We start from the raw sequence: 65,463 nt of genomic DNA, 5'->3' as shown, positions 1-65,463 counted from the left end.
AGTGTGAATGGTCTAAATATACCAATTAAAAGAGATTGTCAGAGTGAGTTAAAAAATAGGGCTCATCTGTAGGCTTTCTGCAAAAACTTGCTTTTATTTCATTTAAAAAACATCTTTTTTAGTTTTATTGTGGTATAATTGACAAAACTGTGTCTATTTAAGATATACAATATGATGGTTTTATATAAATATACATTGTTAAATGATCACCTCAGTTAAGCTGATCAACATTCATTACCCCAAATAGTTATCATTTTCCCCCCCTTTCCTTCTCCTACTCGCTACCCATGCAACCACCTGTTTAAAGAAATCATCTTTTAAACATTAAACACAAATAGATAACAAGTAAAGAGATGGAGAAAAGTATACCACACTAACACACACACAAAATTAGAGATTTTAATTAATTAACTAATGAATTATTAATTTCAGACAGATAAAACAAGACTTCAGAGCAAGAAAAGTGATCAGAGACAATGAGGGGCATTATGTAATGGAAAGGGGTCCGTTCTTCAGGATGACAACAACGCTCAACTGTGTATGCTCTTGGTTATAGTGCATCAAAATGCGGGAGGCAAAACCTGATTGAACTGCACGGAGAAATAGATGAATTCACGATTAAAGTTTGGAGAAGGAAATGGCAACTCACTCCAGTATTTTTGCCTGGAGAATCCCATGGACAGAGGAGCCTGGTGGGCTGTGGTCCATGGGGTTGCAAAGAGTGGGACATGACTGAGCGACGAACACTATTTAAGTTGGAGACTTCAACACCTCTCTGTCAGAAACGGACAGATACAATGGGCGGAAAATCAATAAGGACAGAGTTGAATTGGATAGATCATCAATCAATTGGATCTAACTGACTTTTCCAGGCTCCTTTAACCAACAACAGCAGAAAACACATTCCTCTTAAGCTCATTCAGTGCATTCATCAAGATAGACTATATTCTGGGTCATAAAACACGTCTTAATCAATTTTAAAAGAGTAGAAATCAAACATGGGTATGCTTTCAGACCACACTGGAAATAAAGTAGAAATCAATAATAGAAAGATGGCTGGAAAATCCCAACATTTTCACAGATCAAGTAACACACTTCTAAATAATATGTGGGTCAAAGAAGCTATATCAAGAGAATATAAAAAATATTTTGAACTAAATGAAAATGAAAAGACAATTTATAAAAGCTTTTCATTTTGGAATGAAGCAAAAGCAGTGCTTAGAGGGTAATTTTTATGTTTGAATATGTATATCAGAGAAGGAGCATCTAAAATTAATAATCTAAGTTTGCATTTTAGGAAATTCAATCATTAGCGTAGTACTTGGTACAGATTGTTCATAAATGGGAGCTCTTGTACTATTGGCTATTATTTCTGCAAATGTCTGGATGAGTGCATAAAAACAATCTTCCTTTCCAGACACCCAAAGCCACAGTTTCTGGAGTTCAGCAAACCCTTTATCTCTGTTCTAACCCACTGTCTCCCATCCCTTTTACTCTAGTCCCATGGAGCTTGTGATGGAGCAAAAGTTCAGGATGAGTTAGCCTGGGTGCAGTGTGCACAGGTAGGTCCTGGGGTTCTGATGGGAAATTCTGGGCAGAGCCGCTATGCTCTGGGAGCTTGGTGGGTAGAACACAGCCAGGGTTCCTTGCTGGAGGCACCAGCCCAGCTCTGAGCCTCACAGAAGATCCTGTTCTTTTTCTCAGATCCATACTTCCATGGGTCTGTGGCTCTGTGGCAGGCTAGTGATTTGAGTTTGCCCCTTGGCTTCCAATGCTCAGTGCTCCAGCCTACTAGGTTGCCCACTGACACAGGGGAACAATAATCTAAGCTTCTACTTTAGGAAACTAAACCACTAGCTCAGTGCTTGATCGCAAATAGTGGTTCTTTTATTAGAAGCTAGTATTCCTCAATGCCTGGATGGGTGAACAGAACAATCTTCCTTTCTGGAGACCCAAAACCTTACAGATGACTTAAGCTAGATTTGACTTGGATGAGCAGCCCTTGGGCTTAACCAAAAGGCATTTTTGGTTAAGGCACTGGAAGATTCCCTATAGCCTTTCTGGTGGTGGTGAGTGATACTGGAGATGCCAGGGTGCTGAGAATGGTTGAAAACATTGCTGTCTTTGACAGTAAACAGGACTGATCCAAAGTTGGTTCCCAGGACCTGGGCTCTGTGTCCTGAGACTCATCTCTTCTTTAAAAAATATTTGTTTATTTGACTGCACCGGGATACAGATGTGGGGTCTAGTTCTCTGACCAGAGATTGAACCCAGGCCCCCTGCGTTGGGAGCCTGGAGTCTTAGCCACTGGACCACCAGGGAAGTCCCCCTTTCTCATTCCTTAAGCACAGCACAGATACAACTAGGGCCCACCCTGGGCCCCTGGCATACAAGTCATCAGACAGGGAGGCTGCTACACCAGGGGAACGTGAGGTCACAGGTCAAAATCTCTGATCACCTGAGCAGGATACCACTCTGAAAGGAAGATAAGAAAGTGAACAGTATGTAGTATCTGAAGCAGAATTTTTGACAATCATGGTCAGATCAGATCAGATCAGTCGCTCAGTCATGTCCGACTCTTTGCGACCCCATGAATCACAACACGCCAGGCCTCCCTGTCCATCACCAACTCCCGGAGTTCACCCAGACTCACGTCCATCGAGTCAGTGATGCCATCCAGCCATCTCATCCTCTGTCGTCCCCTTCTCCTCCTGCCCCCAATCCTTCCCAGCATCAGAGTCTTTTCCAATGAGTCAACTCTTCGCATGAGGTGGCCAAAGTACTGGAGTTTCAGCTTCAGCATCATTCCCTCCAAAGAAATCCCAGGGCTGATCTCCTTCAGAATGGACTGGTTGAATCTCCTTGCAGTCCAAGGGACTCTCAAGAGTCTTCTCCAACACCACAGTTTAAAAGCATCAGTTCTTCGGTACTCAGTCACCTTCTTGCAAAGGAATACTGCACAACAGTGAAAAACCACAGCACACGACCTAACATGATAAAACTTAAAAATTTACTATTGATCTAAAGAAGGCAGACAGAACACAGAAAAATATTTCCATTCATGTAAAATTCAGAAATTAGGCAAATTACAGTGTATACTGATAAATGCTTAAATGGTAAACTATAAAGAAAATAGAGAGCTTCAATCATGTAAGTCTGGCTGGTGGTTTTCATGAGAAGAGAGAAGAGGGGGTGGTGGCTGGAAGACATGTTTTATTTTTTGATCTAAGGAAGGTTATAGGTGGTAGAAATAAGTTACTGGGCTGTACATACATTTTTGCTGTATATTTCTGTAAGTTTGAGCTATATAAAAAAACATCAACAGCACATGGACCAAAATAACTACTCACATTTGCAAGAATGTATTCATATAAACAGAAGAAATTGATGCTTTTTGTGAAGAATGGAACGGGAATGGAGATTCAGATCAGATCAGATCAGATCAGTCGCTCAGTCGTGTCCGACTCTTTTCGACCCCATGAATCGCAGCACGCCAGGCCTCCCTGTCCATTAGAGGAAAATAAATACAACAAGAGCAGGACCTTGCAAGAGATCGGAGGTATTTGTGTTCCAGGAGCTTAAGATTATAAATAGCTCAGCCTCTGAAACTGAAGCTGAGAATGGAACAAAAGGAGAATTAACTCTAAATACTAAAAAACTAATTTTAAGTATTTTGAAAGGGTTCAAAATGTAAAAGCTACAGTTGGACTTTAAGAGGGAATTAAGTCTCAGTTCCCCTGCCCAAAGTGTCTTGGGTATTCTTCTTGGGAGGTTTCTCAACGGGGATGAGAATGGGTTAAATGAATAAATCAGGGAGGAGTGGTCCTGAGAAAGTGAGTGTAGTGTGAATAGGGATGCCTGTGTGCTGGGAGGCCCTGACTGGGGCTCAGCAGTGGGAAGGAGCCCAGGGACGCCAATGCCTGAACCAGCTCCCTCACTCCATGGGAGGAAGTCCCAAGGGGAGCAAGAGCTCCTAGTGAGTCAGCAGGGCAGGTCCCCAGAAGCCCCCAGACCTCAGCTTGACTCCAGGTTCCTGTTTTGTGCTCTGGAACCAGCCTTTCCGCAGCAGCTGGGGACACAGCAGAGCCCAGGGCCTGGCCGCCAACTTCCGAGAGACTGTTTAGCATGGAGGAAGGAGGAAGGTTATGGAAGACTTGGGGGACGCCAGCCTCAGGGTCCAAGAGGAGACTTTGCCCAAGTCTCTGCCTCCAGGCTCATCCCATGGTCATCACCACCACTGGACATAGACGGTGGGGCCCGGGTGGCCCAGGCAACCCAGGGCTGAGAAGGGAACTCAAGAGTGAGGAGGTGAAGTCAGGACTCAGGGTTCTGACCCTGAGTGTCCCCTCAGCAGCAGGAGAAAGGCCAGGCCCACTGCCTTCTCTGTGTCCCCTCATCTGTCACTGCCGGTCACGACACCTGTCTCCCTCCCAGGATCCACTGAGGATCTGGTGTGAAGATGGCAGTGAGGTGACCTACTTCACTCCCCTGGACTGTGAGTCCCAGAAGGAAGGTTCTGAGATTTAGTTGAAGGATTAATAGAAGGTTTTGAAATAGGCTTTTCTGGGATCATATCCGGAATCTACTGTCTACTAGCTGTATCTTAAAATCTTTATAAACCTGATTTTCCACTCGGACCTGGAGACAACAGATCTAGGTCATAGCTGGTGAGGACGAAGCAGGCAGCAATGGCAGCAGTATCTTGATGCCTGGCACAGCCTTTGCTCTTAGTAAGTGGTGGTTATTACACTCAGAACAAGTTTGTAGAAGGACTGAGTGAGTGAAAACGGAGACCTTGCTGCCTTCAGAGTCCAAAATTCCACCTTTCTTAGGTCCAGAAATCCAGTTTTCTCTACTCTAATCCCTGTCGTGTTGCCACACACTCCACTGGCCCCAGATCAAGCAGGGGACAGAGAAGCCTCTAGGGAAAGATCCTGGGAGGTGCAGTGTGTCCTGGGGTTCTGATGGGAAAGGCTGGGCACACCCTCCTGGGTGTGGCCCACCCACCTGAGTGGGGCAATGCTCCAAGAAGCAGAGAGCGAACAGAGCCGCAGGGCTCCCAGCCCCGGGAAGCTCCCGGCTAAGCCTTATAAAGGGACCAGTCTCTGTCCAGTGAGCATCTCACTCGTCCATCTCCTTGGTGACATCTCTTCTGATCAGGTAAGTCTGCTCCGGCCTATCTACCTTTTCTAGGAGGAGCCGGGAAGCAGCTCTGGGAGGGGATGCAGGAGCCTGTGGTCCAGTCCTGACTCTGCTGCCAACATGCTGAGGTTCCATCTGTGTGGCAAGATGACCAGTACTCCCTGCTCCTCCACTGGCTCCTCGGTGATGCTCTTGTGGACACGTGCCCAGTGGGAGCTGAGGACCCTCCCCCTCTTCTTGCTTTCTCTGGACTCACCTGATTATCAGGTCAAAAAACCCACCGACCCCACCCTTGATGAGAGTGGGAGCCCCAGCCAAAGTCTTAACCCCAGGCTTGGGACCCCCACTCACCATAACTCTGGTGAGACGTCCTGCCCTGACCTGGGTAAAAGACTGATCAACCAGAGCTCCCCACCTCCTCCCAGCAGGAAAATGCTCAGGGACCATCTGCACGCAGGGCTTGGCTCTGGTCTTGGCCACGTTGACAGAAGCCTTGGGTGGGTCCTCTTACTGACAGAACAGTGGGCTCTTTCTCCTACATCAGAAGGCAGTGGGGTTTGTCTTAGATGCTGACACGCGTGACTCAGGGTCATGTCCTGGCTGCTTAGGAAAGTCTGGCATGGGAGGGCTGCTCTGTCCAGTTTCTCTGACTGGGGTCCAGGGCAGCCCAGACCTCTGACTGCTGGGGGAAGAACCTGCTTAGGGAAGTCAGACGTTCTCTTTATTTTAATGAGGTCAAGCCTTGGAGATGCACATAGTGCCCAGTAACAGAAAATCGGAAGGACCCCCATCTCCCACATTCCACTCAACAGCCTGGAGCTGGGGCAGCTATTTCTGTTCACTCCCAACCCCAGGCTGATTCTGATCCCCAGTCCCTCTTTCTCTCTCAGGGGTGGTCCAGGAAGGCCCCCACCAGGGCTCAGGACAGGACTGCATTTCTGTCCACTTATTGTAGAGCTTGCTTTATGGTCCAGGTGGGTTTCTAGGGAGTCTTCCTGAAGCAGCCCAGGAGGCTCAAACCAGATCAGAGGTGACACTGTGCTGCCCCTGTGACTCTGACCCTGATGCTGAACCTGGAGGAGATGGATTTGCTGCTGTTTGGGGTGTGGGGTCATTCAAAAGCTCTGGTTGCCAGGTCCCACCTCAGGCTCAGTCCTCTTACTGGGGCTGACCCCCCCGTCTCTGCTTCCACATGCTGTGGTCCTCCCCACAGTGGAGTCTGCCAATCTCCTTCACCTACTCACACCCTGAGCTGTGGGGACCCAGCCCCAAGCTTGGTCGGGCCCTCCTGCTGCTCAGCTACTCCTTTCACCATGCAGAGAAGCAGTTTCTTGTGCTCCAAATGAGCCACGCTTTTGCTGGCTGCTCAGTCCCCATCCAGGTGTCCTAACTTGGGGACCCTCCCCTGGGGGAAGGACACAAAAGTCACTGATTCCTCTCTGGCAGCTCTTTGGAAGCCAAGATGAGCAGCTCTCAGCTTGAGCAGGCCATTACAGACTTGATCAACCTGTTTCACAAATACTCGGGATCCGATGACACCATCGAGAAGGAGGACCTGCTGCAGCTGATGAAGGATAACTTCCCCAACTTCCTCAGTGCCTGTGTGAGTGGGGTTCAGGTCCCCCATGGTGACTGGGTCCTGGCATGACTGAGGACCCTTTCCTGGGTGACTTTGGACAAGTCCCTCTCATTCTCTGATCCTCACTTTCTCATCTGCAAAAGGGCATCATAGAACTTCCTATCCTGACCTATATCAGGGCGTAAAGAGATGATGTATGTGGCAAAGTAGGAAAATGTGTGCATATAAGTAGTTGATGATAAGTTATCAAAAAGCGCTACAGCTGGAGGGCAGTGACGGGTCCCCTCTCGCCTGTCCCAGCTTCTGTATGAGACTCAAACTCTTCTGCTCAGATCTTGAGAGGCTCTAGAGGCTCCCCTCAGGGTTCTTGAGATCAGAGGGAAGGTGACAGAAATTCCATCATTGGCAGAATTTTTTTAATAGGAACAAAATTTTATTTATTTATCTAGAAATATATTTGATTTACAATGTTGTGTTAGTTCAAGCGTACAACATAGTGATTTGATATTTTTATAGATTATACTCCATCAAAGTTGTTGGAACACATTGGTAATATTTTCTATGCTGTACTTTGCATCTTTTTATCTCTCTCTTTTTTTATACCTAGTAGTTTGTACCTGTTAATCCCCTTCCCCTATCTTGCCCCTCCACCTATCCCTCTCACCTCTGGAACAACTAGGTTGCTTTCTGTATAAATGCACTCCTGACAGAATTTAACCCCTCCTTTTACAACGAATTTGCTGACCTGCTTTAACCCGACAATTAGAATATTCTGAATGAATTACAAAAAAAAAAAAAAGAAAATGAGGTTGCTGCTGCTGCTGCTAAGTCGCTTCAGTTGTGTCCAATTCTGTGCGATCCCATAGATGGCAGCCCACCAGGCTCCCCCGTCCCTGGGATTCTCCAGCCAAGAACACTGGAGTGGGTTGCCATTTCCTTCTCCAAAAAAAAGAGGTTACTAGGTAACAAAGAGGTTAGGTAAGTAAGAAAAGGAAACTCAAAGCATGTAGGATCCTGGAGGCCAAAAAGAGAAAATAGGAGAGGAGGGTTAGGTTGACGATGACAAGGATGGAGTTTATTTATTATTTATTGATTTAATTGAAGTATAGTCAATAATAGAGTTATAATATATAGTTATAATATAGTGTTAGTTTCAGGTATGCAACACAGTGATTCGGTTATATTTACATATGAGTAGTTACTCTTGCCTGGAAAATCCCATGAATGGAGGAACCTGGTAGGCTGTAGTCCATGGGGTTGCTAAGAGTCAGACACAACTGAGTGACTTCCCTTTCACTTTTCACTTTTCTGCATTGGAGAAGGAAATGGCAACCCACTCCAGTGTTCTTGCCTGGAGAATCCCAGGGATGGGGGAGCCTGGTGGGCTGCCGTCTATGGGGTTGCACAGATTTGGACACAACTGAAGTGACTTAGCAGCAGCAGCAGCAGCAGCAGCAGGGCTTATTTGGGGCTTCCCTGGTAGCTCAACTGGTAAAGAACCCACCTGTAATACAGGAGACCCTGGTTTGATTCCTGGGTCAGGAAGTTCCTCTGGAGAAGGGATAGATAACCCACTCCAGTATTCTTGCCTGGAGAATCTCCATGGACAGATGAGCCTGGTGGGCTACAGTTCATGGAGTCGTTAACAGTCAGGCAGACTGAGCACAGCACAGCGTTTATTTGAGTCCCGGAACAGAACTTAGGTAGGTTCAGCCTTCTAGGGGGTTGAGGGGGTGTTTTGGGGCTGGAGACCACCCACCAGCACACTGATCAGGGCAACTCAGGGCAGAGTCTGCTCACCATGTGAGTCTCTCATCCAAGTTCACATTTGGGGAAGGACTGTCTGTTGAACTGCAGGGAAATGTCAATATCCCTACCTCATCCCACACCTCCCCTCCTCAATGCCACACCAGACACCTTTGGGCTGTGCTGGGTCCTCATTTTTCTATCTCTGCCTCTTCCTCTTCTCCCAGCTCATTGCTCTTGTGGGGATGAATTTGCCTTGTTTTGTGTTTTTCCCACAGGAGAAAAGGGGCAGAGATTACTTGTCCAATATCTTTGAGAAACAAGACAAGAATAAAGACCGGAAGATTGACTTTTCTGAGTTCCTGTCCTTGCTGGCAGACATAGCCACAGACTATCACAACCACAGCCACGGAGCACAGCTCTGTTCTGGGGGAAATCAGTGAGCCCAGAGGCCTCTGGACAACCCAAGAAACAATAAAGTGTCTTTTCTCACCAGAAACTTGTGTTACTTCCTCCTTTTTGTTGCTGCATGTAGCTCAGAGAGAATACACAATGGTCAGTTACCTGCTTTGAAGATTCCCCAGTATATGAGCAAATTCTTCCCAGCAAATCTCCTTCCCAGTGTACAGCGGTGATGAGAGTTTTTGCAAAGAAAATTAACAAGTTTATTGTCTAAGAGGAAACATCTCCTGAGGAAATACACAGACAGGCAGATTCACAATCACTCTGTGTGGTTTCAACACATGCCCACCTCCAAACACCCTCATTCACACAATCCCAACCATCTAAATGATGCAGTTGCTTCTGAAGACACTGGAATGTGGCCAGCGCATTTCCCTGGGAGATCAGTCTCTTGCTCTGTACCCCCAGCCCTCACCGCCTGTAGGGACCCAGGGTCAGGGTGTCTCTCTGGCCAGAGCGGGCAAGAGATTCCCCACCTTCATCAATTAGGTTGTTCCTCAGCAGAGGAATTATCCTTGGATATTGACAGTTTATATCGGCTATTCCATGCACCTGTGATTAGACAGAAGAAAAGTGTGAGGCTGTTACCATCCTGTGTTCTGTGCGCTAAGTCTTCTGGCATGCAATTTTTGTCCTCAGAAAATGAAAACTCTTTAAGCCAATGGTCCCAGAAGAAAACAGAGTGTACCCCTGTTAGAAGGGCTGGACTATTTCATGTAGGATCTCTGAGTTTCAACTTGACCAACAGTTACAAAATTCTTATTCAAAGGGGAAACATTTCTGCTGAGGAAAATACCTACTGTTATATGTAGTAATCGATGCAGTCTTTTTAAATGTCCTTTTGAATCAGGTCTGTGTTAATAATAGTTTTACCCTCAATATATCCCCCGCCAAGGCATTGTATACATAAGTGATAATGCATGTTGTCAGATTTCTATAACTGTGTTCAACTGAATTAAAAATAAAGAAATGAAGGAACACTCTTATCCCAGATAAAGACAGGTGCACTTACCTTTAGGCTACCCAGAGCCTGTTCCGCAGCCAAGGCATGTGGCAGCTCCTCCACCAGGTCTCCATGGGAGCTGGAGGGGCAAAGGGTCAAGACACTGATGAGGCTGTTCAGGAATCCCTCAGCGTTTTTTTTTTCCTGATGGGAACATGGGGTGGAGTGTATGCTTAAAGGAGGTTAGTAACTATGGACTGAGCTGCCGTTGACTCATCCTCTTTGTTGGATGAAGGAGAGCAAAGGAGAGGAACAGGAAAGATATGAAACGGAGCTTCTGCATTTTAACTAATGAGAAGCTAACCAATGGGGAAAAAACAAACACTAAAATGCATGCTGGCTTTCCATGATAGGGACCCTTGACCCTCCTGCCTGTTTTGAGCTTCTGCTAAATCATCCATGTCTTCCCAGATCGCTGCCTCCCCAGGATCCACAGCTGCAGTTATTGTGCTTACTAAGTCGCCTATGAGACTTTGTTTTTGATTAAAAGCAAACTCTTTTAGGGGACTGTATTCAATCCTGCCTTTCCAAATAGATTTTATCAATCAAGTTTTATTTTTTCCCAGTCATTTTCCAAATAATGTGTGCATGTCCACTGAGTTAGTGGCTGTCCACACTCACAGAAGTCATACATTTAATCATCCAAGTAGCTCCAGAATGAGAGAAGTACCCCTTTTCCATCAGCAGCCATATTCTCCTGAAAGAAAAGTGGGGAATGAGAGAGTTAAGTCTTGGGTAGGTTGATAAGGAGTCCAGGGCCCCAGAAAAGGAGGAAGGGGTCTGGAGCCCTCAAGGGGGAGAATGGGGTCCGGGTCCCTCGAGAAGGAGAAAAGGACAAACTTTTTCCCTACATTCCTTTGTTTAGTCACATAAAACTTTTTTTTTTTTAAGCCCAGAGCTAAAGATTACATGACATATCTTGCTCAATCAGTTCAGTTGCTCAGTCGTGTCTGACTGTGATCCCATGGACTGCAGCATGCCAGGCCTCCCTGTCCATCACCAACTCCCGGAGTCCATCCAAACCCATGTCCATTGAGTCGGTGATGCCATCCAACCACCTTAATCTCTGTCTTTCCCTTCTCCTCCTGCCTTCAATCTTTTCCAGCATCAGGGTCTTTCCCAATGAGTCAGTTCCTCGCATCACGTGGCCAAAGTTTTGGAGTTTCCAGCTTCAGCGTCAGTCCTTCAAATAAATATTCAGGACTGATTTCCTTTAGATTTGACTGGTTTGATCTTGCTGTCCAAGGGATTCTCAAGAGTATTCTGAAACATCACATGGTCCACTGGAGATGGGAATGGCAAACCAGTTCAGTATTCTTGCCTTGAGAACCCCATGAACAGCATGAAAATGCAAAAAGATATGACACTGAAAGATGAACTCCCTAGCTCAGTAGGTGTCCAATATACTACTGCAGAAGAGCAGAGAAATTGCTCCAGAAAGAATGAAGAGGCTGAGCCAAAGTGAAAACAATGCCCAGCTGTGGATTTGACTGGTGATGGAAGTAAAGTGTGATGCTCTAAAGAATGATATTGCGTAGGAACCTGGAATGTTAGGTCTACGAATCAAGGTAAATTGGAAGTGGTCAAACAGGAGATGGCAAGAGTGAATGTTGACATTTTAGGAATCAGTGAACTAAAATGGACTGGAACGGGCAAATTTAACTCAGATGACCATTATATCTACTACTGTGGGCAAGAATCCATGAGAAGAAATGGAGTAGCCCTCATAGTCAACAAAAGAGTCTGAAATGCAGTACTTGGGTGCAGTCTCAAAAATGACAGAATGATCTCTGTTCGTTTCCAAGGCAAACCATTCAATATCACAGTAATCCAAGTCTATGCTCTAACCAGTAACTCTGAAGAAGCTGAAGTTGAATGTGTCTATGAAGACCTACAAGACTGTTTAGAACTAACACTCAAAAAAGTTGTCCTTTTCATCATAGGGGACTGGAATTCAAAAGTAGGAAGTCAAGAAACACCAGGCTGCTGCTGCTGCTGCTAAGTTGATTCAGCCGTGTCCGACTCATAACAGGCAAATTGGGCCTTGGAGTACAAAATGAAGCAGGGCAAAGGCTAACAGAGTTTTGCCAAGAGAACGCACTGGTCATAGCAAACACCCTCTTCCAACAACACAAGAGACAACTCTACATGTGGACCCCATCAGATAATCAGTTCTGAAATCTGATTACATTCTTTGCAGCCAAAGATGAAGAAGCTCTATACAGTTAGCAAAAACAAAACCAGGAGCTGACTGTGGCTCAGATCATGAACTCCTTATTGCCAAATTCAGACTTAAATTGAAGAAAGTATGGAAAACCACTAGACCATTCAGGTACGACATAAATCAAATCCCTTACAATTATACAGCAAAAGTGACAAATAGATTAAAGGGACTTCATCTGATAGACGGTGTGCCTGAAGAACTATGGACGGAGATCTGTAACATTGTACAGAAGGCAGTGATCAAAACCATCCCAAGGAAAACAAATGCAAAAAGGCAAAATGGTTGTTGAAGAGGCCTTACAAATAGCTGAGACAAGAAGAGAAGTGAAAGGCAAAGGAGAAAAGGAAAAATATACTCATCAAAATGCAGAGTTCCAAAGAATAGCAAGGAGAGTTAAGCAAGCCTTCCTCAGTGATCAATGCAAAGAAATAGAGGAAAACAATAGAATCAGAAAACAATAGAACAGGGTAGAAAGAATGCCCGCTTGCTAGTTTTTAGCAAGGTGTTGCGTACGTTTTCAATGAAAAGCAAGGCATTATATACTTTTCCAATGCAAAGCAAGACGGAATATACTTGATCAGTGCAAAGAAATAGGGGAAAACAATAGAATGGGAAAGACTAGAGGTCTCTTCAAGAAAATTAGAGATATCAAGGGAACATTTCATGCAAAGATGGGCACAATAAAGGACAGAAATGGTATGGACTTAACAGAAGCAGAAAATATTAAGAGGTGGCAACGATACACAGAAGAGCTATACAAAAAAGATCTTCATGACGCAGATAACCATGATGGTGTGATCATTCACCTAGAGCCAGACATCCTGGAGTGTGAAGTAAAGTGGGCCTTAGAAAGTATCACTGAACAAAACTAGTGGTGATGGAATTCCAGTTGAGCTATTTCAAATCTTGAAAGATGATGACGGGTTTGATCTTGCTGTCTAAGGGATTCTCAAGAGTCTTCAGCACTGCAGTTCAAAACCATCAATTCTTCAGCGCTCAGCTTCCTTTATGGTCCAACCCTCACATCCATACATGACTACTGGAAAAAGCATAGCTTTGACTAGACAGACCTTAGTCAGTAAAGTAACATCTCTGCTTTTTAATATGCTGTCTAGGTTTGTCATAACTTTTCTCCATTAGCCTCCTATCCTTATCTGTTAGAGGGCAGTCAGAATGAAAACCACAACCACAGTAGTCACGTATGGATGTGAGAGTTGGACTATAAAGAAAGCTGAGGGCTGAAAAATTGATGCTTTTGAACTTTGTTGTTGGAGAAGACTCTTGAGAGTCCCTTGGACTGCTGCTGCTACTGCTAAGTCGCTTCAGTCGTGTCCGACTCTGTGTGACCCCATAGACAGCAGCCCACCAGGCTCCCCCGTTCCTGGGATTCTCCAGGCAAGAACACTGGAGTGGGTTGCCATTTCCTTCTCCAATGCAGGAAAGTGAAAAGTGACAGTGAAGTCGCCCAGTCGTGTCCGACTCTTAGCAATCCCATGGACTGTAGCTCACCAGGCTCCTCCATCCATAGGATTTTCCAGGCAAGAGTACTGGAGTGGGGTGCCAATGCCTTCTCCCCTTGGACTGCAAGGAGATCCAAATAGTCAATCCTAAAGGAAATCAGTCCTGAATATTCATTAGGAGGACTGATGCTGAAGCTGAAACTCCAATACTTTGGCCACCTGATGTGAAGAACAGATTAATTGGAAAAGACCCTGATGCTGGGATAAAAGTGAAGGCAGGAGGAGAAGGGGACGGCAGAGGATGAGATGGTTGAATGGCATCACTGACTCGATGCACATGAGTCTGAGCAAGCTCTGGGAATTGGTGATGGACAGGGATACCTGGCATGCTGCAGTCCATGGGGTCACAAAGAGTCAGACATGACTGAGCGACTGAATTGAACTGAACTGAACTTCTTCCAAGAAGCAAGTGTCTTTTAATTTCATGGCTGCAGTCATCATCTACAGTGATCTTGGTGCCCAAGAAAATAAAGTCTGTTTCCATTGATTTCCCATCTATTGACCATGATGGGACTGGATGCCATGACTAATTTTTTGAATGTTGAGTTTTAAGCCAACTTTTCCACTCTCTTTCACTTTCATCAAGAGGCTCTTTAGTTCTTCTTCACTTTCTACCATAAGGGTGGTGTCATTTGTATATTCAAGGTTATTGATATTTCACCTGGCAATCTTGATTCCAGCTGTGGTTCATTCAGCCCAGCATTTCGCATGATGTACTCGGCCTATAAGTTAAATCAGCTGGGTGACAATATACAGCCTTGATGTACTCCTTTCCCAGTTTGGAACCAGTCTGTTGTTCCATGTCTGGTTCTAACTGTTGCTTCTTGACCTGCATACAGGTTTCTCAGAAGGCAGGTAAGGTGGTCTGGAATTCCCATCTCTCTAAGAATTTTCCCATTTGTTGTGATCCACTCAGTCAAAGGCTTTATCATAGTCAATGAAGCAGAAGTAGTCATTTTTCTGGAATTCTCTTGATTTTTCTATGATCCAACAAATGTTGGCAACTTGCTTTCTGGTTCCTCTGCCTTTTCCAAATCCAGTTTGAGCATCTGGAAGTTCTCGGTTCACATACTGTTGAAGCCTGGCTTGGAGAATTTTGAGCATTACTTTACTAGCATGTGAGATATGTGCAATTGTGAGGTATTTTGAGCATTCTTTGGCATTGTCTTTCTTTCGGATTGGAATGAAAACTGACCTTTTCCAGTCTGGTGGCCACTGCTGACTTTTCCAAATTTGCTGGCATATTGAGTGCAGCACTTTCACAGCATCATCTTTCAGGATTTGAAATAGCTCAACTGGAATTCCATCACCTCCACTAGCTTTGTTTGTAGTGATGCTTCCTAAGGCCTACTTGACTTTGCACTCTAGGATGTCTGGCTCTAGGTGAATGATCACACCATTGTGGTCATCTGGGTCATGAAGATCTTTTTTATATAGTCTTCTGTGTATTCTTGCCAGCTCTTATTAATATTTTCTGCTTCTGTTAGGTCCATACCATTTCTTTCTTTATTGTGTCCATCTTTGCATGAACTCTTCCTTTAGTACGTCTAATTTTCTTGAGGAGATCTGTAGTCTTTCCAGTTCTATTGTTTTCCCCTATTTCTTTGCACTGATCAAGTATATTCTGCCTTGCTTTGCATTGGAAAAGTATATAATGCATTGCTTTGCATTGAAAACGTATGTAACACCTTGCTAAAAACTAGCAAGTGGGCATTCTTTCTACCCCGTTCTGATGTCTATGTCAGAAGCTTTCTCTGTCTCTTTTATAGTTTAGTAAAACTCCATTACACAGAAAGCTCCTAGTGATCAAGCCTGGTCTCTGACCCTGGAACAAAATCCTCTCCTCCAGAGGTCACGAATCTCTGCACAGCACATGTCTCGCAGCCGTAACCTACAGTCTCCAGGTTGCATCCTGACCCTAAATCTCCTCTTTGCTTTCCCATAGCCACTTCACATGGCCACCACCCTCAGACACCAGAAAACTGGATGGCAGATAATGAAGATTCAGAGAACGAGAGCAAGAACATGCAGGTCATTTATTTCCTCTTCCATATTTAAAAAAATTTTTTTGTTTTTCTGGTTCATAGACTCTTTCTTATAAACCTTTCCCATCTCCTCTTTCCATCCTTTTATGATTATCCTTCCAGAGGACCTGTTCTCTTATAGGCACTTCGGATCCTGGGAGCTTATATAAAATCTATGAAATCTGTCTGCAGCCCTCTTCCCCCACTTTCTTAGCATTGCCTTGGCTCCTGACCTCAGGTCTGCACCATTGAACCTGGCTTTGTCACCATGAGTGACTTGAGCAGGAGTTGAGGCTGAAGTCAGTAGGTCTGGACCCATGCAGCTGAAGGGCCCCCATGAAGTTTGCACTGCCCTGGTCTATGCTATATGGATGCTTTCCTGCCCTGGGAGGCCTTGGACCTGCCTGCCTGACCTTTTCCTTCCAGATGTCAAAACATTCTCTGCTCATGTCCTTGAGGAAAGTTTTTGAGGATGTCAATAGTGATGATAAAGAAAAGGATCGGAAAGAGCAAGTGTGAACGTGCAGCCTGGGATGAAAAGATGAGGCAGACGAGGGCATGTGTGTCCATCACGTCCCCAACTCTCTTGCTGGTGTTTCGGAAACATTGGCAAAAACACTGGGGGCAGCTGTTGAATGTGACCACAAAAGTGGGAGACAAGAGGGTGGTAATAATCTATACAGATTTGAGGATGCCCTGAGCACATCTCCCCAGAGCACAGGTCCCCATCCACAGATGCCCCTGAGATTGTTGGGCTGGGTCCTCTGGCAGCTCTATGTTAGTAGGGAGGCTGAGGGGCACTGTGGGGTCACTGTGTGTATGAGTCCAGGAGCTGCTGTTCCAGCATGTTCTCTTTGAAGATCCTCACTGGCGGGTTCCTCATCTCCTTCTGCAGGACCCAGCTCTGCCCTCCCAACCCCCTGAAGGCATCAGGAAGCATCCCTAGTTCAAAATCAGCTGTAGTGAGAAGTTGGGGTGGACCCACCCTCCCTAGTCCCAGGCTCCTGGGAATAGAGTGGAGGAGACACAGGTGCCCAGAGCTCATTCAGGTAGGCAGTCACCTTGCAGCTCTGCATCCCTGTGGGTGCTCCTTGGTCCTGACGGTCCCAGCTAGCCTGAGAAGGAACCGAGCCTGGGGTCCCTCAGCCTCTGGAGCCCTGGGGGTCCTGGGTCACCTCGGGGCACCATTTCTCAACTGGAGTTGGAGGTTCCATAGATTCTTCTGTGTGTGTGTCCAACTCCAACTAAAGAAACAGCAGAAAGCAGCTCAGTGCAGTGTGTACTTGGGATGCATGACAGAATTCAAGCTACCCACGTTCCTTTTATTTTTATTCCAATTCTTTCTGTTTTTTCTTTGTAAACCCAGACATGCTTCTGCTTATTTTTTTTTTCGTGCACCCCTATATCCAGAGCAGCACTATTTACTAGAGCCAAGATAGAGAATCAACCAACAAGGCCAAAGACTGAAAAATGAAGATGAAGTGAGACAGCCAGATGCTGGAATACTCCTCACTCATAAAACAGAATTGTAAGGAGAGTGCAGAGAAAAAGAGAATGAGCCAGGCAGTCAGGCAAGAAAAGGGAAATTAATTAGAGGGAAACAAGAGGGTGACTGGCCCTTGAGGAGAACCAGTGTCCTCCCTTTCTGACGGGGTCTTTCTTATACCCCACCAATGAAACGTTCTCTGAACGGATGGTTAATTTTTAGCCTATAGTTGAGTCCTGTGGTCATGTAGCCTGAGGTCTGGAATCTGGTGGTCTTTTAGCTTTCAGAAGGTAGTCACCAGTGAGAAAACAGAATGTCGTTTGGGCAATTTTTGGTCAGTCTCAAGGGTCACTGTGATTTTATTCTTTGTTGGGAGGTCAACATAACGAGCCATCTTAACAGTGAGCCCCCATGTGGGGTCTATGAATCCTTTACCCTCACAGACAAGAAATGTGAATCTGTATTAGATAATCCACAAGGAATATTCTTTTCTCTCCTTCCATCCTTACTTCCTTGCACAGATACACAGAAATCTGTAACTCTAGGAGGTAATCCACAGTAATTATCTCCTAAGTTTTTTCTATGTATACACAGAAAAGTATAACTGAGATAGATAATTCAGAAGGACCTGATGTTCAGCATTCTTCTCACTCTTCTATGGCAAAAAAAAAAATAAAAAATAAAAATAAAAAGAGAGAGAGCGATATCCCACCCCATAAATACGTATGCCTGAGTCAGGAGGCTGTATCTGCTTATTTTAATTAGATAAAATTAGCAAGGAGATTAAGGTAAAAGAAGAAATGAAAAATATTTAAATGTTCAGTAGAATTTAAAAAAATTAATCGAACAATGAGGTACAAGAAGGAATACAACACAGACACATCTGAAACGTTCCTTGGATTTCATATGAGTTAAACCAGTCTCCATGGCAAATAGATGGGGAAACAGTGGAAACAGTGTCAGGCTTTATTTTTCTGGGCTCCAAAATCACTGCAGATGGTGATTGCAGCCATGAAATTAAAAGACGCTTACTCCTTGGAAGGAAAGTTATGACCAACCTAGATAGCATATTAAAAAGCAGAGACATTACTTTGCCAACAAAGGTCCATCTAGTCAAGGCTATGGTTTTTCCAGTGGTTATGTATGGATGTGAGAGTTGGACTATAAAGAAAGCTGAGCGCAGAAGAATTGATGCTTTTGAACTGTGGTGTTGGAGAAGACTCTTGAGAGTTCCTTGGACTGCAAGGAGATCCAACCAGTCCATCCTAAAGGAGATCAGCCCTGAGTGTTCATTGGAAGGATTGATGTTGAAGCTGAAACTCCAATACTCTGGCCACCTGATGCGAAGAGCTGACTCATTTGAAAAGACCCTGATGCTGGGAAAGATTGAGAGCAGGAGGAGAAGGGGACGACAGAGGATGAGATGGTTGGATGGCATCACCGACTCAATGGACATGGGTTTGGCTGGACGCTGCGAGTTGGTGATGGACAGGGAGGCCTGGCGTGCTGCGGTTCATGGGGTCGCAGACAGTTGCACACGACTGAGCGACTGAACTAAAATGAAACCAGTCTCCAGACTAGGGGAAGAAGAACTCTCTTCCTCACCATCTTTAATTGTAGATTCGGGGGATGTGGAAGAACATTCTCCAGAAACAACTTCCTTCTCCTTCTCTTCAGATGTCACCAAGAATAAAGAATCAGTAAGTATCATTCCAAATGGCCCACAGTACATCCAATTCAAACCACTCACCTGTTTCCTGTCCAAATTTATTTGCAAGCTCTCCGGAGATTTTTCCCCTTTTCATTTTATTTTTCTCCCTACTCTCTCTCCCCATTGAGCCAACAGGCCAATGAGGCCAATCAGAAAACCACACCAACAACACGCTCCAGCCCCTGTGGATTTTCCAGGGGCAAAGACTTCCCAGGTTTTTCTTGTTTGCATCTGTTACGAACAAGTGGTTACTTGATAACACAGACATACATAGGTGTGCTCTTGCATTCCCCACGGCCCCCAATTTTTGGTTTCTTTTTCCTTTTTGCAGAAAATGCAAACAAAAGAAAAACAAGGTTTTCTACTGAAGGTACATCTCTTCTTCAATATGAAGACATTAATTGAAATGATTGGATCCCCCATGCAGTGGTCAGCAAGGTCTTTTGGCAACTGACAGAACATCTTGAGTCTCAGGACATGGGGTTTGTTTGAAGAAACTTCCCTACACGAGTCATGAGCAAAGGGAGATAGATGTGTGGGGAGGGAGAGGGCTCGTGGGGAGGAGGACGAAAGGAGAAAAGAAAAGAACGTCATTGGTGAGGAAGAAAATGAGAAACTGCTTCTGTTTCTCCCCCCAACCTCCTTCCCTATTTTCTTGCCGAAGGATGACTCCAGCCCACCTGGGGTGTGAGCTGAGTTCACTCTTGGGGTCTTCGATGCATACTGTTTTGTGTTCACTTCCACTGAACATCACCTTTGTGTATTTTTATCATTACATATTTGGTTCCCAAGGCATCTTAATTGTGTATCAGTCACTGAGAAATGAAGGTTGCCTATTAGGAATAGGTCCAGCTTATTCTTTGTTATGACAATGCATTTCTTAGGTGAGAAGTCAGTCTCTCCAGAATATTCCACAGTGGTCAACTTCTGGTTCCCCCTTGAGCCCGGTCCTTTTCCCTCCTCTCCTCCCCACAGAAAACAAGAGTTGTCATGTCATTGCCATTGGTGACTGACTCATCTGGACCCTCATAGATAGAATGCTGTTCAGAACCATCTTCTGATGACCTGCCGAGGTGACCCTTTTTCTCAGGAGGTCTTCTGATGTCATCTGGGTGACCAGCTGGAGGGATGTGAAGCTGGCAGTGAGGAAGCTGTCCCTGTACTGGACCATCTTGATGGCACTGAGCCAGTCATCCACGGTGGTGAAGGCCGTGAAGTCTGGGATGGAGCAGTGGAGCAGGGGCTGGGAAGGCACGGTGGTGATAGTAGCCACAGTCTTGAGGATGGCCAGGTTCCGGATCATCTTGTCCAGGGTATTGACAATCTCTGCAAAGCAGGGCTGGCTGTTACAGTCCTTCTGCCAATAGTCCAGCATGAGCTGGTATAGAGCAGCCGGGCAGTCCATGGGCGGGGGCAGCCCGTAGTCCTGCTCAATGGCATTGATGATATCTTGGTTGGACCTGTCCCAGAGACCCAGAAGGGTCTCTTTCCAAACGACATGACTTCCCACATGACAATCCCATAGCGCCAGAGGACTGGCAGATGTGAACTTCCAGTAGGTGATGGCCTCCAGAGCCATCCATTTCACAGGGATGTTGCCTCACAAGGACCTGGTGTGGGTGGGATCTGAGGCGTCATCCTGGAGGTAGTGGGAAAGGCCAAAGTTGGACACCTTGCACACCAAGTGACTGTTGATCAGAATGTTCCTTGCAGCCAGGTCCGGATGCATGTAGTTCATCTCCACCAGGTACTTCATACCCACGGCGATGCATCCCTACCAGCTGGATCACCATGAACTGTCTGTAATTTGCCTGAGGAAAGAATCCAAAGCACCAATCTCTGTGAACTCTGTGATGATCAAGACTGGCCGGCTCTTGGTGACCACATCCTTCAGATGAATGATGTTGGGATGGTCAAACTGCCCCATGATGCTCGCCTCGCTCAGGAAGTCCTGTCACTGCTTATCTGAGTACCCAGCCTTCAGCATCTTGATGGCCACATAGATTTCCCTCTTGCCCGGAAGTTTCCAACGCCCCTTGTGCACCTCTACAAACTCTCCTGCTCTGATGACCTCTTCGCAGTACACAGCTTCTTTGCTGTAAGCACATTTCCTGCTGCAGGCAATGGACATGGCCAACATGAACACCACCCCAGCTGCCATCGAATACCATGCCAGGCCGCAGGTCATTGATCCGTACAGTGTTGGTCTGGCTCCTGGCCATGGAGTAGTTGAACTTACTGTGTTCCTTCTCACAGTACCGGATCTCATATTCCAAGATGATGCCATTGGGCTGCTCGAGCTGTGGCCATGACAACATGATGCTCCTCATGGTGGCACTGACCTGTGCATGAGGGAAACAGTGGAAGGGATGAAGCCTTAGACTTCTGTCTCCATCGTCTTCTCAGTCTGCGCCTTGTTCTCCTGTGGGTAACTTCAAGGTCCACCTGAACATCATACACTCACCCCCCAAACCCACAATTCTTCTATTTTTTATTCCAATTCTGTCATTAATAACATATAACTTGTTTTATTACAGTTTAAAAAACAGTCTTCTGTAAACTTTAATGTTGCAATACACTAAACATATACAATATATATTTTTATTAAAATAGCAATTAATACTTTAAAACCACAAACGTCAGGAGAGTTTGGCTGGGGGTTAGAAAGGATTATTACGGGAATTAGAGACTACTGGTGTCTGTCCATTTCTGATATGCAGATCTCAAGAGCAGTTGTATTGAGTGTAGGATGGGTGGGCAGGTTCCCCCACTCCTGTGGCATCTGACTTCCTGCTCCTCCCAGGGCCCCAGGGGAGGGGGGACTTGGCCTTTTAGTCCAAGATCCCAGAGCCCCCCATTTCTCTGTCTGAGTCTCACTGTCCAGGGGACCTGTCAGTTGAAGGCTGCTGGCCAGATACCCAGGTGGAATTACTCCTGTGGGACCTTTCTAGACACTCCCTGCTGCTGCTGCTGCTGCTAAGTCGCTTCAGTCATGTCTGACTCTGTGCGACCCCATAGACGGCAGCCCACTAGGCTCCTCTGTCCCTGGGATTCTCCAGGCAAGAATACTGGAGAGACACTCCCTACTAACAGACAACTCCCTCAGCAAAGAGCAGCAAACAGACCCAGTGTCTTGTGGACTGACCCCCGGGGACATCAGGACCCAAGGTCATGTCCAGATCCTGAGGCTGTGCTTGCGTCGTGCACACCCTGTCCAGAAAACCCCCTTCTGTCTGACTCTGCACCTCCCTAAGGACTCCATCACCTGTGTTTGTGTTGCAGGTCTGGTCTCAATCCTGGACTCCAGGCTGGGCCTCTGAGAGGATGGAGCCTACAGGCCATCAGGAGCCTTATCTGGACAAACATTGAGAGAGGGCTCACTGCTCATCTCCTGAGGCCCGTATTTAGTATAAGCTCAGTTGTTTGGTCGTATAGATTTAGTTTTAGTATTATCTACAGTTTTTTTTTCTATTATGTGTATTTATATTCGATATGTTCAGTTATGTATGTTTGTTCTATAGTTAAAGTTTTTTATATTAAAATTTATTTATCCATCTAGTTGCCTTTAAATTGATTTTCTGTAAAATCAAACACACATAAGACAGCACTCTGAAAGGAGGTAGAACTCAGTGGATAATTATAAGGCAGTCACCCTAGCATCCGCTCCCTCTCTCATGTAATGCTCATTCATCTCGTTTGAGTAAGGAACTGTAAATTTAGTATCCATCATCTATCCTTGTGTCTGTCTTTCAAAGGATTCTGTTTTCTGAAGTCTGTTTTTCCCATTAGTCAAGGCAATGTTATTACCTTAGGTCTTTCATGATGACTTGGATGTGTGGACTTTTGATACCCAATCATTTTGTCTGGAAAGGAATTCACGCATCATGGTGTCTCTCCTTGAGTATCTTAACTGTGTTGCCCTGTTTACTTCTGACACAGGGTATTTCTCTCCATAAAGGTTGATAAAATTCTAATTTTTGTTTCCTTATATGTCACTTGTTCTTTTATTCTAGATATCCAGAGGCCTTTTGTTTTTCTTTAAAGCCCAATAATATTTCCAGAACATCATTGGCTATAGTCATTGCAAGTTAATTCTCATAGTTCTGTTTAATAAACAGTTTCAAACTTTTTTTTTACTTTCAGAACAATTTGTATGATAATGTTTAGTATTTGCTTTCCATCTTGGCTTTGATTTTTTCCCCATTTATTCCAATCATTCATATATCAGATCTATCTTCCACTTTTGACACATTCATCAAATAGCTTTCAATTTTTTTGCTACATTTATTTTCCAGAAATTTTTATTCAATAGGGTTTAAGAATTTCCTTCATACCCTCTACATTCTTATAATACATTTTTATTATATTTCTCTTAATTTGAAATTTATCTACAATGATATTTTCAATGTTTTATTAATCTTTGGAGCAATGTGCATTCATTTTTGAGTTGTTTAATCCTGATCTACGATATACTTTCCTATTTTGAATCTTTTCTTCAAAATTTCAATCTTTATTATTAAACATGTCATTATTCATGAAAAGAGAATCATTGCACCCATGGAGAATTTGCTAGAGATTTGTGTAGGGCTTGCTTATTTCTTAGTTCTTTGTACTTTTTAAAAATTGAAGTGTAATTCGCTTACAACAATGATAGTTCCAGGCGCCCATCATAATGATTTAATATTTCTGTAGATTACAAATGATCCCCACAATAATTCTAGTTACATCTGCAAGCAAACTTATATTGTTGACTATAGTCTCCATGCTGTATATTTCAACTCCTTACTCATTTATTTGTAACTGAAAGCTTGTAAGTCTCAATTTCCCTTTCCAATTTCTTTTATTATCTCTCCTCTCTGGCAATCACATTTGTTCTCTGTATCTATGACTCTTTTTCTGTTTTCTCATGTGTACTGTGAATTTTGTTTTAGTGATTCCACATACAAGTGAAACTGTACTATATTTGTCCTTCTCACTCTTATTTCACTTAGTGTAATACACTCTATGTTCTTTCATGTCACAAATGGCAAGATTTCATTCCATTTTTATGGCTGAGTAGCATTCCATTGTGGAGAAGGCGATGGCACCCCACTCCAGTACTCTTGCCTGGAAAATCCCATGGGCGGAGGAACCTGGTGGGCTGCAGTCCATGAGGTCGCTGGGAGTCGGACACGACTGAGCGACTTCACTTTCAGTTTTCACTTTCGTGCATTGGAGAAGGAAATGGCAATCTATTCCAGTGTTCTTGCCTGGAGAATCCCAGGGACGGGGTAGACTGGTAGGCTGCCGTCTATGGGGTCACACAGAGTCGGACACGACTGAAGCGACTTAGCAGCATCAGCATTCCATTGAATGTATGTACTACATCTTCTTTATCCATTTATCTGCTGGTGGACATTTAGGGCTCTTGTATATCTTGGCTTGGCTTTTTAAATAATGTTGCAGGGAACATAGAGGTATCTATGTCTTTTGAAATTACTGTTCTTATTTTCTGAAGAAAAATACCTAGAATTGGAATAGCTGGATACTAGGGCATTTCTAATTTTCACTTTTTTGAGGAAATCCCATACTTAAGATAGCTCATAATAATGCATCTTTGTACACTTTGACTCATGCTGTACATACAACAAAAATTCCTGTTTTCTTTACTATATATTGGTTCTTAAAGGCAGAGAAATTCTTAGAACACATCTTTTTTCCCCCTGATCCTTATACATAATTTTCAGTAATTAGAATTATGTTTGTCTTTTTCCTCATGTTTTGAAGATGCTTCACAATTCCTATAAATAAAGTTGGTATTTTCTATAATCATGAATTATTGAGGGCCACTGAATGGGATACATAAAGAACTGGAAAAGAAAATTTAATAAAAATAATTTTGATTACAAAGCACATTTGTTCCTATGTTAATGGATTGTTTGATAAGATATAGGCTGGGATGCAGAATTATGGAAAAAGGAGACACAGAAAGTGTGGGAATGCACGAAAGGGCACACTTCTCTGCAAAAATAGAAAATATAATTCTGTATCAATGGTGGAAAGTGAATTTTCCCCAGGAAAAGATTTAACTCCAATATAGTAAACTTAAAATTTGTTTTCAGTTTTTGACAGTTTTCCTTTTTGGTAGAAAAAATGTTAGTGCTAACTTGCATGTGTGTGTGTGCTCAGTCCCATCCGACTCTTTGCCACCCTCTGGACTGCAGCCCACCGGGCTCCTCTGTCCATGGGAATTCCCGGGCAAGAATCTGGACTGGGTTACCATTTTCATCCTCCAGGTGATCTTTCCAACCCAAGGTTTGAACTCTAGTCTCCTTGTGCTGCAGGCAGATTCTTTACCACTGAGCCAACTGGGAAGCCCCACTTAACTTTCATGGTTGATGTTATTTTGCTGGTTCAGTTTACAAAATTATTTGCAAACTTCATTGAAACTAACTGCACTGTCACCTTATTAGCCAAGCGGACATGAAAGTGAAAAAAGTGTTACACAGTCATGTCAGACTCTTTGTGACCCCATAGACTGTAGCCTGCCAGGCTCCTCTGTCCATGGGACTGTCCCTGCAAGGAAAATCGTGGGCGTGCCTTATGAAGGGAAGAGGGGCCAAGATTAAAATGCGCTTCAAGTGAGAGATGATGGGGCGTTAGACTACCAATCTGGAGAAGCATCGATGGATTTAAGAGAGATTTATCAGAAGATGATTTCTTCTCTAGGCAGCCTAGACAGTAGCCACGATCACTCCATCCTCCCCTCACCATGACCCGTGCATTTTGATTCGCTTTTACATTTAGGCATACTGCATCATAAAAGGTATTTATGGGGTTACCATAACCCTTATATCTAATTAATAATTCTCATCAATTTTTCTCCTTTTACCCATGCTTCATTTTTCTTCATAGTCCTTACAAGGAATTCAGTCACTTTATAATGCATGTTTGTTTGCTTATCTGTTTGTCAGTGTTCCCTGCAATTGTTTTGAAAGCAAGATTTGACTCCTTGGCTCACTGCTAGATCCCAGCTTGAGCAGCACTGCTACACCTTGCTTAAGAAACAGCGTCTCTAACGGTGCAACCACAGGCTGCATCTCAAAAGACAGGTAAGAAGAGGCACTGGGGGATGATAACTCATCCCAACCAGAGGCTGGTAAGATGCAGCTGCACCACCACCAAGGCCTCACTGTGTCCTGCCTGGAAGAGCTCTTCACCGTCGTCAGTGCTGGTGGACGCTGACTCTGACTTTCTGACCACTTGTGCTGTGCCTTTACCTCTTGTCAGGATGGCATCATTTTGGTTCACTGGAAACTCTGGTGACAAAAGTACTCAAAAGCCATTCACCGAAATTGCTTTTAGTTCCTAGTATTCCATAGTTAGCACATGAGAATGGAAGGAAGCCAGAGGTGATTTGTGAGTGGGTCCTCTCTGCTCAGAGCACCAGGTCTTCCCTGGACAGGAGGCAGATGCAGGGACACCACAGCAGCCCTTCCCTGCAGCCCAGAGACTGCAATCATGCTACCTTGCTAACTGAAGAAAAAGTTCCAGTTTCCTTAGAAATTCATACAAAAAGTTCATTTTTCTGCTTAGAGTTGTTAACCACAGAAATGCATCATGTTCTTGCAGACAAACCTTTGGTAACAAATTTGTGTGAGTGTGTGTGTGAATCATTCAGTCATGTCTGACTCTTTGTGACCCCAGGGATTGTATCCTGCCGGGCTCCTCTGTCCATGGAATTCTCCAGGCAAGAATACTGGAGTGGGTTGCCATTCGCTTCTCCAGGGGAACTTCTGGACCCAGAGATAGAATCTGGGTCTCCTAAATTACAAGTGGATTCTTTACAATCTGAGCCACCAGGGAAGCCCAACAAGAGTATACCTTTATTCAAACATCAAGCCTTTGAAAAGACAACCAAACAATAATCAAACAGACTCCTCTGTCCTCCTCTATCCTCCAGATTTTGTTGAAATTCATTTCCACTGAGTCAGTAATTCTATCTAACCATCTCATCCTCTGCTGCCAGCTTCTCCTTTTGTCTTCAATCTTTTCCAGCATCAGGATCTTTTCTAATGAGTCAGATCTTCACATCAGGTAACCAAAGTATTGGAGCTTCAGCTTCAGCAACAGTCCTTTCAATGAATATTCAGGGTTGATTTCCTTTAGGATTGATTGGTTTGATCTTGCAGTCCAAAGGACTCTCAAGAGCACCACAGTTCAAAAACATCAATTCTTTGGCAGTCAGCCTTCTTTATGGTTCAACCTTCACATCCATACATGACTAATGGAAAAACCATAGCTTTGACTACACAGACCTTTGTCATCACAGTGATGTCTCTGCTTTTTAATATGCTGTCTAGGTTTGTCATAGCTTTCCTTACAAGGACCAAGCGTCTTTTAATTTCATGGCTGCAGTCACCATCCACGGTGATTTTGCAGCCCAAGAAAATAAAATCTGTCACTGCTCCCATTTTTTCCCCTGAAGTGATTGGACCAGATGCCATGCTTTTAGTTTTTCTAAGATCACTCTTTTCTTTCTCCCTCATCAAGAGGCTTTTTCATTTCTCTTCACTTTCTGCCCCTTCGTGGTTCACAGCCTTGTCATAGCAAGGGGGCTTGCATGACTCAATGAAGCTATGAGGCCTACCAGGCAGGGCCACCCAAAATGGACGGGTCATAGTGAAGAGCTCTGACATAAGCTCCAGTGGTCCACTGGAGGAGAAAATGGCAACTCACTCCAGTATTTTTGCCACAAGAACCGCATGAATAGTATGAAAAGGTAAAGAGAAATGATATTGGAAGATGAGCCCCTCAGGTCAGAAAGTGTCCAGTATGCTACTGGTGAAGAGCAAGGGGAAATTACTAATAGCTCCAGAAAGAATGAAAGGGCTGGGTCAGAGCAGAAACACTCAGTTGTGGATGTGTCTGGTGGTGAAAGTAAAATCCAATGCTATAAAGAACAATATTGCATAGGAACTTGGAAGTTTAGGTCCATGAATCAAGGTAAATTGGGCATGGTCAAGCAGGAGATGGCAAGATTGAACATTGACATTTTAGGAATCAGTGAACTAAAATGGATGGAAATGGGCAAATTTAATTCAGATGACTATTATATCTACTATTGTGGGCAAGAATCCCTTAGAAGAAATGGAGTAGCCCTCATAGTCAACAAGAGTTCAAAAGCAGTATTGGGTGCAACCTCAAAAACAACAAAGTGATCTCAGTTCATTTCCAGGCAAACCATTCAACATCACAGTAATCCAAGTCTATGCCCCAACCACTGATGCCTAAGAAGCTGAAGTTGACCAGTTCTTTGAAGACCTACAACACCTTCAAGAACTAACATTAAAAAAAAAAAAAAAAAAGGATATGTCTTTTTCATCATAGGGAATCGGAATGCAAAAGCAGGAAGTTAAGAGATACCCAGAGTAACAGGCAGGTTTGACCTTGGAGTAAAAAATGAAGCAGGGCAAAGGCTAACAAAGTTTCATCATGACAATATGCTGGTCATAGCAAACACCCTCTTCCAACAACACAAGAAATGACTGCACATGAACATCACCAGATAGTCAACACTGAAATTATACTGGTTATGTTCTTTGCAGCCAAAGATGGAGAAGCTCCATACAGTCATCAAAAGCAAGACCTGGAGCTGACTATGTCTCAGATCATTGGCTCCTTATTGCAAAACCCAGGCTTAAGTTGAAGAAAGTAGGAAAAATCACTAGACCATTCAGGTATGACCTAAATCAAATCCTTTATGATTATACAGTGAAGGTAACAAATAGATTCAAGGGATTAGATCTGGTAGACAGAGTGCCTGAAGAACTATGGACAGAAGTTAGAACATTGTACAGGAGGCAGTGACCAAAACCATCCTGAAAAAAAGAAACGCAAGAAGGCAAAGTGATTGTCTGAGGAGGCTTTACAAATAGCTGAGGAAAGAAGAGACGTGAAAAGCAAAGGAAAAAGGGAAAGGTGTACCCAACTGAATGCAGAGTTCTAGAGAACAGCAAGGAGAGAAAGGAAGGTCTTCTTCAATGAACAATGCAAAGAAATAGAGGAAAACAAAAGGATGAGAAAGACTAGAGATCTCTTCTAGAAAATCGGAGGAAAAATATAAAGGAAACATTTCGTGCAAGGATGGGCATGATAAAGAACAAATGGTAAGGACCTAACAGAAGCAGAAGAGATTAAGAAGAGGTAGCAAAAATACACAGAATAACTATACAAAAAAAAAAAAAAGGTCTTAATGACCCTGATAACCACAATGGTGTGGTCACTCACCTAGAGCCAAATATCCTGGAATGTGATGTAAAGTGAGTCTTAAGAAGCATTATTACTAACAAACCTAGTGGAAGTGATGAAATTCTAGCTGAGCTGTTTCAAATCCTAAAAGATGATGCTGTGATACTGCTGCACTCAATCTGTCAGGAAATTTAGAAAACTCAGCAGTGGCCTCAGAACTGGAAAAGATCAGTTTTCATTCCAGCCCAGAGAAAGGCAATGCCAAAAAATGGTCAAATTACTGTATAATTTCACCCATTTCACATGATAGCAAGGTTATGCTGAAAATCCTTCAAGCTAGGTTTCAGTAGTACATAAACTGAGAACTTTCAGATGTACAAGCTGGGTTTAGATAAGGTAGAGGAAAGTGAAAGTAAAAGTAAAGTCGCTCAGTCCTGTCCGACTCTTTGCGACCCCATGGACTGTAGCCTACCAGGCTCCTCCATCCATGGGATTCTCCAGGCAAGAGTACTGGAGTGGGTTGCCATTTCCTTCTCCAGGGGATCTTCCCAACCCAGGGATCAAACCTGGGTCTCCCGCATTCCAGGCAGACGCTTTAACCTCTGAGCCACCAGGGAAGCCCAAGGTAGAGGAACCAGACATCAAATGGCCAGCATTCATTGGATCATAATGAAAGCAAGGGAATTCCATAAAAACATCTGCTTCATTGACTGTGCTGAAGTCTATGACCGTGTGGATCACAACAAACTGTGGGAAATTCTTAAAGAGATGGGAATACCAGACCACCTTACCTGTCTCCTGAGAAACCTGTATGCCGGTAAAGAAGCAACAGTTAGAATCAGACATGGGACAACTGACAGGTTCAAAACTGGCAAAGGAGTACGTCAAGGCTGTTTATTGTCACTTGGCTAATTAACTTCTATGCAGAATACATTATGGGCTTCCCTGGTAGCTCAGCTCGTAAAGAATCCACCTGCAATGCAGGAAACCCCAATTCAATTCCTGGTCTGGAAGATACCCTGGAGAAGAGATAGGCTACCCACTCCAGTATTCTTGGGCTTCCCCGGTAGCTCAGAGGGTAAAGAATATGCCTGCAATGTGGGAAACCTAGGTTCGATCTCGGGGCTGGAAGATCCTCTGAAGGAAGGCATGGCAAACTACTCCAGTATTGTTGCCTGGAGAATCCCCATGGACAGAGGAACCTGGCAGGCTACAGTCCATGGGGTCACAAAGAGTCAGACATGACTGAGCGCCTAAGCATAGCACAGAGTACATTATGCAAAATGCCAAGCGGGATGAATCACAGGCTGGAATCAAGATTACCAAGAAAAGTACCAACAGCCTCAGAAATGCAGGTGATACCACTCTAATGGCAGAAAGTGAAGAGGAACTAAAGAACCTCTTGATGAGGGTGCAAGAGGAGAGTGAAAAGCTGGCTTCAAACTCAATATTTTATACATAGTAGTGTATATATGTCAATCCCAATTTCCCAATATAATTGGGAAATATATATTGGGAAAAAATATATATTATTTCACCTCCCCTCCTTACCACTTCGATGTCCATAAGTTTTCTCTACATCTGTCTCTCTATTTCTGCTTTGTGAATAGTTCATCTGTGCCATTTTTCTAGATTCTGTATATAAGTGATATTATTATATGATATTTGTTTTTCTGTTTCTGACTTACTTCACTCTGTATAACAGGCTCTAGGTCTATCCACGTCTCTGCAAATGGCACTGTTTCATTCCTTTAAATGGGTGAATAATATTCTATTATATACACCAAATCTTCTTTACCCACTCCTCTGTTGATGGACATTTAGGTTGCTTCCAGTCCTAGCTATTGTAAATTGTGCTGCAATGAACATTGTGGTGCATGTGTCCTTTTGAATTACTTTCTCCAGGTATATGCCCAGGAGTGGGATTGCTGAGTCATATGATAATTCTATTTTTAGTTTTTTGAGGCACCTCCATGCTGTTCTCCATAGTGGCTGTACCAATTTACATTCCCACCAACAGTACAGAAGGGTTCCCTTTTCTCCACATCCTCTCCAGGATTTGTTGTTTGTAGATTTTTTTACAGCAGCCATTCTCACCAGTGTAAGGTAATACCTCTTTGTAGTTTTGATTTGCATCTCACTATTAGTAATGTTGCTGAGCACCGAAGAATTGATGCTTTTGAACTGTGGTGTTGGAGAAGACTCTTGAGTGTCCCTTGGACTGCAAGGAGATCCAACAAATCCATTCTAAAGGAGATCAGTCCCGGTGAAACTCCAATACTTTGGCCATCTGATGTGAAGAGCTGACTCACTGGAAAAGACCTTGATGTTGGGAAAGATCGAAGGCAGGGAGGGATTGGGGGCAGGAGGAGAAGGGGACGACAGAGGATGAGATGGCTGGATGGCATCACTGACTCGATGGACGTGAGTCTGAGTGAACTCCGGGAGTTGGTGATGGACAGGGAGGCCTGGCGTGCTGCGGTTCATGGGGTCGCAAAGAGTTGGACACGACTGAGCGACTGAACTGAATTAGTAATGCTGAGCATCTTTTCATGTGTTTGTTGGCTATCTTTATGTCTTCTTTGGAGAAATGTCTATTTAGACCTTCCACCCATTTTTTTCATTGGGTTGTTTGTTTTTTTGATATTGATATACATGAGCTGTTTGTATATTTTGGAGATTAATCCCTCATCAGTTGGTTCATTTGTAAATATTTTCCCCCATCCTGAGGGTTGCTTTCATTTGTTTATGGCTTCCCTTGCTGTGCAAAAGCTTTTAAGGCCATTTTAACAATATTAATTCTTCCAATCCAAGAGCATGCAATATAATTCCATTTCTTTGAGTCACCTTCAGTTTTCTTTATTAATGTTTTATAGTTCTCAGCATTTAAGTCTTTCACTTCCTTGGTGAGGTTTAGTCTTAAGTATTTTATTTTGGGTGTTTCAATTTTTAAAGGTTTTTTTTTTTTAATATTTGTTTTCTGACATTTCATTATTGGTGTTAAGAAATGCAACCAATTAGACAGAACCAATCAGCTTTTACTCTATCCCATGCCACCCCAGCCCTATCCCCCGGAGTGAATGATTCAGAAGTCTGTGTTCCTTCTGAGCTGAGAGATAATAGAAAGTATACATTGGTCTCTGCCCCCTGTTTCTGGCACAGAGCTCCTCAAACCCTTGCATTAGAAACATCTTTTGTTCTAATTCTTGGTCTTTGACCCTGACTCAGGGTGCCGGGGTCCAGCCCCGGTGGATCCAGGGAATTCAAAGCGGGGACAGCGTCGGTGAGGATCAGGAAACAATTGCTTAATTAAACATTAATTAAGGATATAAAAAGTGGTGAAATAAGGATAGCTCAGCAAAGAAATTCAGTGGAGAAAAGAGGCTGAATAACTTGGTTTACATGGAAAGCTAATAAAATTCCAAGGCAAGGAATTTACGTCACCTATGTAGGCCGCAGGCGTCCTCCCGTTTTCCTGAAGGAGAGGAGACACTAAGGCCTCCCCGGTCAGATCTTAGAAGCCCAGGTATAATTAGTAGGCTTGACGAGCCTCCACGCTCCAGATGGGAATTCAGCCAGAAGGTGAGAGAAAGAACGACATGGGGAGACCAAGTTCCGGTGAACAAGGCCCGCACTTTATTTCCCAAAGTAGTTTTTATACCTTAAGTTGTGCATAGAGGATAATGGGGGAAGGGGTAGAGTCATGCAAGGACAGCAGTCCTTGATCCTAATCGAAGCCAGGCTTTCTTCCTGCAAACTTACCATATGCAAAAGTTTAAGTGAATTACATCATCTTCTGGCCAAGAGGCCTGTTAACACTTTATGATCCTTTCTTCAGAAAACTTATTTTTCTCTAAAGGTGATCATTCTAAAGTCAGGCGCCACCCTCCAAAAGCATTAGATAAAGTTGCATTCCTATAGGGCAAAGGTGTGGTGGGCTATAACAAGAAAAGAATTAACTCAAGGGTCCAAGGTTACAAACATTAAAGCTACTACTTACATTCCTATACATCAATTATATTAATCAATACACTCCCAGGGACACAGTAGGTAAGGGATATGGAAACTTAGCAGCAAACTTGGCCCAACAAGTGAAAAACCCTTCACCAATACAATTTGTAATCAATCTTTTAACTGCTCAAAGGAATCTGTATTTAGACAGTTTAGAACATCTCATGCCTCTCACAGTTGGGAGGCTCTGAACAATCACATGTGGCCGGAAGAACCTATTCAGGCAGGCTTGAGGACTTCCAAAGGAGTTTGTAGGTTGAAACACTCTTGTCATGCCCAGGAACTTTATTAACTGGAGCTGTAAGTTAACTCTTTTTCAGAGAGAGGTAGTGGGGGACAGCCCCCTGTAAAGTCAGAGGTGTAGGTTTGAGCACAAAGCAGTGAAGTGGGCAGACTCTGGTTTTGGGGGTAGATGCTCGAGAATTTCCAGGGGGACTCCTGAGGCTTGATCCCGCCTTTGCGTATGCCAAGCCTCCTTCCTCATGACCTTTGCCACGGGTGGAGTTCCTCACGCTAGGTCCCGGCAACAGGGCATTGAAACCCTTGTACTCTCCTGGGTGATGGGAGTGTCACTTTAAAGAAGTGACTCTGGGTGGGCTGCTCATTGAGGGTTGGTCACCGAAATGACCAAGCCATGATTAGAAGCTTGAAATTTTCAGTTCTTCCCTCATTCTCTTAAGAAGAGAGAAGTACTGAAAATGGAGTTAATGATCCATCATCCCAAGTGATGAAGACTCCATAAAATCCCCAAAATAAAGGATTTGGAGGGCTTCCAGGAGGTATAGGAGAGGGGCACAGCCAAAGAGGGCATGGAAGCTTCATTCTTCTGCTTCTATCCCCAAAACATGATTTTATGCAAAGCTTGGTGGTAAGCATTGGGAAAAGATTCAGTTCAGTTTAGTCACTCAGTCGTGTCCGACTCTTTGCGACCCCATGAACCGCAGCAGGCCAGGCTTCCCTGTCTATCACCAACTCCCAGAGTCCACCCAAACCCAGGTCCACTGAGTCAGTGATGCCATCCAACCATCCCATCCTCTGTCATCCCCTACTCCTCCTGCCTTCAATCTTTCCCAGCATCAGGGTCTTTTCCAATGAGTCTTTTTCCAAAGAGTCAGCTCTTCCCATCAGGTGGCCAAAGTATTGGAGTTTCAGCCTCAACATCAGTCCTTCCAATGAACACCCAGGACTGATCTCCTTTAGGATGGACTGGTTGGATCTCCTTGCAGTCCAAGGGACTCTCAAGAGTCTTCTCCAATGCCACAGTTCAAAAGCATCAATTCTTCTGTGCTCAGCTTTCTTTATAGTCCAACTCTCACATCCATACATGACTACTGGAAAAACCATAGCCTTGACTAGATGGACCTTTGTTGGCAAAGTAATAATGTCTCTGCTTTTTAATATGCTATCTAGGTTGGTCATAACTTTTCTTCCAAGAAGTAAGCATCTTTTAATTTCATGGCTGAAGTCACCATCTGCAGTGATTTTGGAGTCCAGAAAAATAAAGCCTGACACTGTTTCCACTGTTTCCCCATCTATTTGCTATGAAGTGATGGGACCAGATGCCATGATCTTAGCTTTCTGAATGTTGAGCTTTAAGCCAACTTTTTCACTCTCCTCTTTCACTTTCATCAAGAGGCTCTTTAGTTCTTCTTCACTTTCTGCCATAACGGTGGTATCATCTGCATATCTGAGGTTATTGATATTTCTCCCAGCAATCTTGATTCCTGCTTGTGCTTCATCCAGCCCAGCATTTCTCATGATGTACTCTGCATAGAAGTTAAATAAGTAGGGTGATAATATACAGCCTTGATGTACTCCTTTTCCTATTTGGAACCAGTCTGTTGTTCCATGTCCAGTTCTAACTGTTGCCTCCTGACCTGCATACAGGTTTCTCAAGAGTCAGGTCGGGTGGTCTGGTATTCCCATCTCTTTCAGAATTTTCCACAGTTTCTTGTGATCCACACAGTCAAAGGCTTTGGCATAGTCAGTAAAGCAGAAATAGATGTTTTTCTGGAACTCTCTTGTTTTTTCCATGTTCCAGCGGATGTTGCCAATTTGATCTCTGGTTCCTCTGTGTTTTCTAAAACCAGGTTGAACATCTGGAAGTTCATGGTTCACGTATTGTTGAAGCCTGGCTTGGAGAATTTTGAGCATTACTTTACTAGCGTGTGAGATGAGTGCAATTGTGCAGTAGTTTGAGCACTGTTTGGCATTGCCTTTCTTTGGGATTGGAATGAAAACTGCCCTTTGCCAGTCCTGTGGCCACTGCTGAGTTTTCCAAATTTGCTGGCACATTGAGTGCAGCACTTTCACAGCATCCTCCTTTAGGATTTTAAATAGCTCAACTGGAATTCCATCACATCCACTAGCTTTGTTCATAGTGATGCTTCCTAAGGCCCACTTGACTTCACATTCCAGGATGTCTGGCTATAAGTGAGTGATCACACCATCGTGCTTATCTGGGTTGTGAAGATCTTTTTTGTACAGTTCTTCTGTGTATTCTTGCCACCTTTTCTTAATATCTTCTGCTTCTGTTAGGTCCATGAAGAGATTAGAGTATAAATAAATAAGAAGAATATAAATTAGAGTATAGATAAATTCAGAAGCTTTCACTACCAGAAGACACAGCTGCAAAAATTAAAATTTGCTGATTGGTGCTCACATGGAAACCAGCAAAGATATCCCAGCAACCCTGGAGAAACCTCATGTGACAACTGTGTGTGACAAGTCCTCAGTAGCACCACCAAGCAGAAGCTAAAGAAAGAGAAAATCAAATATCTCCGCTCAGGGCAGGAATCTCCCACTGGATCTATGATTGGCACCAGCAGAATAGGAACAGTGCTGTCTGTAGATGAGAATCTCAGGGAGCCTTTTGGGAATGGACCCCACCACTTCCTCCCACTCTCCAGCTTCAGTCTAGATGTGCTAGGCTTACCTTTAAGAGACTAGGAAGCAGATCAGGAATGATCTTTGCAAATTTGAGTGGATTCTCCACCATGTCCCATATTTGAGCAGAAGTAACCCTAGGGTCACCCCTCAACACTGTCTGCATAGATGACATAACAGAAAGCAAATTCCTTTGGTTCTCAGGGTCACAGAATTAATAACAGTAAATCCCCCCTACACACCCATTCCAGTCAAGATCTGGAAAGCTTTTCAGGAGGTGAGCACAGGCTCTGGGCTGCATTAGAGTTTCCAGGGTGGCAACTGAGAAGCAGTGTTGTGTCCTGATACCCTCCAGCGAGTGCCCCACCCACACTCCCTCCTTTCTTGCCCCTCCCCTAACTCCTTCTGGAAGCCCAGGTCAATGCTCAGCACAGCCCTAATGATCATAGACAGAGCGAGTGCCTATCTCTGATCACCATCTCACTGCCACCTCCCCAAAGTGTGTCGGCTGCTGGCAATGCTCCAAGGCTATTCAAAGGATGCCCCCAGCCAAGGTGTCCCTGATTCCCCCACCTGACAAGTGATTTCTCCCACCTCAGAATTCCAACAGTCTTCCCCTGAACCTTTCTGACGATACCTCACTTGCTGGTTCAACCAGTGTCCATGGAGTTCTCACCTAGCTCTGGGCATCGGGGCCAGTGAGAGTGAGACATGGACCAGACCTCAGTGAGTGCGGCCAGGGGACAGTGAGAAACCAACCCACATGCACAAGGACGTGGGGACCATGACTCTGCCTGGAGGCCTCCCGTGGGAAGTACCACTGAGCTGCAGGAGGTCTGGGGTCTCTGAGGTCTGGGGCCAGGGCCTCCCACCCTCTCCCTGCTCCCACCACCATCGCACTGTATATCCCCAACACAGGGTAGACTGGGTTACTCGTGTGCCCCCAGGAGATGGAGCAACACTCAAGTACCATCCACACCCGCAATATCTTTCTCTCTCTGCTCCCCCTACACACACATCCAGAACAGAGTCTACAATCAAAATATAAGCAATACATAAGTATAAATAAACAGATAGACAAACAAGAAAAATAACAAGCGGTTTTTTGTTTTCTTCTGCCACCAAAGTGGGATCTTTTAGGAAGCCTGGACTGTGCTGCCTCCGTGAGAAACCCTCAAGAGATGCCAGACATTGACCACCCGTTTGGGGTCTCCATTCCCTGCTATGACCTGTCCTAGTTGGTGGAAAGCTACTTGGGTGAATGAGATTGGTCCAAAAAATAGGTCCCATCCTAGCGTGACATCAGACCAGCTCAGCAGAGGCCCAGGGAGCCTGAGGACCACCCACCAGATGAACCAGGACACTCTTGTGTCATATGAGGAAATTCAGAAAGAGGGAGCAGGAAATTGATCAGTATCAGTGATTCATCAGCCCCTTTCCTCACCAAGCCTAGAGGGGCTCTGCTGACTACCCCATCTTGTTCCCACACCTAGCATTTCAACAGCAGGTTCAACACACCAGAGCCCGGGGCTTGCCTGCCAACTCCGAAGATATTGTTTAGCATGGAGGAAGGTCAAAGGTCATGGAAGACGTGTAGGAATTCAGCATCAGAGACTTTGGGAGGAAACTTTGCCCAAGTCGTAGCCTCCAGGATCATTCCACGGCTGTCACCACCACTGGACCCAGACAGTGAGGTCTGAGTGGTCCAGGCGCCCCAGGAGCTGTGAGGGGAATTCAAGAGTGAGGAGGTGAACTCAGGACTCAGGTTCTGGCCCTGAGTGTTCCCTCAGCAGCAAGTGAGCAGGCTGAGCCCACTGCCCTCTCTGTGTTCCCTCGTCCGTCACCGTGGGTCCTGACACCTGTCTCCCTCCCAGGATCCACCGAGGACTAGGTGTGAAGATGGCAGTGAGGTGGTGTGACTGTGAGTACCAGAAGGCAGGGCCTGAGGTGACACAACAAGTCTACTTAAAGCATTAAGACTAAGAATTGGACCAGATTTTCTGGGATCTGATCCTGACTGCTGTCTACTAGCGGTGTAGTCTTAGTTTACTTAAAGCCCTGATGCACGTATTTTCCACTCTTACATGGAGACAACAGATCTAGAGCCTAGTTGGTGAAGGACTAAAGAGAGAGCAAGAGCGGGTAGGTATGCTGAGCCCTGGAGTACCTTCAGTTCTCAGTAAGTGGCGGTGGGTTATTGTTCTGAGACCGAGTTTGTAGAAGGACTGAATAAATAAAAATGGAGACCATGCAGCCTTCAGAGTCCAAAATTCCATCCACTTTAGGTCCAGAAACCCAGTTTTCTCTACTCTGTTCCCAGTCCTGTTGCAATACATCCCACCAGTTGCCCAGCCCCAGATCAAGCAGGGGACGGAGAAGCCTCTAGGGAAAGATCCTGGGAGGTGCAGTGTGTCCTGGGGTTCTGACGGGAAAGGCTGAGCACACCCTCCTGGGTGTGGCCCACCCACCTGAGTGGGGCAATGCTCCAAGAAGCAGAGATCGAACACAGCCGCAGGGCTCCCAGCCCCGGGAAGCTCCCGGCTAAGCCTTATAAAGGGACCAGTCTCTGTCCAGTGAGCATCTCACTCGTCCTTCTCCTTGGTGACGTCTCCTCTGATCAGGTAAGTCTGCTCCGGCCTATCTACCTTTTCTAGGAGGAGCCGGGAAGCAGCTCTGGGAGGGGATGCAGGAGCCTGTGGTCCAGTCCCGACTCTGCTGCCAACATGCTGAGGTCCCATCTGTGTGGCAAGATGACCAATACTCCCTGCTCCTCCACTAGCTCCTCGGTGATGCTCTTGTGGACACATGCCCAGTGGGAGCTGAGAACACTCCCCCTCCTCTTGCTTTCTTCCTTCTCTGGACTCACCTGATTATCAGGTCAAAAAACCCACCGACCTCACCCTTGAGGAGAGTGGGAGTCCCAGCCAAAGCCTTAACCCCAGGCTTGGGACCCCCACTCACCATTACTCTGGTGAGACGTCCTGCCCTGACCTGGGTAAGAGACTGATCAACCAGAGCTCCCCACCTCCTCCCAGCAGGAAAATGCTCAGGGACCATCTGCACGCAGGGCTCGGCTCTGGTCTTGGCCACGCTGACAGAAGCCTTGGGTGGGTCCTCTTACTGACAGAACAGTGGGCTCTTTCTCCTACATCAGAAGGCAGGGGGGTTTGTCTTAGATGCTGACATGCGTGACTCAGGGTCATGTCCTGGCTGCTTAGGAAAGTGGCATGGGAGGGCTGCTCTGTCCAGGTTCTCTGACTGGGGTCCAGGGCAGCCTAGACCTCTGACTGCTGGGGGAAGAACCTGCTTAGGAAAGTCAGATGTTCTCTTTATTTTAATGAGGTCAAGCCATGGAGATGCAGATAGTGCCCAGTAACAGAAAATCGGAAGGACCCCGATCTCCAACCTTCCACCCAACAGCCTGGAGCTGGGGCAGCTATTTCTGTTCACTCCCAACCCCTGGCTGATTCTGATCCCCAGTCCCTCTTTCTCTCTCAGGGGTGGTCCAGGAAGGCCCCCACCAGGGCTCAGGACAGGACTGCATTTCTGTCCACTTATTGTAGAGCCTACTTTATGGTCCAGGTGGGTTTCTAGGGGATCTTCCTGAAGCAGCCCAGGAGGCTCAGACCAGATCAGAGGTGACACTGTGCTGCCCCCGTGACTCTGACCCTGATGCTGAACCTAGAGAAGATGGATTTGCTGCTGTTTGGGGTGTGGGGTCATCCAAAGGCTCTGGTTGCCGGGTCCCACCTCAGGCTCAGTCTTCTCACTGGGGCTGACCCCCCGTCTCTGCTTCCACAAGCTGTGGTCCTCCCCACAGTGGAGTCTGCCAATCTCCTTCACCTACTCACACCCTGAGCTGTGGGGACCCAGCCCCAAGCTTGGTCACGCCCTCCTGCTGCTCAGCTACTCCTTCCACCACGCAGAGAAGCAGTTTCTTGTGCTCCAAATGAGCCACGCTTTTGCTGGCTGCTCAGTCCCCATCCAGGTGTCCTAACTTGGGGACCCTCCCCTGGGGGAAGGACACAAAAGGTCACTGACTCCTCTCTGGCAGCTCTTTTGAAGCCAAGATGAGCGGCTTTCAGCTTGAGCAGGCCATTACAGACTTGATCAACCTGTTTCACAAATACTCGGGATCCGATGACACCATCGAGAAGGAGGACCTGCTGCGGCTGATGAAGGAGAACTTCCCCAACTTCCTCAGTGCCTGTGTGAGTGGGGTTCTGGTCCCCCATGGTGACTGGGTCCTGGCATGACTGAGGACCCTTTCCTGGGTGACTTTGGACAAGTCCCTCTATTCTCTGATCCTCACTTTCTCATCTGCAAAAGGGCATCATGGAACTTCCTGTCCTGACTTATAACAGGGTGTAAAGAGATGATGTATGTGGCAAAGTAGAACAATGTGTGCATATAAGTACTTGATGATAAGTTGTCAAAAAGCGCTACAGCTGGAGGGCAGTGACGGGTCCCCTCTCGCCTGTCCCAGCTTCTGTATGAGACTCAAACTCTTCTGCTCAGATCTTGAGAGGCTCTAGAGGCTCCCCTCAGGGTTCCTGAGATCAGAGGGAAGGTGACAGACATCCCATCACTGACAGAACTTACGACCATTTTATACAACAAAGAACTCATCCACCGACCTGATTTAACTGGACAATTCGATGAACTGAACTGACTACAAAAAGAAGAGGTTACTGGGGAAAGCAAGAAGAGGGAACTCAGAGCAAGTAAGACCTCATAGGTCAAAAGAAGAAGGGGTTGGCACGAGGCAGACAAGGGTAGGGCTTATTTTGAGTCCCTGAGCAGAACTTAGGTAGGTGGTCACCTGCAGGGAGTTGGGGGAAGTGGGGGGTGGTCTGGGGCTGGAGACTCCCCCCACCAGCACACTGATCAGGACAGCTCTGGGCAGAGCCTGCTCACCATGTCAGGCTTTCATCCAAGTTCACGTTTGGGGAAGGACTCTCCACTGAACTGCTGGGCAACGTCAGTGTCCCCACCTCATCCCACACCTCCCCTCCTCAATGCCATACCAGACACCTCTGTGCTGCGTTGGGTCCTCATTTCTCTGTCTCTACTTCTTCCTCTTCTCCCAACTCATCGCTTTTGTGGAGCTGAATTTGCCTGTTTTGATGTCTTTTGCCCACAGGAGAAAAGGGGCAGACAATACTTGTCCGATATCTTTGAGAAAAAGGACAAGAATAAGGACAAGAAGATTGACTTTTCTGAGTTCCTGTCCTTGCTGGCGGACATAGCCACAGACTACCACAACCACAGCCACGGAGCACAGCTCTGTTCTGGGGGAAATCAGTGAGCCCAGAGGCCTCCGGACAACCCAGGAAACAATAAAGTGTTGTCCCCCCAGATTCTGGCTTATTTCCTTTCTTTATGGGGGCGCCTATGTTGTCAAAACTGCTACTCCTTGTGAATATTTTCTGGAATTTCCACCAGGTGGATGGACCAAGAAGGTGCTAGCAGTGCGCCCTCTCATGGCCTCCAGCATCAGCGAGCATTTTTCTCGGCAGGGCCTCTTGTCCACCTCTGTCCCTGCTCCCTAACAAATGTAGCCAACATTCGGGGTCCCAGAGATGGAGGCCAGGACAAAGCATTCCAGCAGGCCCCAGACATGCTTTTCCTTGTGAAGGCAGGGCTCAGCATCTGGTGACCAAGAAACTGCAGTAAGCAGAAGCCAGTGTCTCCACACTGGGCCTCATGCCCCAATATTTTCCCGAGGGGCTGTGGAGACTGGCACCGATTTAAAAGGGTTTTCTTGCTGGGCAGGTGCGCGGGGGAGTTTGAGGACACAGGGCCATTTGTCGCTGTGAACAGGAGGCTCAGCAGTACCAAACGGTTGAATCTCCTGTCCTGTGGCCTGGGGTCCCTGGGCTGTGTCCTGGTCCCCGTGCAAGCCTTGGTGTGTTTTCGCCTATGTGAGCGTCCCTGTGGAAGTGAGAGTCACCCTGTTTGCTGAGCTGATTCTCAGCAGCTGTTTGCTACAAGCCAGGAGCTGTGTGTTTGGGGATAGCACATGGTGATGGATGCTCCAGGCAGAGGAGGGCTAGCTAGTCCAGGGGTCCAGACATCCCATGGGAGTCAAGTGAGGAGACAGGACTGCAGAAGGAGCCCAGTGGAGAAGCCTCTCAGGGAGGAGAAGGGGCGCTGTGCCGAGCGTGTACATGCCCGTCTCCTCTATCTGCCATGGGTAGGGGCATGTCATTACTCACTGGCCCTTTGAAGCCAGGCAAGGTTCTAGGGGCTGAGGATTTAGAAGCAAGTACAACACCGGGGCTTCCCAAACAGATCACTGGCACTCCTCAGAGTATCTCCAGGGCGCCACGAGGCAGAGTCAGTGCTTACCCCCTCCCCAGTGCCACTTACAGATCATGTCCCCTGCAGATTCAGCCAGCGTGCCCTCCTTGAGGGCACCTCTTCTGGCCCTATCACTCCCCACCCCGCCACCTCCGCCCACTCAGCCTCCCACTAACCTCTTATTCAGGCAAACCTTCTTCCTGGATGAATCAGGCAACCGTCTCCACATCCTTCTGCTCTCCCGCCAGCAGGTGACATGTAGGACAAGTTATTGTCCGCGCGGGTGACTGCTCAGCTTCCTTGACACCATTCCTTGAGCACTTCAATTTCCAGAACATCACCTCCTCTCTGCTTGAGGAATATCCTTTGCAGACTATTTTGCCAACATTCATAACCAATGAAAAATAAGAAAATAGGCTGATTCATGTCAATATATGGCAAAAACCACTACAATATTGTAAAGTAACTAGCCTCCAATTAAAATAGATAATTTAAAAAAATAAGAAAATAACAGTAATAAAAGTGATTAAAAAATAACACTAGTAATCAGAACAAGGCAGGCAACAGTTTATTGACTCCTGAGAGGTCTTCATTGAGACCTCTGGGCTGAGCTGGGCCTGGCTAATCTCTGACCCTCAATACAGGGCTTCTAGCCATGGGACTGGCTGTGTAAATTTATGGCAACTGCAGCCTCACTCTAGAGAAACTCGGCAAAGCTGATCTTCTCATCTTGGTCTTGTCTTGTTTCTTAAAGAACTCTTCTAAGAAACCTGGCTCTAACAAACTCACAGACTTAGAGAACCAACTTATGATTGCCAGTTGGGAGGGGTGGAACGAAGGGATAGTTAGAGAGCTTGAGATGAACAGATACACACTTGCATATTTAGAATGCATAACGAACAAGGACCACCTACTACATAGCAGAGGGAACACTGCCCAATGTTAAGGGGCAGCCTGGATAGGAGAGAAGTTTGGCAGAGAATGGATACATATACACGTGTGGCTAAGTCCCTTCCATCCACCTGAAACTAGACAACATTGCTATTAGGCTACGCACGCATGCTGAGTCGCTTTAGTCACGTTCGACTCTGCGAGGCTATGGACTGTAGCCCACTAGGCTCCTCTGTCCTTGGGATTCTGCAGCAAGAGTACTGGAGTGGGTTGCCATACCCTCCTCCAGGGGATCTTCCCAACCCAAGGATCCACCCATGTCTCTTATGGCTCCTGCATTGATAGGTGGGTTTTTTTACCACTAGTGCCACCTGGGAAACCCTGTTAATAGGATATATCCCAATACAAAATAAAAAGTTTAATTAAAAAAAAAAAAGCAAGAAATCTGGCTCTTTCTTTACTGTGGGGAGAAGATATCAAACAAAGGAAAACTTGATTACAGCCCTGGCCTGGAGCGAGGCGGGAGGACGGCAGAGGCAAAGGGAGAATAAGCAGGGTGAGTGTGGGCTGCAGGGATGGGGTGGGAGCCCTGGCCCTTGGCTTTCCAGGGGCGGCTCTTCGGCTGTAATGACAGCACACACTGGACACCAGGAAGTTCTAGGGAGGGCCTGCCTGTGCTCCGGGATGCTCAACAGTCATTCTCCCTAGTCTGACACCCCTGGGATCGCAGTCTCCAAACTACCCTCGCTCACCACTATTCCCCTGTGTGTGTGTGTACGTTCTCGGACACTCAGTCGCATCCAGCTCTTTTGCAACCCTATGGACTGTGGTCCCACCAGGCTCCTCTGTCCGTGGAGTTTTCCAGGCAAGAATACTGGCCTGGGTTGCCATTTCCTCCTCCAGGGGTTCTTCCCCACCCAGGGAATGAGCCCACAGCTCTTGCATCTCCTGCCCTGGCAGGTTCTTTACCACTTGTCACGTGGGGAGCCAGGTTCTATGGCCCAACCGGAGGAGCCCCTCCGGGCTCTGCTGGAGGTGAGGCTAATTTTCACCAAGGTCATGGGATGCAAGTGGAGACCAGAGGGTAATGGGGCATTTGCTCTTGGGATTTGTAGGCTAGTCCATCCTAAGTCCAGATCAAGACAGGCTGAGGCCAGAATAATGGTGAATAGCGGTCCCAGGACTGGGACAAGGGGGATGTTGCAAACATGGAGGTATGGGCTGTGAGCCCTCCAGTTCCTCTCTGAGCACCTTGAAAACACCGGAGCCCAAAAAGCTAGGGGATACCACAAACTGCAGAGTAAGCAGAAAAAAGGCAGCAGAGGGTAGAGAAGGCTCTGGAAATCCTAGATTTGGGTCTATCCTCAGTTACCTGGGCTTCCTTGGTAGTTCAGATGATAAAGAATCTGCCTGCAATGCAGGAGACCCCGGTTCGATTACTAGGTCAGGAAGATCCCTTGGAGCAGGGATAGGCTACCCACTCCAGTATTCATGGGCTTCCCTGGTGGCTCAGATGGTAAAGAATCTGCCTACAATGCTGAAGACCTGGGTTGAGAAGATCCCCTGGAGGAGGGAATGGCAACCCACTCCAGTATTTTTGCCAGGAGATCCCCATGGACAGAGGAGCCTGGGGGGCTACAGTCCATGGGGTCACAAAGAGTCAGACACGACTGAGTGACTCAGCACTAAGCACTTGATTACCTACAAAGACATTTTCCCTAGAAGTTTGTGAATCTCTCTGGATGTCACAGAGCCACCAAAAGGACGTAGGAGGTTATCTATCTAGTCCAGCCCCTCAGTGCCCAGAAGAGCACATTGAGGCCTAGAGGGAGAAGAGGAATGACTCTTTCTGACTCCCCCAAGACTCTTGGCCCAGAGGGAGAGCCCTGGGCTGAGCAGGGAGCAAAGCTGGGGCCTCGTGCCTTCAACCTGTAAGAAGCAAAGCGGCATGGAGGAGTGAGAGCTCTGCTCCGAGGTGAAGGGCGATCCCTTCACAGTCCTCAGATTTGCACTTGTTCCATCAGTTGCCCAGGTGACACTGCTCTGGGTGGGGACTCACACTGGGGACTCACACTCAGGACTCAGCCCGACCCAGACCCCGCTCAGAGCCCTGTGGGGCTGGCCTGGCAGCTGGTGACAGAGGGAAGATGAGAGGGATGCTGTGCCTCAGGAAATAGAACATTTGGGGCTTTGCAGGTGGAACCAGAATGTCTGATTATGTATCCAGTGCGTCACTAGACCAACTTTCATTAACTGCCAATCACGTAAGAGCTGCTGCCCTCAGTGACAGTTTACTCCATGCCGGATGGCGTGCTAAGAGCTTTAAATGCATCGCCTCACTTACTCCTCAGAAAAACCCTGTATCACGGGTCTCAGTATCCCAGTTTACAGATGTGAGGCTGAGGGCTCAGTAAACCTCCCAGGAGTGCTTCCTGGTAAATGCCAAAGCCAGGGTGAAACCCAAGACTTGCAGACTCTGAAGGCCAGCTCCTAGGACAGCAGAAATCCTGAGTCTCTGTCCGTCTCTGGGATGAGCGAGGAGGGTCTCTGCCCTGGCTCTGCTCCACCGGAGCCCACCATCCAGGGCAGGTGTGTGCACAGACAGGTGGCCGGGAGAGCGACAGCAAAACCACCAGGGCCCTGACTCATCAAGGCCCTGGGAACCAACTCCACGGCCCAGGCAGTGGGGAGGGGCTTCTGTGATCCGGAGCCCTGGTTCTCCTGCTCCTGCTGATCACTGGCCACTCCCAAAGGGTCTACTACAAAGGATGCACTTGTGCCTTCTGAGGAAAACCACTTTTACTGGAAACGTTTTGCCTAGCCAACGGCCCAGAAAGGCAACGAGGGTATTTATCCCATTTTACAGCTGAAGGGACTGTGGTCCAGGAGGCAGGTTGGCTTGGCCGAAGTCACAGAGCTGGGAAGGGGCAGACTTGGGGTCAGACCCAGTGGTCCTGACTTCTGCTGAGCATCCCTGCTGCTCGGGCTCAGAGCCCTGGGGGTCTGAATCCTGCATGGAGGATGTTGTTACCTCCAGTCACCAAAGGGACCTGTGGGGGCTAGAACAGCAGCCTGCTGACTCACTGGGTTCACTCTGCTTGCTCTGCACTATGAATCACTGTCCGTGGAGTGAGGGGAGCCTGGGATATTCAGTGAGCACCCACCCCGGCACCCTCATGCTCCTCGGGGCTGCTTCTCACACCTCTCTGCAGAAGGGCCCATCCCTGAAGCCCACCCTGTTCCCCTGAAGCTGCTCCTCCCAGCTGTCAGGGTCCACCAGGAGCACCAGCACGCATGCATGCTCAGTCACTAAGTCATGTCCTACTTTGCAACCCCATGGACTATAATCCACCAGGCTCTTCTGTCCACGGGATTTTGGAATCCCATTTCAAGAATATTGGAGTGGGTTGCCATGCTCTCTTCCAGGGGATCTTCCTGACCCAGGGATCGAACCCGCATCTCCTGAGTCTCCTGCATTGGCAGGCAGGTTCTTTACCACTGAGGCACCAGGGAAGCCCCGAAGAGCACCAGAGGCCTCCCTAAGGCAGACGTTTTGGTTCTGCTTTTCCCCCAGCTTTCCCTCAACATGCACACACACACACACACACACACACACACACACACACACACACAGCATGGACCCATATATATGCATCCACTGACTAAATCTGCACTTTACCTCTACATGGCCTGCCTGCCAGCCTCCTCCAGGCAGGCCCTCCTGTACCAGGTTTTCAAATGATTTTACCACTAGACACCTTCTGCAAACCAAATTGCTTCCAGTAACCAGAGACAGAAAATGGTAGAACAGACTTGTGGACACAGCAGAGGAAGGAGAGGGTGGACAAATTGAGAGAGTAGCATTGAAACCCATACATTACCATACATAAGATAGATCAGTCAGTCAGTTCTGTCACTCAGGCGTGTCCGACTCTTTGCAACCTGCAGCTGGCGGATTGCAGCATGCCAGGCTTCCCTGTCCTTCACTAACTCCTGGAGTTTATTCAAACTCATGTCCATCAAGTCAGTGATGCCATCCAACCATCTCATCCTCTGTTGTCCCCTTCTCCTCCTACCTTCAATCTTTCCCAGCATCAGGATCTTTTCCAATGAGCCAGTTTTTCCCATCAGGTGGCCAAAGTATTGGAGTTTCAGCTTCAGCATCAGTCCTTCCAATGAATATTCAGGACTGATTTCCTTTAGAAGGGACTGGTTATATCTCCCTGCAGTCCAAGGGACTCTCAAGGGACTCTTCTCCAACACCACAGAATTGATGCTTTCAATCTTTTCAATTCTTTTGAACTGATGCTTATAAAGCACAGCCTTCTTCATAGTTCAACTCTCACTTCCATACATGACTACTGGAAAAACCATAGCTTTGACTAGACAGACCTTTGCTGGCAAAGTAATGTCTCTGCTTTTTAACATGCTGTCTAGGTTGGTCATAGCTTTTCTTCCAAGGAGCATCTTTTAATTTCATGGCTGCAGTCACCATCTGCAGTGATTTTGGAGCCCCAAAACATAAAGTCTGTCACTGTTTCCATTGTTTCCCCATCTGTTTGCCAGATGCCATGATCTTAGTTTTCTGAATACTGAGTTTTAACCCAGCTCTTTCACCCTCCTCTTTCACTTTCATTAAGTTCCTCTTCACTTTCTGCCATAACGGAGATGTCATCTGAATATCTGAGATTATTGATATGGCAGTCTGGCAGTCTCGATTCCAGCTTGTGCTTCATCCAGCCTGGCATTTCGCATGATGTACTCTGCACATAAGTTAAATAAGCAGGGTGACAATATACAGCCTTGACGCACTCCTTTCCTGATTTGGAACCAATCTGTTTTCCATGTCCAGTTCTGACTCTTTCTTCTTGACCTGCCCCAGATTTCTCAGGAGGCAGGTAAGGTGGTCTGGTATGTCCATCACTTGAAGAATTTTCCACAATTTGTTGTGATCCACACAGTCAAAGGCTTTCTTGTAGTCAATAAAGCAGAAGTAGATGTTTTTCTGAAATTCTTTTGCTTTTTCAGTGATCCAAAGGATGTTAGCAATTTGATCTCTGGTTCCTCTGCCTTTTCTAAATCCAGCGTGAATATCTGGAAGTTCACAGCTCATGTACTGTTGAAGCCTGGTTTGGAGAATTTTGAGCATTACTTTGCTATCTTGTGCTGCTGAGTCGCTTCAGTCATGTCCGACTCTGTGTGACCCCATAGACGGCAGCCCACCAGGCTCCTCCGTCCCTGGGATTCTCCAGGCAAGAACACTGGAGTGGGTTGCCATTTCCTTCTCCAGTGCATGAAAGTGAAAAGTGAAAAGTTAAAGGGAAGTCGCTCAGTCGTGTCCGACTCTTAGTGACCCCATGGACTGCAGCCCACCTGGCTCCTCCGTCCATGGGATTTTCCGGGCACCAGTACTGGAGTGGGGTTCCATTGCCTTCTCCATGCTATCTTGTGAGATGAGTGCAATTGTGGGGTAGTCTGAACATTCTTTGGCATTGCCTTTCTTTGGGATTGGAATGAAAACTCACTTTTTCCAGTCCTGTGGCCACTGCTGAGTTTTCCAAATTTGCCAGCGTACTGAGTGTAGCACTTTCACAGTATTATTTTTTAGGATTTGAAATAGCTCAATTGGAATTCCATCACCTCCACTAGCTTTGTTTGTAGTGATGCTTCCTAAGGCCCACTTGACTTTGCATTCCAAGATGTCTGGCTCTAGGTGAGTAATCACATCATTGTGATTATCTGGGTCATGAAGATCTTTTCTGTAGAGTTCTTCTGTGTATTCTTGCCACCTCTTCTTAATATCTTCTTCTGTTAGGTCCATACCATTTCTGTCCTTTATCAAGCCCATCTTTGTGTGAAATGTTCCCTTGGTATCTCTTATTTTCTTGAAGAGATCTCTAGTCTTTCCCCTTCTATTGCTTTTTTCTATGTCTTTGCATTTATCATTGAAGAAGGCTTTCTTATCTCTCCTTGCTATTCTTTGGAAGTCTGCATTCAAATGGGTATATCTTTCCTTTTCTCCTTTGCCTTTTCCTTCTCTTCTTTTCTCATCTATTTGTAAGGCCTTCTCAGACAACTGTTTTGCCTTTTTGCATTTCTTTTTCTTGGGGATGGTCTTGATCCCTGTCTCCTTACAATGTCATGAACCTCCATCCATAGTTCTTCAGCCACTCTATCAGATCTAATCCCTTGAATCTATTTCTCACTTCCACTGTATAATCGTAAGGGATTTGATTTTAATACCTGAATGGTCTAGTGGTTTTCCTTACTTTCTTCAATTTAAGCCTGAATTTGGCAATAAGGAGTTCATGATCTGAGCCACAGTCAACTCCCGGTCTTGTTTTTGCTGACTGTATAGAGATTCTCTATCTTTGGCTGCAAAGGATTTGATCAATCTGACTGTATCTCAGGCAGGGATTGCCCTGTCTAAGACGGCAGAGTAGAAAGACGTGCACTTATCTTCTCCTGCGAGAACTCCAAAATTACAACTTGCTGATGAACAACCGTTGACAGGAGAATGTTGAATCTCACCAAGAAAAGATGTCCCACATCCAAGGGCAAAGGAGAAGCCCCAGCAAGATGGTAGGAGGTGCAAAATCGAATTTAGAATCAAACCCCATATCCACCAGAGATGCTCAGAGGGCTTGAACAAATCCTTGTGCACACCAGGAGACCCACAGAGACTGGGCCAGACTTGCCTTTGAGTGTTTGAGTGCCTCCTGTGGAGGTATGGGTCAGCAGTGGCCTGCTACAGAGGCAGGGGCTCTGGGTACAGCCAAGCTGGGTATGGCATAAGCCCTTTTGTAGGAGGTCGCCATTAACCCCACCATAGAGCTACCAGAACTTACACAGGACTGGGGGAACAGACGCTTGGAGGGCACAAACAAAACCTTCTGTGCATCAGGACCGAGGAGAAAGGAGCAATGACCCCACAAGAAACTGATCCAGATTTGTAAAATAGATAGCCAGTGGGAATTTGCTCTATGACTCAGGGAGCTCAACCTGGTGCTCTGTGACAACCTAGAGGGGTGGAATGGGTTAGGGGGTGGATAGAGGCTCAAAAGGGAGGACACATATGTGTACCTATGACTGATTCATGTTGATGTATGGCAGCAACCAACACAACATTGTAAGGCAAATATCTTGCAATTAAAAATAAGTTAAAAAAAAAAAAAAGAATAAGAAGGAAATCAGTACATTCTCAGTTGAAGAAAAAACTAAGAATTCCTCCCCAGCAGAACTACCTAAAAGGAGCAGCTGAAGGAAGTTCTTAAAATAGAAAAAAAATAATAAAATAATGAATCTTGGAACATCAGGGAGAAATAAAAACACAATAACCAGAAAAAAAGAAAATTATAAAAAAGCAGAGGTGTTCGGGGGAGGGTTGGAAATGGGGCCAGCAGCTGCCTTCAAAGCGCTTCCAATGAATCCTGGTTAATAGCATAAATTCTGGCCCCAGGTTGGCAGGACTTACCTTCTCTGTGCCTCAGTGTCTCACCAGTAAAGGGGGGTGGCAGTATGTGCCTCCTCGATTGTTTTGGACGTTAAAGGAGTTAACTTAGATAAAGCGCTTTAGAGAGAGATGGACAGGTGGTGTCTGCTGTGCGTGCATGCTCAGCTGTGTCTGACTCTTTGTGACCACACGAGCTGTACCTCACTAGGCTTCTCTGTCCGTGGGATTTCCCAAGCAAGAATACTGGAATAGGTTGGCATTTCCTTCTTCAGGGGACTTTCCTGGCTCAGGGATCAAACCCACATTTCCTGCACTGGCAGGTGGATTCTTTACCACTGCACCATCTGGGAAGCCCAAGTATCTGCTGTACATGTTTGCTATTATTATTCTGTTTGCATTCAAGAAAGTAGACTGAACGATGTGCTGCAAAGGAGCTTCCAGGCCCAAGAAAGCCAGGATTGCCTCCTCTGGGGACAGTTTGCTGTTTGTTAGGGATGACCTGACAAAGGCGAACAAAAGGTGGGCTTCGCTGCCTCAGAATCGGACAATCTCTGATTTCCTTCATCCTCTGGAGCCCCTCATAGCATCAGACTGAATCGAAACAGAAGCTGAGCTCTCATCTTTGTTTTGCCTCTTCCTCCATCCTGTGCAGTTCCCTCATTTCCTGTCATGCTTCCCCTGAGAGTACTCCCCCAATAAACCACTTACACAAGAATCCCCATCTTATCTCTCTTTCTGGGAAATCTGGCCTAAGATGGTGGACTTACTCCAGATATACTGTCCTGGTAAGACAGAAAGGGTGAATGTAAGGCCCATGTCTAACCCCTCTATGCATCAGAAATGTGTGCAAAAAGAACAAGAAAGGAGGATAAATCTCATGGCAGCCTGATGAAAGCCTCAGTGGTGGGGAAGGTTGTCAAAGTGTGGGGAACAGTGGAGAAATGCTCTGAAAAAGGTGCTGGAGATGGGCACCAATGCTAACTCTGACCCTTGGTCTGAAGGGTTTGAAGGGCTTCCAACTGGAAAGAATTAGCAACCCCAGTGGAAAGGACATAGAAAATGGGCACTTTACGGGACAGGGGGCAGCCATTACAACATTTTTATTTCTGTATCTCCATTTCTTAGCACAGTACCTGGCTTGGAAATGAACATAGGGAACTGTCTGCTCCCAGCCAACCCTTGCATCTGGTGCATGGTTAGCACTGTTCCAAAATGACCATCCAAAACATTGACTGGAGCCAGCTAGACTTCTTACCAGTTTCATTTGTATTGAAAGGACTCCTCACACTACAGCAGGGACTGACTCATTTACCTTTGTCCCCACTTGGCCCAGCGGGGTATGTGGCTTTAGAAAACCATACTTGAGAGAAAGGTGACAAGTCTGCTCATTGCCCTCATGAAAGCAGACTAGGAAGCAAGTGCCCACCTGGCCCCTGCAAGGTCTCAAATGCAAGTTCTGGTCTGTCCTTGGACACGGTCACCTAGATGGGTGCCCTACTTGGTTCCAGACGCAAAGAGCATGGGTGAATCTCCAGCTCCAGCAGACCAGAAGACCCAGCGCAGTCTCAGGGCCCTTTTTGGAGCAATCTGTGTATTCCCTCTTATGCATTCAACACAGCTCTTCCCCAGGTTTGGTTCATGTATTCAGCTGAGAGGGTGCAGGGATCTATGTTCTCAGCACTTGATCTTCTAAGTGGAAAAGCCAAAATGAAAACCCAGGGGTGGGTCCAAGTGTGGATCTCCTGACCTGCCCATGTCAGCCAAGGGATCCTTGTCATGGAGCAAGGGGTTCCCTGCTCCATGTCCATGCCTGGGAGTACTAACAGCACCAGAGGTCCACACCGCGCCTGTAAATATAAGATGACCTATGTGGTAACAGAACCCAGGGCAACTATGGGCAGATTAACAGCTGACTCTGGCAGTCATTAGTGTGAAAGTCTGGGTGCAGCAGACCTAGGTATGGCATAAGCCCTCTTGGAGGGGGTCACCATTAACCCCACCACAGAACCACCAGAACTTACACAGGACTGGGGAAACAGACTCTTGGAGGGCACAAACAGAACTGTTTACACACTAGGACCCAGGAGAAAGGAGTGGTGACCCCACAAGAGATTGACCCACATTTGCCTGTGAGTGTCCAGGAGTCTCTGGCAGAGGCGTGGGTTGACGGTGGCCTGCTGCAGGGTCAGGGGCACTGAGTGTGGCAGTGTGTGCACGGGACCTTTAGAAGGAGGGTGGGCGGCTGCGACCAGCGCATTTAGCGTGGGCAGCTGTGACCGGTGCATTTAGCGTGGCCCAGAGGAGCTACCCCACTCCGATGTCAGGGGCAGAAGCCAGAAGGACCCCTTGCCTGAGGGGAGGTGGCCAAGAGGAGCTACCCCACGTCCAAGATCAGGGCAGCAGCCAAGAGTGCCAGGCTGTGATGGTGCAGGAATGGCCAAGAGGAGCTACCCCAAGTCTGAGGCCAGGGGTGGCGGCTGGGAGGAGCAACCCCTTCTCCAAGGAGTGGTGGCTGCGAGGGTGCAGGAGGGCCTAGAGGAGCTATTCCATGTTCAAGGTCAGAAGGGGTGGTGGTGAGGAGATACCCCTCATCCAAGGTAAGGAGTAGGGGCTGCGCTTTGCTAGAGCAGCCGTGAAGAGATACCCCATGTCCAAGGTAAGAGAAACCCAAGTAAGACGGTAGGTGTTGCAAGAGGGCATCAGAGGGCAGACATACTGAAACCATACTCACAGAAAACTAGTCAATCTAATCACACTAGGACCACAGCCTTGTCTGACTCAATGAGATTAAGCCATGCCCGTGGGGCCACCCAAGACGGGCGGGTCATGGTGGAGAGGTCTAACAGAATGTGGTCCACTGGAGAAGGCAATGGCAAACCACTTCAGTATTCTTGCCTTGAGAACCCCATGAACAGTATGAAAAGGCAAAATGATAGGATACTGAAAGAGGAACTCCCCAGGTCAGTAGGTGCCCAATATGCTACTGGAGATCAGTGGAGAAATAACTCCAGAAAGAATGAAGGGATGGAGCCAAAGCAAAAACAATACCCAGTTGTGGATGTGACTGGTGATATAAGCAAGGTCCGATGCTGTAAACAGCAATATTGCATAGGAACCTGGAATGTCAGGTCCATGAATCAAGGCAAATTGGAAGTGGTCAAACAAGAGATGGCAAGAGTGAACATTGACATTCTAGGAATCAGTAAACTAAAATGGACTGGAATGGGTGAATTTAACTCAGATAACCATTACATCTACTACTGTGGGCAACATTCCTTTAGAAGAAATGGAGTAGCCATCATAGTAAATAAGAGTCCAAAATGCAGTACTTGGATGCATTCTCAAAAATGACAGAATGATCTCTGTTCGTTTCTAAGGCAAACCATTCAATATCACAGTAATCCAAGTCTATGCCCCAACCAGTAATGCCAAAGAAGCTGAAGTTGAAAAGTACTATGAAGACCTACAAGGCCTTATAGAACTAACATTCAAAAAAGATGTCCTTTTCATTATAGGGGACTGGATTCCAAAGTAGGATGTCAAGAAACACCTGGTAACAGGCAAATTTGGCCTTGGAGTACTAAACGAAGCAGGTCAAAGGCTAAGAGTTTTGCCAAGAGAACACAATGGTCATAGCAAACAGCCTCTTCCACAACACAAGAGAAGACTCTACACAAGGACATCACCAGATGTCAATATCAAAATCAGATTGATTATATTCTTTGCAGCCAAAGATGGAGAAGCTCTATACAGTCAGCAAAAACAAGACCAGGAGCTGACTGTGGCTCAGATCATGAACTCCTTACTGCCAAATTAAGACTTCAGTTGAAGAAAATAGGGAAAACCAGTAGACCATTCAGGTATGACCTAAATCAAATCTCTTATGATTATACAGTGGAAGTGAGAAATAGATTCAAGGGATTAGATCTGATAGAGTGGCTGAAGAACTATGGATGGAGGTTCATGACATTGTACAGGAGACAGGGATCAAGACCATTCCCAAGAAAAAGAAATGCAAAAAGGCAAAACAGTTGTCTGAGAAGGCCTTACAAATAGATTAGAAAAGAAGAGAAGGAAAAGGCAAAGGAAAAAAGGAAAGATATACTTCCAAAGAATAGCAGACTTCCAAAGAATAGCAAGGAGAGATAAGAAAGTCTTCCTCAGTGATCAATGAAAAGAAATAGAGGAAAACAATAGAATGGGAAATACTAGAGATCTCTTCAAGAAAATTAGAGATACCAAGGGAACATTTCATGCAAAGATGGGCACAATAAAGGACAGAAATGGTACTGACCTAACAGAAGCAGAAGATATTAAGAAGAGGTGGCAAGAATACACAGAAGAACTCTACAGAAAAGATCTTCATGACCCAGATAAACACAATGATGTGATCACTCACTTAGAGCCAGACATCCTGGAATCTGAAGTCAAGTGGGCCTTAGAAAGCATCACTACAAACAAAGCTAGTGGAGGTGATGGAATTCCAGTTGAGCTATTTCAAATCCTAAAAGATGATGCTGTGAAATTGCTACACTCAATATGTCAGCAGATTTGGAAAACTCAGCAGTGGCCACAGTACTGGAAAAAGTCAGTTTTCATTTCAATCCCAAAGAAAGGCAATGCCAAAGAATGCTCAAACTACTGTACAATTGAACTTATCTCACATGCTAGTAAAGTAATGCTCAAAATTCTTGAAGCCAGGCTTCAGCAATATGTGAACCATGAACTTCCAGACATTCAAGCTGGTTTTAGAAAAAGCAGAGGAACCAGAGATCAAATTGTCAACATCCTTTGGATCATCTAAAAGGCAAGAGAGTTCCAGAAAAACATCTATTTCTGTTTTGTTGACAATGCAAAGCCTTTGACTGTGTAGATCACATTAAACTGTGGAAAATTCTGAAAGAGATGGAAATACCAGACCACCTGATCTGCCTCTTGAGAAATGTGTTTGCAGGTCAGGAAGCAACAGTTCGAACTGGACATGGAACAACAGACTGGTTCCAAATAGGGCTATATATTGTGACCCTGCTTATTTAACTTATATGCAGAGTACATCATGAGAAACGCTGGGCTGAATGAAGCACAAGTTGGAATCAAGATTGCCAAGAGAAATATCAATAACCTTAGATATGCAGATGATACCACCCTTATGGCAGAAAGTGAAGAAGAACTAAAGAAACTCTTGATGAAAGTGAAAGAGGAGAGTGAAAAGGTTGGCTTAAAGCTTAACATTCAGAAAACTAAGATCATGGCATCTGGTCCCATCACTTCATAGCAAATAGATGGGGAAGCAGTGGAAACAGTGGCTGACTTTATTTCTGGGGGCTCCAAAAATCACTGCAGATGATGACTGCAGCCATGAAATTAAAAGACACTTACTCCTTGGAAGAAAAGACCTTTGTTGGCCAAGTAATATCTCTACTTTTTAATATGCTATCTAGGTTGGTCATGACTGTCCTTCCAAGGAGTAAGCATCTTTTAATTTCATCTTGCTTCCTGACCTGCATACTGCAGTTCAATTCTCATAGTTTTCTTTAATTAGTTTCAAACCTTTCTTTACTTTCAGAATAATTTGCATAATAATCTTTAGGATTTGCTTTCCATCTTGGCTTTGATGTTTTCCCCAGATATTCCAATCGTTCATATATGAGATCTATCTTCCACTTTTGACACATTCATCAGATAGGTTGCAATTTTTTTGCTCCATCTATTTTCCAGAAATATTTATTCAATAGGGTTTAAGAGTTACCTTCTTTCCCTCTACTTTCTTACAATACACTTTTTCATCATATTTCTCCTAATTTAAATTTTATCTACTATGATATTTTCAATATTTTATTAATCTTTAGAGCAATGTGCATTTGCTTCTGAGTTGTTAAATCCTGATCTATGATGCACTTTCCTATTTTGAATCTTTCTTCAAAATATCAGTCTTTATTGTTAAACATGTCATTATTCTTGAAAAGAGAAACATTTCACCCATGGAGAATTTGCTAGAGATTTGCGTAGGGCTTGCTTATTTTCTAGTTCTTTGTAATTTTCTTTAATTGAAGCATAATTCTCTTGCAACAGTGATAATTCCAGGTATAACTGACTTACAACAATGGTAGTTCTAGATGCACAACATACTGATTTAATATTTCTATAGATTACAAATGATCCCCATAATAATTCTAGTTATATCTGCAAGCAAACAAACTTATTATATTACTGACTGTAGTCTCCAAGATGTGTATTTCAGCTCCTTACTCATTTATTTATAATTTGCAACCTTATAAGTCTTAATCTTCCTTTCCAATTTATTTTATCACCTCTCCTTCCTGGCAATCACGTTTGTTCTCTGTATCTATGACTCTTTTTCTGTTTTCTTATGTATGTTGATTTATTTTTACTATTCCACATACAAGTGAAATTGTACTGTATTTGTCCTTCTCACTCTGACTTATTTCACTTAGCTTAATATACTCTATTTCCTTTCATGTTGCAAATGGCAAGATTTCGTTCCTTTTGTTGGAAAAGGAAATGGCAATCCACTCCAGTGTTCTTGCCTGGAGAATCCCAGGGACGGTGGGGCCTGGTGGGCTGCCGTCTATGGGGTCGCACAGAGTCGGACACGACTGAAGCGACTTAGCAGCAGCAGCAGCAGCCTTCCATTGAGTGTATGTACTACATCTTCTTTATCTATTCATCTGTTGATGGACATTTAGGGCTCTTGTATATCTTGGCTTGGCTTTTTAAATAATGCTGCAGGGAACATAGAGGTATCTATGTCTTTTTAAATTACTGTTCTTATTTTCTTAGGAAAAATACCTAGAATTGACCTGGATCCTATGGTATTTCTAATTTTCACTGTTTTTAGAAGATCCCATACTTAAGGTATATTACTAAAGATATCACCTAATAAAACATTTTGTACACTTTGTCTCATGCTGTATATACCAATGAACATTTCTTTTCTCTACTAGATATTGGTTCTTAAAAGGCAGAGAAATTCTTAGAACACATCTTTTTTTCCTGATCCTTAAACATAATTTTCAGTAACTAGACACGAGTTCATGAAATTCCTTTTCCTCATATTTTGAAGATTCTTTACAATTCCTTTAAATATAAAGTTGATATTTTCTATAACCATTAATTATTAAAAGTGTCACTGAATGGGATACATAAAGAACTGGAAAATCAAGTTCATTAAATATAATTTTGATTACAAAGCATGTTTGTTTCTATGTTAATGAATTGATAGGATACAGGCTGGAATGCAGAACTATGGAGAAAAGAGACACAGAAACTGTGGGAATGCATGAAAGGGCAGACTTCTCTTCAAAGCAGAAAAAGTATCATTTATTTGTCCAAGATAGAGAATATCATTCTGTAGCTATGGTGGAAAGTGAATTTTTCCCAGGAAAAGATTTAATTCCAATATAATAAACTTAAAATTTGTTTTCAGTCTTTGATTTTCTTGGTAGAAAAAATGTTAGCACTACCCTGCGTGTGTGTGTGTGTGTGTGTGTGGGCACGCACGTGTGCTCTCAGTCCCATCCGACTCTTTGCCAGCCTACGACTGTAGCCCACCCAACTCCTCTGTCCATGGGATTTCCCAGGCAAGAATACTGGAGTGGGTTGCCGTTTCCTTCTCCAGGGGATCTTCCCAACCCAGGGATTGAATCCTCATCTCCTTGCACTACAGGCAGATTCTTTACCACTGAGCCACCTGGGAAGCCCCACTTAACTTGCATGGTTGATATTATTTAATAATATCATGCTCAGTTTACAAAGTCATTTACAAACTTCATTGGAACTAATTGGATTGTCACCTTGTTACCTAAGCTGATACGAAAATGAAAAAAAGTTTTAGTCGCTCAGTCATGTTGGACTCTTTATGACCCCAGGGACGGTAGCCCACCAGGCTCCTCTGTCCATGGAATTGTCCAGGCAAGGATACTGGAGTGGGTTACCATTCCTTTCTCCAGGGGATCTTCCCAACCCAGGGATTGAACCCAGGTCTCCTGCATTGTGGGCAGATTCTTTATCTTCTGAGCCATTGCCCAAACTTATATGGACAATATATTTTCAAAGAAGAAATACAAATACAAAAATTTTTCTTGTTGAAGAATTTGAATAACTCTTGGATTGTGTTTATTACAGTCTTCAAAATTTTACTCTCAATTATTCATTAAAATTGCAATGAAATCTGAATCCCTGCTGGTTTTGGTTCTGACCGCAATGACTACCTCATCACTGTAAGGTCACAATGAGTTGTTTTGGGCAGGATACATGCGCATGAATGTAAAGAAGCAATATCTCACCCTGGGTTGTGCTAATTCAGGCAGAAACTTTCTTTGAAGGGCTTTGTTGGCTTGTGCAGACTGTGATCTAAGGCCATTTTGCTGAGGTTGTACTTTGAAAAAGTTGGTAGTCATATCTCTGTTGATGTGCATCTTCATCACTGGTGTTTGGCATCTCGTGGGCATTTTTCCACTTCTCATTGGGCATCAGGTAGGAGTAGTCTGCTTGGCCTGGCGCTTGCTCTCATCAACGACAGAAACACCTCCTGCTGTTCTTTTTTGTCCCCGTCTCATGGTTGGTTATACTCACTCTGCCCTGTGACCCCTACAATCCCAAATGTCTTTAATATTGACCCTCATGTCCTCATGACTCAGCCTTAACTTCTGTCCTGAAGGAATATGATGAGGGAAAGCAGGGAGCACTCGGCTCACATAGTTTGCTCTTGCTCTCTCCTGACTCCTAATGATCACAAATCATATTTTCGGTTCAAATCATGGATATTGCCAAGTAATGAGAAATAGGAAACGGTTAGATATTAAACAAGTAAAATATCCATCTTTCTCAACTTTGAACATTAAAATATGAACATATATTTGAAATTACTATCAAAATGATTTACCAAATCTTAATTATAGCTAAGGTTTTTATATGTAATATTCCTTTATAGCTTATCAATTTTTCAATATTTGACTTCTACATAGTTTCATTTATCAAATATTTAGTAATTTGAATTGTTATGTCACTTATACCTAAACAAAACTAAGATTCTACTAAATAGTAACTTATTCCAAAAGGCAAAGAGGAATTATATTTTCCTTGAGTTTATTGATACTTAAGAGATCTTGTTCCACAAATTAATTTTCAAAATGTAATTTATTTCAGTTTGATTATTGTCTGTGTTGTCTTTTCAAAGGCTTGATGTTTGAATAAAGGTATACTCTTCTTGGGCTTCCCTGGTGGCTCAGATTGTAAAGAATCCACTTGTAATTTAGGAGACCCAGATTCTATTTCTGGGTTCAGAAGTCCCCCTGGAGAAGTGAACGGCAACCCACTCCAGTATTCTTGCCTGGAGAATTCCGTGGACAGAGGAGCCTGGCAGGATACAATCCCTGGGGTCACAAAGAGTCAGACATGACTGAGTGATTCACATACACACACACACACACACACAAATTTGTTACCAAAGGTTTGTCTGCAAGAACATGATGCATTTCTGTGGTTAACAACTCTAAGCAGAAAAATGAACTTTTTGTATGAATTTCTAAGGAAACTGGAACTTTTTCTTCAGTTAGCAAGGTAGCGTGATTGCAGTCTCTGGGCTGCAGGGAAGGGCTGCTGTGGTGTCCCTGCATCTGCCTCCTGTCCAGGGAAGACCTGGTGCTCTGAGCAGAGAGGACCCACTCACAAATCACCTCTGGCTTCCTTCCATACTCATGTGCTAACTATGGAATACTAGGAACTAAAAGCAATTTTGGGGAATGGGTTTTGTGTACTTTTGTCACCAGAGTTTCCAGTGAACCAAAATGATGCCATCCTGACAAGAGGTAAAGGCACAGCGCAAGTGGTCAGAAAGTCAGAGTCAGCGTCCACCAGCGCTGACGACGGTGAAGAGCTCTTCCAGGCAGGACACAGTGAGGCCTTGGCCGTGGTGCAGCTGCATCTTACCAGCCTCTGGTTGGGATGAGTTATCATCCCCCAGTGCCTCTTCTTACCTGTCTTTTGAGATGCAGCCTGTGGTTGCACCGTTAGAGATGCTGTTTCCTAAGCAAGGTGTAGCAGTGTTGCTCAAGCTGGGATCTAGCAGTGAGGTAAGGAGTCACATCTTGCTTTCAAAACAATTGCAGGGAACACTGACAAACAGATAAGCAAACAAACATGCATTATAAAGTGACTGAATTCCTTGTGAGGACTATGAAGAAAAATGAAGCATGGGTAAAAGGAGAAAAATTGATGAGAATTATTAATTAGATATAAGGGTTATGGTAACCCCATAAATACCTTTTCTGACGCAGTATGCCTAAATGTAAAAGCGAATCAAAATGCACGGGTCATGGTGAGGGGAGGATGGAGTGATCGTGGCTACTGTCTAGGCTGCCTAGAGAAGAAATCATCTTCTGATAAATCTCTCTTAAAACCATCGATGCTTCTCCAGATTGGTAGTCTAACGCCCCATCATTTCTCACTTGAAGCGCATTTTAATCTTGGCGCCTCTTCCCTTCATAAGGCACACCCACGATTTTCACAAAGTGTTGTCTTTTAACTTTGTTCCTCAACTTATCAGTTCCCTCTGCCTGAGCTACTTTATCCATCTGCCTTGCCCCTTACATTTCAAAGATTAATGACTAGCATCTCTTCAAACCTCAAATATCTGAGCATTTCATTCTTTGCAAAGTCGTCCTTAACACTGAAATGATTCCAACTGACACATTTAGATTTTGTGTGCCCAATTCCTTTTCCCATTCCTTCCTTGTGCTGAAATATCTGTTTCCCATTTGTGAACTGTACCTCCCTTACTCTCTTGATTCTGGTAGATTTTTAATAAAGTGATCCCCTTCCACGAAAAGGAGAAGGAGACAGCAGAGAATGAGATGGTTGGATGATATCCCTGACTCAGTGGACATGAATTTGAGCAAACTCCAGGAGATAGTGAAGGACAGGGAAGCTTGGAGTGGTGCAGTCTATGCTGAGGTTTTTTACTTTTTCCCCCTCCTTTTTATTTCAGTGGAATTCTTTCTTGCCCTTCTGTTTATCCCTATAACCACACATTACAGGGTTATAGGTTATTCTCTCTTAACTGTAATAAAAGTTAAGAAAGTCTCAATAATCTGTGGGAATTTCCAATCAATTTATCACCTGTGTCATAAGAGAAAATTTATGGTTGTTTAGACCATGACAAGTAAAGTAACATTCAGGAATCTAGGAGCTTTCACTCATCCATGATTACTGTTGTTGCTCAGTCACTCAGTAGTGTCCGACTCCTTGCTACCCCATGGACTACACCACACCAGGCTTCCCCATCCTTCTCTATATTCCAGAGTTTGCTCAATCTCATGTCCATTGAGTTGATGATGTCATTCAACCGTTTCATCCTCTGTTGCCTGCTTCTGCTCCTGCCCTCAATCTTTCCCAGCATCAGGGTCTTTTCCAATGAGTCGGCTCTTCACATTAGTGACCAAAGTATTGGAACTTCAGCATCAGTCCTTGCAATGAATATTCAGGGTTGATTTCCTTTTGGATAGACTTGTTTGAGCTCCTTTCAGTCCAAGAGGCTCTCAAGAGTCTTCTCCTTCATCACAGTTTGAAAGCATCAATTCTTTGGCACACATCCTTCTTTATGGTCCTGCTCTCACATCTGTACACTACTACTGGAAAAATCATAGCTTTGAATAGACAGACCTTTGTCAGCAAAGTGATATGATGCTTTTGTAAGTACCAATTATCTATATTATATGTATATTTGTGTGAAGTACCCAAAGTAGGCAGTGGTTTCTTCACACAACTATGAATGAAATAGACTAGATCATCAAAGGGTTTCCAAGAAAAAGACCATCAAAAATGGCAACTGGGCTATTTTTTGGTCCATTTTGAGTTAATTTTTGTGTATGATGTAAGATAGAGTACTGGTTTCATTTTTGCATGTGACTGTCCATTTTCTCCAATATATTTATTGAAGTGACTATTCTATTCAATTCTAAATTAATTGATCATTGACATGTGGTTTTATTACTGGATTCTCTATTCTGTCCCACTGATTTATGTCTATTTTTATTTCAACCATATTGTTTTGACTACTGTAGCTTTGCAATGTAATTTTAAATCAAAGAGCATGAAGCCTTTGGCTTTGTTTTTCTCAAGGTTATGTTTGCTATTTGGGACTTTTCTGTTTCTGTACACATAACAGGATTGTTTCACTTCTGTGAATAATGCCACTGATATTCTGATAGGGATTTCATTGAATCTGTGGATTGATTTGGGTAATATGGTCATTTTAACAATAATAATTCTTTCAGTCCATGAGCACAGGATATTGATTTACTTCTTTTGCCTTTCTCAATTTCTTTTATCAATGTCTTACAGTTTGCATTGTAAAGAACTCTCTTTTCTTTACTAAATTTACTCCTAGGTTTTTGTTCTTTTTTGACACAATTATAATTTAATATCTAAAGCTCAGGTACACTTTCTGCTGGTCTTATCTCTCTTTTTTTTAATTGAATAGCCCACCAGGCTCCTCCATCCATGGGATTTTCCAGGCAAAAGTACTGGAGAGGGGTGCCATTGCCTTTTCCGATAGCTGTTAGAGAGGCCACCATTTATTAAGAAAGGCTAATCAGGTATTGATCATGTGATTAAATGCCATTTTCTTCAATATATACACTTTAATAAATGCCTCCTTTATTAAGGTATAGCTTCAAATTTCCCTGTGATATATAAAGTATATTTAGCAAGTTAGGTAGGTATCTCACTTTGGTAAGATAAATGAAAATTTTATATTAATTTATTCAGGTTATTTGGTGAATTTCTACTTAGGAAAGTTCTACTTCTACTTAGGAAAGTCATAAATAAAGGGTTGCTTGCTTTTTTTCGTGTTTTTTTTTTTTTTTTAATGCCCTACAATGATCATCATGTATTCTCATTCCATCTTACCATACCAAATCCTTCAAAAACTGTTGGGCTGCCAAAAAGTTCATGCTGGTTTTTCCATAACATTTCATGGGAAAATCCAAGTGAATGTTTTGGCTAACCCAATACTATAGTTGACCATGACAACAAAAGAGAATGAAGTATTATCCTTGAGTAAATTATTTTATGTAGATTGTCAGATTCTCATAAAGATTCTGATTTTACATCTTACGAAAAGGGTAGAGGATAAACACAGACTGCCAGAGAAAGAACATACTGTTTGCTACTCAAGAAGGAAAGTGTTAGTCACTCAGTTGTGTCCAACTCTTTGAGACCCCATGGACTGTAGTTTACCAGGCTCCTCTGTTCATGGAATTCTCCAGACAAGAATACTGGAGTGGGTTGCCAATCCCTTCTCTAGGTGATCTTCCCGACCCAACGATCAAACCCAGATCTCTCCAACTGTAGGCAGATTCTTTACCATCTGAGCCACCAAGGTAGGCCCAAAGAAGGAAAAATCAAGTTCTAATTTCATAATTCAAGATTACCTATAGAACTCTACAGGTGTCATAAAGAGTTTGACAACTCTCAGATCAGATCAGATCAGTCACTCAGTTGTGTCGGACTCTTTGCGACCCCATGAATTGCAGCACACCAGGCCTCCCTGCCCATCACCAACTCCCGGAGTTCACTCAGACTCACATCCATAGAGTCAGTGATGCCATCCAGCCATCTCATCCTCTGTCGTCCCCTTCTCCTCCTGCCCCCAATCCCTCCCAGCATCAGAGTCTTTTCCTAAGCAACCATATTACATATGAAGATCACATATTTTAAACAAAGCAATCAAAGAAATAACTCTCTAAACATAATATCAAGCTATAGAGCAAGAAATATTTTTGACAAATTATTCAGTACTGTTACTACCACTATAGTTGCTACTACTGTCTTGATGAAAGTGAAAGAGGAGAGTGAAAAAGTTGGCTTAAATCTCAACATTCAGAAAACTAAGATCATGGCATCTGGTCCCATCACTTCATGGGAAATAGATGGGGAAACAGTGGAAACAGTGTCAGACTTTATTTTTTTGGGCTCCAAAATCACTGCAGATAGTGACTGCAGCCATGAAATTAAAAGACACTTACTCCTTGGAAGGAAAGTTATGACCAACCTAGACAGCATATTAAAAAGCAGAGACGTTACTTTGCCAACAAAGGTCCATCTAGTCAAGGCTATGGTTTTTCCAGTGGTCATGTATGGATCTGAGAGTTGGACTATAAAGAAAGCTGAGCACAGAAGAATTAATACTTTTGAACTGTGGTGTTGGAGAAGACTCTTGAGAGTCCCTTGGACTGCAAGGAGATCCAACCAGTCCATCCTAAAGGAGATCAGTCCTGGGTGTTCATTGGAAGGACTGATGTTGAAGCTGAACCTCCTCTGGCCACCTGATGCGAAGAGCTGACTCACTGGAAAAGACCCTGATGTTGGGAAAGACTGAGGGCAGGAGGAGAAGGGGATGACAGAAGATGAGATGGTTGGATGGCATCACTGACTCAGTGGACATGTTTGAATAAACTCCTGGAGTTGGTGATGGACAGGGAGGCCTGGCGTGCTGTGGTCCAAGGGTCACAAAGAGTTGGACACGACTGAATGGCTGAACTGAACTGAACTGTCACAGTGATTACAGCTACTAGTGAGCTCCACTACATTGAGCCTCTAATACAAACTGCAAGTATAATTAGCATTAATACAGTTTATCATGTAATAGTCAAAACATTTATGAAAGTAAGTGACATGGTTAATTCAATCTTATGACTGAAATAATCATGCATAAAACATTAAATAGTTTATATGATGTCACACTGTTTAAACACACTGGGAAAAGGTCA

The 65,463-nt window shown here is 44.8% G+C and overlaps 2 protein-coding genes and 1 pseudogene across 2 annotated transcripts; 2 read left to right on the top strand and 1 right to left on the bottom strand.

Moving 5' to 3' along the window:
- Window positions 1-5,022: 5,022 nt before the first annotated feature.
- LOC147376559 (protein S100-A7) lies at window positions 5,023-8,966 on the top strand. The gene is made up of 3 exons (XM_086394527.1): window positions 5,023-5,160; window positions 6,589-6,745; window positions 8,746-8,966. Exons 2-3 carry the CDS (start codon window positions 6,605-6,607, stop codon window positions 8,908-8,910), a joined length of 306 nt encoding a protein of 101 aa, XP_086250653.1. The 5' UTR covers window positions 5,023-5,160; window positions 6,589-6,604; the 3' UTR covers window positions 8,911-8,966.
- A 10,919-nt stretch (window positions 8,967-19,885) lies between these two features.
- On the bottom strand, window positions 19,886-22,070 carry LOC147376558 (ephrin type-B receptor 1 pseudogene; annotated as a pseudogene).
- Window positions 22,071-38,524: 16,454 nt separating this feature from the next.
- On the top strand, window positions 38,525-41,384 carry LOC147376557 (protein S100-A7-like). The gene is made up of 3 exons (XM_086392758.1): window positions 38,525-38,645; window positions 40,079-40,235; window positions 41,168-41,384. The coding sequence occupies exons 2-3, from the start codon at window positions 40,095-40,097 to the stop codon at window positions 41,330-41,332; spliced, it is 306 nt and encodes a 101-aa protein (XP_086248884.1). The 5' UTR covers window positions 38,525-38,645; window positions 40,079-40,094; the 3' UTR covers window positions 41,333-41,384.
- Window positions 41,385-65,463: the final 24,079 nt, after the last annotated feature.

Source organism: Bos grunniens, chromosome 3, assembly GCF_055505025.1.
Source record: "Bos grunniens cultivar Pamir isolate PY7600 chromosome 3, Bosgru_T2T1.0, whole genome shotgun sequence".
NCBI lineage: Eukaryota > Metazoa > Chordata > Mammalia > Artiodactyla > Bovidae > Bos > Bos grunniens.
Note: the sequence above shows the minus strand (reverse complement) of the source record. Positions and strands in the feature narration are given on the sequence as shown.

Bases quoted from the DNA above. Each gene is read 5' to 3' on its own strand.
- LOC147376559 (XM_086394527.1), top strand. From the start codon at position 6,605: ATGAGCAGCTCTCAGCTTGAGCAGGCCATTACAGACTTGATCAACCTG. The intron at 6,746-8,745 runs GTGAGTGGGGTT...TTTTTCCCACAG, and splicing joins CCAACTTCCTCAGTGCCTGT to GAGAAAAGGGGCAGAGATTA.
- LOC147376557 (XM_086392758.1), top strand. From the start codon at position 40,095: ATGAGCGGCTTTCAGCTTGAGCAGGCCATTACAGACTTGATCAACCTG. The intron at 40,236-41,167 runs GTGAGTGGGGTT...TTTTGCCCACAG, and splicing joins CCAACTTCCTCAGTGCCTGT to GAGAAAAGGGGCAGACAATA.